This window comes from Eschrichtius robustus, chromosome 7 (genome assembly GCF_028021215.1).
Source record: "Eschrichtius robustus isolate mEscRob2 chromosome 7, mEscRob2.pri, whole genome shotgun sequence".
Lineage (NCBI taxonomy): Eukaryota > Metazoa > Chordata > Mammalia > Artiodactyla > Eschrichtiidae > Eschrichtius > Eschrichtius robustus.
This window is the reverse complement of record NC_090830.1, coordinates 87,722,146-87,794,234: the sequence shown is the minus strand read 5'-3', so window position 1 is coordinate 87,794,234 and position 72,089 is coordinate 87,722,146.

Below are 72,089 nucleotides of genomic sequence, written 5' to 3'. Positions count from 1 at the left end.
CCATACACTAATAGCTAAGAAGGATCGGACCCTGGAGGTTTTTGTTTTGTTTTGTTTTTTAATCAAAGTCCAGTGCATATTCCATGATATGAGACTGTGTCTGAAATTTGAAAGTACACAAATTCAACGTTAATATGCCTACAATCATCTTTTGACGGGAAGTCTCAATTTAGTCTCTAGGTTTCAAGAGCGAGAAGGTAGAATTTCAAGGGGTGCTGGGGGTATGACTTCAGGATAGTTATGTAATCCTAACAAACGTCAGAGTCCTAGAAGATCGTCTCTTTTCTGAAGTCACGAATAATCCAAGTGATTACAAAAGTGATTCCATATTCTCCTTTGCATCTCTCAAAAGAACACAAATAGGAAAGCAAGTAATGCTTCATTGCAGTGCCTCTGATGAACCCAGGGTCCTCTGTCCCATAAACCCCAGACCTCAGAGCTACTCCAGAGCAGCGGCCATGTCATGCTCCCAACATCCCTCCCTGAACTTGCCGCAGGGCTGCTTATCCCTCTTTACTTTCCTCCCTTAAACACCCATCTTCTAGCTTCTTCATTTGTTTATTGACACAGAGTTTCTGGCAAAGTACTTCTGACTTCTCTCCCAAATATCAATCCAAAAGTAACATAGAAGTGAAAGGAGTGAGAAAAATGGACAAGAGAATTATCTTCTTTCTGGTGGCCTGTGTACTTATCTTGCAGATAAAGTTACATCACAGGGCCACTAAAACAAGGTAAAAAAAAAAAAAATCGTTGCATACTAATTAAATCATTCTACTTCTCCCTCTTCTTAGCCCCAAATATTTCGTAGTTCTCTAGTACATGCTTTACGAAATTATCTAATTCAGACAACTCTACTTAGACCATGTTAGGAAAGAACTATTTATCAAAACATAAAGTCATTTCATGATTCATCATTTTATGTTTCATGGGCCCTTGACTCTTGTCTAGTCTAATAAAAACAGCAGCACTATTTAGTCCTTAGCACACCGGGGGCCTCAGTTCCTAATCCTTCTCACCCTTCCAATTCCTCTGCTAATGATTATATGAGAAACTTCAGCTTCTGGGGCAAAGACCCTACTGCTCTGTCAGAGAGAAAGAAAGGTGGGAAATTTCTGGATACTGATAGACTTTAGGCTCCTGTTCAAATGTAAATAGAGAGAGAGACTTGAGGGCAGAGAGGACAAAAAATTACTGTTCTTAGGAATTTGCAAAAAAGGAAACTGAAATGGCCAAGAAACATACAAAAGATGCCCAACCTTACCAGTAATTAGAGAAATTAAAATTTGAACCATAAACAATATGATTCTACACCAGCAATTCTGCAAAAATTTTAAAGTATGACAATGCCAAGTAATGATATGGTATAGAGACATGAAGACATGTATTACACTATTGATGGGAATATAAACTGGTCAACCACCTTAGAAACTATTTGGAAATATCTAATAAAGTTTAAAATTTAGATACTCTACCACCTAGCAACTCTATACCGGCATATATATTCTATAGACCACCTTAAAATTGTGTCATAAGGAGCTGTAGATAAAAACGTTCACAGCGTAATAAATTGTAAAATTTTCATACAATGAGATACCATACAGTACTCAAAGTAAGTGAATACACCTGGAAAAATCAACATGAATAAATAAATAAATGTTACAAACAAGGCTTTGAGCAAAAATCAAAAAACACAAAAACAAAACAAAACAAAGCAAATGGCACTAGAATATTTCCAGTATAATACAATTTACATAAAGTTGGAAAACATGCAACTAAATACCATATAGTCTTTAGGGATACTTAGGTGGGGAAGAACAGCATAAAGAAATGGGTAGGTGTGAGAACAGCAAATCAGTATACCGGGCACATTTTGGAGGAAGGACCTCCAAATAATGGGATCGATGAGGGGTATACAGGAAGTTCAACTAATTTTCTACTTCTTGGATATACTGTGCATTGGTGTTTATGATATTTTTCCTTACAGTTTTAAATGTATAAGATCTTTCATGCTTTATTATTTAAAAAGTTCCAGTGCCTTGACTGCATGTTGGACCTCACTACATTACAGCTTTACTCCTATCACTCAACTGGGTTCTGGAACTTTGCATGGTGGGAGGGGGACTGGGGTGGTCACTGCCAGTGGAAGCCAGGTGAGAAGGTCTAACAGTTAGGACGGATGTGTTCCACTGATCTGCCAAATAGAAGGTTTGGCAGCAATTCCTCTCAACAGCATGAGAAGGTCATGAGGGTAAAAGAAAAAGAAGGCAGGACTCAGAGTGTGGTTTATTGCCACTTCTGAAAGTGTAGTTGTACTCCCCATTAAAGGGGAATCCATCCTGGCACGGAAACAAGTTTTCTGTGCAGATGTTTGGGTTTAATGCATCACTTAGGCTCCAACAAGGGAGGCTTCACCTCGAAAGCACAGCTGGATCCTCCTGGCTGGCAGGTTCTACTCTCCACATTAAGGGGTCAGAGAGTAGGAGGGGTTGTGACACCTGTTCCCTAATTAACAATTTAGAAGTGCTTATTTCTCCAGCACTACCCTTGGTAAAGAGAACTGCTAATTGCACTTCTGGGGCTTTAGTGGCCTTGAAGCATGGTTACATGTGGGCCCAGGACAGGACTCTCTTGTCTTAAACAAACTGATCTTCTGCCAAGTGTGAGGTCCTCACCTGGAGATGAGTTACTACATATGCAATTCAAGGATGAAGAAAATGGACAGGCGATCATGTCAGGGGAACAGGGTGAAGGTAGACAGGTCGGGTAAGGTGGGGGAATCCACAGAGTAAAAGACACTCATCTGGCTGGTGAAACACTTGTAGAGAAAAGTGTGATCATCAACAGGTGCAAGTGCAAAGGATGGCAGCAGATCGCGGAAGGCAGTTCGTGGCCATGGAAGGCCAAGATAAGGAATGCAAGATTTTGACTTACAGGCAGTGGCAGGTATGGGGTATTATGCTGTGATTAAAAGGCAATATGATGTCCAGAACTTAGAAAGATCACCCTATGCTACATCTTTTGCTGTATTACCCTGTGCAATTCATTTCTCCTTACTTTGCTTTTACACATCTCATCAAAGCACGGAACAAGTGAGCAGGGCCTAGGAATGTGCAGAGACAATACTCACTTAAAACTCTGTGAGCAGGTTAAGGAACGAGCTGTCAGGATGGAAAGTAAACTCACTACCCCAAAGAGGGAGACATCCATCTCCTCAGCCAATGAGTTGGATAAGCTTTGGGCAAATGACTTCCAACCATAACGTGGTGTTGTTCTGAAATGAAATGAGTCACCAAATTATTGGGGGTTTTACAATCCTGGCTAACTGGCTAAACTCTCTAAAGGCTTCGGAAGATGACAAGTGAAGAAGCAGACTGGTCTTCTATTGGTCATGCTTTCAAAGAAGCAAGCACCTTCCAGCTGTTGAGAGTTGAGCCCTGCTGTGCCAAGCCACACCACCGTAACCTAGAAAGATGGTACCTTTCCTTCGCCACGATGAAGGAGGAACCCAAGAGGAAGTGAAGACCCAAAAACTGAGTCCTCTAAATATTTTGACCAAATTCTTAGTATGAATATTCTCAAGGAAACTTTGAATATTTTCCCATTTCATCTTTGTTCTAAAACAAGAATGGGACTCCTGTTTGAGGTCTGAGGGAAGATAGAGGGACCTTCAAATTATTAACTATAAGCTTGATATGAATTGTTTCCCATGGGAAGCCTCTGGTTTTAAGCTTCCCCAGTCATGAACTACTTTGACACAGTAGAGAGTGTGGCACAAACTGCAAGGGTTTGCAGCATGATTCTGCCACCCTCCAATTCTATAATCCTGGGCACATTACTTAACCTCCATATGACTCAGTGGAACGGGGAAAGTAATGATCACTATCCTTAGGGTGCAAGTGAAGATGAAATGAGGGCTGGGAGCTTAGTAAGTATCTCCAAACAAGCCCATTATCCAAATTGTTAGTGTCTGTGTATGTGTGTGCAAGTGTCTGTTCAAGATGAAGACAAGTGGGTTCCATTTCACACCACAAAGCAAGAAATTTAATAACATGTAACAGCAGATATATCTTCTCCCCCAAATACTTCTTTGGTTGCTAGTGTTTAGGACTCCGGCTATTGGAACACCCAGCCTAGCAACTATAATTCCCATGCAGCTTTGGACCTCAGGTTTTGATCTTTGCTGTTCTTCCAAACCCCTTTCTTACTGCAAGAAACTAAGCTCTGTCCTAGCTCCCCCAATCCCTAGAGTCCATGTCCATGGTTTCTATTAACCTTCAAAGAAATAGAGGGAAAATAAAATAACACATTCTTTGTCTTGTTATTTTCATACTAGGAAACTGTTAGAATTTGGACGTTGTCCAGCTGCCTCATTTAACGTTCTGCTTTCAACCACCTGTCGCCTGTTTATTTTTAAACACTTATTGTTTACCATTATTTGATTTCTAGTAATTTAGCTTATTTTTCATGTTACTGTCATTATCTTATTTCCTTTGTGATTGAATATTTTTACATTTCACAATACTTCACCATACGATTGACTTTTAAAATATTGTTTTATTTTTCTTATGCATGTTTCCTTTTTTTCTGCTCTGGTGAGAGTATTGATTATAATCTGAATCAGGACTTCCAGAATTAGTATAGAAATGATCATTGACTTTTGTTGTTGTTTCAGTTTTTGCTCTAAATTTTCTCCTTTATATACACTTTCTGTTTGTTTGTATTTTGGAATAACTGTGACACAGAAAGAAAGTGTCCAGATTGAATTTGTCTTCATTTATTCTCAGTATAAAAAGCAAACAGCTAGTATGTGTATTATCCAAACCTGCACATTCTGGGCATTTGGGGATCTTGTTCCCATTTAGTTAAATTTAACACTCAATAAAAATGTAATCTTGAACTATTTTTGTATATTTTCTTTTTTAGATTTTATCTAATAATTCGCTTTTATGCCATTTCATGATTTTAGTACTTTTATCATATTAGTACATTCCATATTGACCTAGTCTTTTCCTTACATTTAATAATTTTTCATTTCTTAACACTTTTCTATTTTACTTAAAGTAAATTTAATTTTCTCTTTGTATAAATATGTAATGTACTCTTTGTGTAACCATTTTTCCTTTTATTTGTTTTAGCTTATCTTAACTTTTTGTTCTTTTAAATCTTCTAATCCTTAGAGTTTTGGTCTTGTTTTGTTTTCTTTGCCCTTATTCTATTTGAATTTTAATATATTTTAATTATATTTCTGTCTTTCCATGATATTTTGACATTATATATTTATGCACTTCGGTCATTTTATTCATTGTATATCAGTAATTTAAAAGAGATTTTAAATTCCTACATTCCTAAAATACATTGAATGCTCAAAAATATTAGTCCTCCACTCATCCTCTCCAACCATATAAGATCTGTGTTACTGTGTCTACATTTTATTTTAAACCTTTGGATATTTATTGTATTATTTAATTTTTGGTTCATTACTTTCATTTTTAATTATATTCTATATTTATATCTCTCTTTTAAAGTATCCAAATTTAAATATGACCTATTGATACACACAAATATGACAAATCGTACAAAGATAAGAATAAAAGTTGACTATGAGCGCCTGCACAGATAACCCCTGTTGACAAGTATTCACACAGTATGACTATTAGAGCATTCAAACAGTATAGAAAACTAGAGAATGAAAAGGAAAAGCTGTCCTCTATCCATTTTCATCCCTCCTGTGAGAGCTAACCGCACTTACACTCCCTAAAACCATTATTAATATTAATTTCCTATCATTCCAGATGTCTATTTGCACAAATGTAGATATAAAGACAGAGAATTTTTTTACTTGAATTTAATAGGAAAAAATATGCTAATGTGAAATCAAAGGGCTTGCCAAACTTCAAACAAGTATTTCTTCACTAACAGAGTATAATTTTATAAAAGCTTCCTTTTTGGTTTAAGAAATAATATTATGGGAAAAAAATGAAGATGCTGAAGTCATTACTCACTTGTTAATATTACGGTTAAGCTTGTGACAGTAGTGTTTGTTTCCCTACTATCAAAGATAAGGAAATTAGGTCTCCTATACTTTTTCCCAAGGTCCTTCCAAGTTCCATGCATTATATGATTAGTATTATTTTGTAACTTTATAAGTACTTTTTCTTTGTAACTTTATAAGTACTTTTCTTTTTTTCTTTATATACACACACACACATATGATGGTACAAGGTGATGATCTGATCCACATATGCATTGTGAAATATCATCACAATCAAGCTAATTAGTATTTCCATCACCTCAAAGTTACCTTCATGTGTTTATGTGGTGGGAATATTTAAGATCTACTTTCTTTTCACCTCTCTCTAATGAGTCTCATTCTCATAGATAGCCAGCCCTGGACTCCTGTCTTTGAATTAATGCTCTCTATGCCTTTTCTGCCACAGTTTCTCTGTTCCTTCATTTTAATTCATCTAATAATTGGTTTTAATTCATCTAATAATCTAATTATACTTTTGTAGCCCTCTCAATACCTTATTATCAAGGCCAGTGTGACTGAATCACAGCAAAAAAATAAAGTGACTTAGAATGATGCTAGTGAGATACTCTGAGCCTAGGAACTTATGTTAAGAATTTTGAGTTGTATCTTGAGAGTACATTGAAAGGTCTTCAGCATGGGAGCGATCTAATCAGTCAAACCACCATCCTGGCTTAGATTTAAAGACTGGAGTGGAGAGGCAAGAGCAGACATGGATACGGTAGTAAGGAGATGGATGTAGGACAAGAGATCGTGGTAGTCTGGAGTTAGGTTGTAAAGGGTAGATAAAAAGCAGAGAGTGATTTGAGAACTATTTGAGCTGTGGAATCAAAAATATTTGGGGACTGATGTCTGTGGGGATTGAGATTTTAAGATTGCAAGTTTCTTATTCAAATAACTAGATAAAAAACAGAAATATACCCACAGACATAGAAAACAAACTTATGGTTACCGAAGTGGGGGGATAAATTAGGAATTTGGGATTAACATATACACATTACTGTATATAAAACAGATAACCAACAAAGGACCTACTGTATAGCACAGGGAGCTATACTCAAAATTTTATAATAATCTATAAGTGAAAAGAATCTGAAGAAAATATATATGTATTCTATACACCTGAAACTAACACTGTATTATAAATCAACTATATTTCAATAAAAAAGTAAAGAAAAAATAAACTCAAAAAAAAAGAGAATTTGAACTTAAAAAAAGATGAATGAGTTTTCCAAAGTGTGTCAGTGGCATCTCCTACCCCAGGTTCTTAACTAAATTATTAGAGAAAAGATATATTTAATTATTTGATTAAATAGAGAACTTAGTCATCCCTGGGATAAAATGAAGATTCCTTTACCTTTCAAGGAAAATAACTAGATAAAATAGATGCACAATTAGGTAGATAATTTATGGAGAACAGAAACTCAGAAGGAAAATCAGCACCAGAGAAAAAAATCATCAGTTCAGTTTAAAACCTTCATCCTAGGTAAACTCAGCTCAATGTTTATCTCATCTAAATGGCCCACTCCTCTCATCTGGCACCATCATATGAATCTCACCATCATAAGAACTCCTTAACTGAGTTCTTTTCATATCCAGGGCATCTCCTGGATATAATTAAAACTAAAAATGTAGACTTAGAAATAATTAGTATGGCTTAAGTTAAAGATACTTAGTAGTACTAGAGAGGTATATTTATCTCAGAGTTTTAGTCCCAGGACAAATAATACCCACAGCTTATAAACCAGTAACTTCTTCAACCATAAATCATCAGACAAAATACTTTAAATCAAATAAACCTTGGATCATATTCTTGCTTCATCATCATTTTTAAAAATTAATTTAAAATTTAAAATTTTTAAATTTAATTAATTTTTAATTAATTTTTAAATTTAATTAATTTTTATTTTAGCTTTATTGAGGTATAATTGACAAAAGTGTAAGATATTTAAAGTGTAAATGGTAGTGATTTGATATATGTATATATTGTGAAAGGATTCCCTTCATTTAGTTAATTAAAATTAGCACATCTACACCTCACACATTTATCTCTCTTGTGTGTGAGAACATTTAAGTTCTACTCTCTTAGCAAATTTCAATTATGCAATACAGTGTTATCAACTATAATCATGTTTTACATCAGATCTTCAGACCTTATTTCATTTTATAGTTAAAAGCTTATAACCTTTTCCCAACCTCTCCCTATTATCCTCAACTCCCAGCCCCTGGAAACCACTTTTTAAATTATCTGTTTCTATGAGTTTGACATTTAAAAACTTTTTTAGATTCCACATATAAATAATACTATGCAGTACTTGTCTTTCTCTGTCTGGCTTATCTCACTTAGCATAATGCCCTCAATTTCCTTCTTTCTCATGGTTAAATAATATTTAGATATATATCATATATATATAAGCACATAGCACATCTTCTTTATCCATTCATTCATTAATAGACACTTAGGTTGTTTCTGTATCTTGGCTATTACGAATAATACTGCAATAAACATGGGAGCACAGATACTTCTCTAATACCTTGTTTTCGTTTCTTTCAGATATATATCCAGAAGTGGGATTGCTGGATCATATGGTAGTTCTATTTTTAATTTTTTGAGGAACCTTCATACTGTTTTCCATAGAGGCTGAACCAATGTACACGTCCATCCACAGTGCACAAGGGATTCTTTTTCTCCATATCCTTGCCAACACTTATCTCACTTTTCTCTTTGATAAAAGCCATTCTAACAGCTGTGAGGTGATATCTCACTGTGGTTTTGATTTGCATTTCTCTGATTATTAGTGATGTTGATCGTCTTTTTCATGCACCTGTTGGCCATTTACATGTCTTCTTTGGAAAAACGTCAGTGCAGTTCCTTTGCCCATTTTTTGATAAGATTGTTTTTTTGCTATTGAGTTGTATGAGTTCAATGTCAATTCATTTATGACAGAGGAGCCAAGAATATACAGTGGGAAAAGGATAGTTTCTTCAATAAATGGTGTTGAGAAAACTAGACAGCCCCATGCAAAAGAATGAAATTGGACCTCTCTGTTACACTGTACACAGAAATCAACTCAAAATGGATTAAAGACTTGAACATAAGACCTGAAACCATAAAACTCCTACCAAAAAACATAGGGGTAAGTTCCTTGATATCAGTCTTGGTAATGATTATTTTTTTAATTTGACACCAAGAGCAATGGTAACAGAAACAAAAATAAACAAGTTGGACTCCATTGAACTTAAAAGGTTCTGCACAGCACAGGAAACCATCAACAAAATGAAAAAGCGAACTATAACACAGGAGAAAATATTTGCAAATCATATATTTGATAAAGGGTTAACCTCCACTGCCATTTAAAAGTCTTTCAGGATTTAGGTTGCTCTAATCCTTCAGAAAGAATTTACTTTTACTTACTTTTAATATATGCTACATTCTAAAAAGTTTCAAAGTGATACCATATTTTTCCAAAGGGATTCTTCTACCCCCTCAAACCACATATTGGTCAGGTTGTGGGATATGTTCTCACAACCTGATACAAACTATTTTCTAGAAAGTGAGGTTTCTCCATCCAATATTTTACATGAAAAGTTGCCAAGCATCAACCAAAGATGCTTTGCCATTGCTCATATTTACAGCATTTATCAATTACCTGACATTTGTAAATAGGATGTTAGACTGTCTGAAGCTTTTGTTTGTCTCTCAATGGTTATCCACGAACAGCAAATAGGGACAAAAAGTCATGAAGTTCAACACACTTGAGCTGTTATAAGGGCAATGAAGGATAAACACAATTCTGCCAGGGCTACTGTAAGGTTATAGGTGTGTACCGCTTCAAGAAGGGCATTTTACACCATGAAATTGGATTAACGATTGCTCAAATGATCAAAATACAAGTATGAATGTGTTTCCTCAGAAGGGATTTATGTTTTTTAAGGCAAGGTATGTTAGCCAGCTCAGACTGGCATCACAAAATACTACAGACTGGGTGGCATAAACAACAGAAATCTATTTCCTCACAATTCTGGAGGCTGGAAGTCCAAGATAAGGGTACCAGCATAGTTGGGTTCTGGTGAGGATTCTCTTCCTGGCTTGCAGATGGCCACCTTCTTGCTGTCTGCTCACATGGCCTTTTCTCAGTGTGTGCACATGGAGAAAAAGAGAAAGATTGATCTCCTGCTCTTCTTATAAAGCCACAAATCCGATCAGATTAAGATCCTAACTTATGACCTCACTTAACTGTAATTACATCCTAAAAGCCCTATCTCCAAATACAGTCACATTGGGGGTTAGAATTTTAACATATGAATTTTGAGGAAACACAATTAAGTCCATAGCACAAGGTAATATAATAAAAGGGATTCCCATCATAGTTTGAGCATCTGTGATTATTCAGTATCTCCAGGCCCCTTAATGAGAACAACACACATGGATACTACCCAACCAGTGGTGCTTATACTGGTGCAAAATATAGTTTCTCATGATCATACCATTCCATAATATAAATGCATTTCTCTGGATTCTTAGTAAATCTGGAATTGTTTCTTAATGGCAGTAAAAATACCAATGAGATATTCAAATAGTCAGAATGTCCTCAGCTTCTTGGCTCTCTTATCTGTTTCTAGCTATAAAGTGTTTCATGTTGAAGGCATGACATAAGAACAAAGTTTCTATAAGCATTTTAAAGCTATTTTCCTGTTTTACTTTCAAAAAGGGGAAGATAAAGATTTTCAATCTTCCAAAAATTTTAGATGGAAAATCCCATAGAATTGCATCATGTGGTTCACTCATTGTCCTGAAGAAAAACTCCTATGCAACTAGAGCTCCTTCAAAAGCAGTATTAGAGCTGTACATGCATATGGTAGAAATTATCATGTTCTCTTATCACTTATATTGGTTTCAGTAAGATCTGTAAGTGTTAGGCCTAAATCAAGAACTGATAAATTCTAGCATGGTGTATTGTGGCCCTCCAAAATAGACAACTATCCTTGATCAGTGAACTGAGTTATTCTAGGTAAAAATAAGAGAAAATAACTACTATAATTGAAAGTATACATTCATCAGAATCTAAAGACTTCAAACTCCGTGCTAGAAACTCTCTGCATCATAGGGTAAGGTTGGGGTGGCGGTGGTATAAAGATACATATCTGAACCTTTCTCAAAGAAATGTACTATGTCTTTTATTGCTAAACAACCCACTCTCAGGAAGTCATTGGCGGGGTCCGTGTCAAAAGTTGACATCTCTACAGAAACATTTTTCAGGAGGGGAAATCAATGCTTTGACGGGGACACCTTTATCCCTGTATTAATTCAATCCCATGTCTAACTCAGAAGTGACTTAAAGCCTATATTTGGAAACAATGTTTAAGACTCTGTTTCCTTCTTTCCATGCCTAGGCAGAAAAATCTTCCCTCTGAGGTCACAAAACATTCTACCTGCCTCCAAGTGCATATACTGCATTTTCCCCCCACCAAAGTGCATATATTTATTTGTTTAACTGTCTGATACCTTTTGTCAGATTAAAATGTCATTGACAGTAAGAATTACATCATATTGCTCTTTGCTATGGTGATAGGAGCTAGAACATAAAAATAGTTCCTGGATTAGTCCCAGCACATGTAATTTTCTGAAGTTATGTAGTGGAGTTCAAAATCGGCATGCATTTGTTGCCAGGAGCACAAGGTCAAAGGAGACAGGAAGTGAGGCCCTGAGGTACGGGACTCTGACTTTTTCAATTGAGACAAGCGTTTCACACTAGCTAAGTCAGTACCCTGGACAGTGCCATGGGGACTGGTTGTAATAAAATTTGATACGCTTTTATCTGTAAAAAGCTCAGAATGATGTTCTAAAGTTCCATGGTTGGCAAAAGGACCAACCACACTTACAATGAGCTTTGTTCTTATGGCTCTCGAGCTCTGTCCTCACTGTTCTTCCCAGCTTTTAGTAACATCTTCATCAGAAGTGACGTTCAGGTCTTGCTGACCATTCCATTAGGATATCTATACTTTTGAACAAATATAACCAATTGACAAGATGGGTTTTTTTTACTTTTCATGGAACTTTCTTTTTCCTTTACGTGCTTTATATGACGGTGAGTATGGAGTAATGACCATGGTCCTTAATAGATATGAAATGGATAGACAAAGACTATTCAGCCATACTTCCATAATACAGCTGGCTCACAAATAATTTCTCCTATGTGTTTCATGGTTAAGATAGTACTTGTTATGTCAATTCTATGTGCTGTCACACCCTTTGGGGTTTCTGATTTGATTAAAAGAACTAACCTCACTTTTTTCTTGCTTCAAAACTTCTATTGCCTTTATATGTGCGCCTCCTTTCTGCTTAATAATACAGCTTTATCTCTGGTAAATTCTAACTGAGACACAGCAAACACATCATTAGGTAAGCAACCTAAGCTGAAAATTGGCTATATTTTTAAAAAGCTGATGCATGGGATTTGGAGGTCTTACCTTACCTGACAGATGGCCAAAGAAAATTAAAGAAAATGGTTACAGCAGATCCCTTCCTCCACACTTCAATGCTTTGTTAAATAAGAATATGCCTATTTAATTAATATTGATTTAACACTGACTGTCCTTGAGACATATTACCCTTTGACACATTTTTACCTTCAAAACTGCCAAAATTGCAAAATGTATAATTATAAAGAAAAATTCAAATCCATTTCTAAGCCCAGGGTTACCGTGGTTTGTTATCACCAATTCCCAGCTACTCCAGGAAGGAGCTACATGTCTCAGCAAGCAGCAATGTCTTTATTTATGACCTCCAGAGATTCACTAGTTTTGCCAGACATTTCTCAGAGCATGTCCCAGGTCACCCAGGAGTGGAACTTTAGGGCAGGATAAAAGATTCTGAATATATTTGGCTTATGATCCTGGCATTTGTTAGAACATGACAACTTCACTTTGATAGAAATATTAGGTAGTTATTTCTTTGTAAGTAAATAACACAAAGAAGGAATTTATCACTTGGAAGAAGAGGGCAAGTTTATTATTCTTGACACGTTCTATCTGCATTTGAATAATGGATAAATAACCAGAAACCCTTGTTTACCTAAGGTAAGACTTCTTTTTTCTTTCATTTGAAAATTTGCTTATTCAGTTCTCACTCTTGGATTGCATCCAAGTTTCAGAGAAGGCCTTTAGGTAATAGTCCCTTCTAGTAAAACCCCATCCCTCTGTGAGGGGAAATGTACACATCATTAGATCCAGCAAGCATCTTTTGAGATCCACACTCCATTTTCAGTCTCAGAATACTAGGTCTGTCCTCCCACGTATAAATTTTACTCAAATATCGTAATTAATCAGCACCCTCATTTGTGTCATGGTGCAAATCACAACATTTTTTCTAACTCTGACCCCTCAATGAGTGAATGACATGCAAGAACGCCAAATATCTGTTGAACTTTCCAGGTAGACACTGACTGGAGGAGGAGATGGGAGGCACTCATTTCAGCCCTAACCAACCTGGAAGTCATTTACCCTTGGAAGTCCTCTGCCCAAATCTGGGCAAAAGCAGTGTTTTCAGAATAGCGTGATCAGAGGCTCTCTTCCTGGGGCAATGTAGAGCTAAACGTTAGAGGTCTAGAAGTGAAAAATCTTGGCTACTTTTATCTCTAGTAATAACGGGGTGGATTTGTAAGTAATAAGACAGAAAATAAAGAAAAGCCTGGGACTAGGGTGAGCCATTGCTTCACCTAATTTAAAGAAAGATGCATGGTCACTCAGACTGGTATGATATTCTTGATAGGGTTGAGGTTAAATGGTTGGGTATGAAAAAGGGTCAAGATAAAACCAGCTGATGTAACAGAATGATTCTGAGTTGAAGCGCAGAAGTCAGGGCTGGTAGAGGCCATCTCTGGAGCAGTCTTTGCTAGAAGCATCAGGGACAGTCCCCCTAGTTACTGTTGCTGTGAGAATGGGGTTTTGCCAAAACAGCTGCCTTATTTTCCTTTCTGGTATGACTTTGCTTTTCTTCTTTGCTTTGTTTCTATGGTAATCATGGCCCTTTTCTCTGGATCAAGACCCCGTTCACTCTCTAGTCAACATCCACGGCCACAACTCATTTCCACACTCCCATGAAGTGAATTATCACAGAGAACGAGTGTTTGGGGTGTGCTGAAGACAGAGAAATGATATCAAATGTCTCTGTCTGAAAACCAGTAGATTACTGTAGCAACTAGAAGAGTCATATAATTGTCCCAGAAAGTTCTCACTTCCCATTCCAATCTCTGGAATAGCTCGTCCACTTGGCACCTTCCTCTAAGAACACAGAGAGCCACACTGCACAAAGGACTTGTATCAATGCAGAGATCTCAAGGAAGGTTTAGTGGAGTCTCTCATGCACATCTCAGCACCATCTTCAGTCCTAAAAAGGCAGTTGTCATAATTTCACATGTGGGCATCTTCCAGGAGCCCCTTGGGCAAATAAATGTCCCATCAGTCCAAAGCTTTCTGATTCACACCATACAGTTCCAAAAAGAAAGGAAAAATTGTATTTTGGAAAAAAAAAATAAAACTAAAAAGTTGTAACTGTTAACTATTATTTTCAAGTAAAGCATTTCAAGATATGTATGCTTCTTTTTTCCAGAAGATGTTTTATATTATTTCTACAAACATAACATGTCATGCCTGCAAAGTTCACATTAGGAATGTCTGCTTACAAGCTCTGCCAACTCCTTGTTGAATATTTCTATGAAAGAACACAAAGAAGGGGCTGCTCCTGAATCTGCCTCAAGTGAGTCATGGAGTTTTGACTTTATGTCACTGCTGCCAATCATTTCTGCTCCAGAGGAAACTATTAAAAGGATTGGACAAATCCCACCTTTGAAGCTCTCTGTGGTTATAGTCAAGCTTTCTATTTTGATTCTTCCTAAAAGGTGAATATTTGAAACAAAAGGACCTTCCAAGTATTGGGAGGACTGAAACCAATGTTGTGATATCATTGACTGAAGAATGAAAAGGCAATCATATAAGCCTTTGATTAAACTCTAGTCTCTTGCTACCTTAAACCTTCTGCCTCATTGATCATTGCATATTAACAAAAAATAGACCAAGGCTGAAAACTGGAGCCATCCTTTATTTTGACATACACTTAAAATAGGGAATAAACCCTAGGCAATGAAAGAATCATGGACTTGGAGCTCTGGAATGTGAAGGTGGGCTTATATTTCCCCATTTATTTACTAATCTGCAAATATCTCAGCCTTCAGATACTTTCCATATACTATAAATTATTATACTTTTTCCTTATGTAAAAAAAAGTATGGTCCAGTAAGAGACAAACACCCATGAACAATGCTCAGATGAGCTCAAGCATCTCCTGAGCATTTCATTAGCCATCCCGGTGTTCAGATTGACTTATGTGCCTCAGGTCCATCTTTTCCTCACCATTAGCCATTGTTAGACCATTATGACTCCCCGCAGTCCCTCAGCTTACTGCTTCCAGAGAGGAGGTGCAATCGTGCCCAGCGGGGCTGAGCTAGTTTTCACTATAACTAATTTTCTGCCAGAATCTATGAGTAATGTCACATTTCATGCTGTTCCAATAAAAACATTTACTCCCTGGCAAGGCTAGTAAAGAGCCTGATGGAGAAACTACAGAAAGTCCCCAGGGGGGCAAAAGGTGACTGAGGGATTTTGTCATGAGAAAAATTGAGTACCCACCTAGGCTGACACAGCAGATCAAAACAAAGAAAAAAGAATGAGGTAATCAGGTCATGACCCAAAGACTGTGAGACATTTATTCATTTACTCAAAAATATATTTTTAGCACCTACAATGTGCCAGACACTGTGCAAATAGAATTGTCATGTCTGTCCAAGGGACACAATCCCTTGGAGCCAGAAGGTCTGGGATCTGCTCCATGTTTCCACCTTACTGAGCTGTGCAACTTAATAAAAACGGCTTAACTTTGTGAGGCCCCTGGCTCCTAATCTTCTAATCTACATATTAGTCATCTGTTTCACAATACAGCTATGTAATAATCTATATATTTTATATAATATAACCTATATAATAATCATTCAAATCTTAACTTATTGATAGAAATTCATGGAGAGTGGCAGTATACCTGTTGGAGGCATATATATATATATATATATATATATACATATACATACATACACACACACACACACAGACACACACACACAGAGGGAGAGAGGGAGAGAGGGAGAGAGAGAGAGAGAGAGAGAGACAAAGACAGAGACAGAGAGACAGAGATAGAAACAGAGAAAACCCTTAAGAGGAGGATATTCTCCTATATAAACACTCATCTACCCACTGTAGAAGAAAGGTAGGTCCTTCCAACATTCAGCTAACATATATGTGTCATCTCCATATTGCTGTCTACCCATGAAGCAAACACAAAGGTCAACTGGACACGAGAGAGAGTAATGGGAGTACCCAGTTCTCTAGGGCATAGTCTTAAACATTATGCAAAGTTGATACTGAGACATCAGGAAACATGCCTGAAGCATAGTGCCTCCAGAAGAAGGTACTGCCAACTGATGGAAGTCTCTAGGACCATCCCATCAGTTTCTCTCTATTTACAGTGTCTGAGGAAATTTGAACATATTTACATGGATATACTTTCTCCTATGACGGTGCTTTGCTGAAATAAATTCCCCCTTCTGTATTAGCCTCTAACTTGTTATCACTACTGCTTTGAGGCATCTGACTCAGTTTATATGAAGACTATAGGAACATATAGGTAATATAACTATAGGATTTATTTAGTATGCTCCATACAGGTTGCCCAACACCCTCATAGACCCACCCCATTAGTTGTGTCTCAAGGTGGAAATGGGATGCCTAGAACCCTAATCATTTAATCCTCAAGTGGCCACCATGAGGTAATATACCCTTACTACCCAGAATACACACTGGACATGGCCCCTCTATAGCCACTGACTGGTGTTCTGCTTCCAGGTGTCAGTCTGTTCTTCCACCATGGTTCTAGAACCATATCACTTTCATGGCCCTTCTAGTTCATCTCATGGTCAAGAAGCTGCCTAAACAGCTTGCTTAATGCTCCCTTCCCTGGAAACCCACCCTGCTTACTTCTTGATGTTGGGTTGTGGGTTCCTCTTGAGAAGGAGGCATCCAGAGGCCCCTAAATAGAAAGACACTTGCAGAATGAGTAGATCCAAAAATTAAAAGAGGGATAGTGGGGTCTCTCAGTCCAGTCCCCCAGCCATCTTCTACAAAAGCCCCTCTGTGGTCTCAGGAACTTTACTCTGTTCCTGAGAACAGGTCAGAACTCTCTTCTTAAGAATGAAGAATGAATAAAGGCTGAAATAAAATGAAGAATGAAGGGCGAAATGGGTGACGGTGGTCAAAAGGTACAAACTTCTAGCTATAAGATAAATAAGCCCAGGGGATATAATGTACAGCATGGTGACTATAGTTAGCAATACTCTGTTGTGTATTTGAAAGTTGCTAAGAGAGTAGATCGTAAAAGTTCTCATCACAAGAAAAAAAAATCTGTAACTGTGTGTGGTAATGGATGTTAGCTAAATTTATTGAGGTAATAATTTCACAATGTATTTATAGATCAAATCATTATGTTGTACACTTAAAACTATCACAATATTATATGTCAACTGTATCTCAATTTTAAAAATGAGGCTGAAGTGATGGGACATTGAGTTTCCCCTTAAAATCTGCTAATATTGCCTGTCCACCTCTACCTCACCCCATCCTCAGCCTCACACTCTTGCAAAGGAGAGGACTGATGATCATTTCTCCCCAGGGGGTATTTAGACTTTAAGACTGAGACAATCGATGGAACAGAATAGAAAGACCAGAAATAAACCCACACACCTATGGTCAATTAATCTTCGACAAAGGAGGCAAGAATATCCAAGGGGGAAAAGACAGTATCTTCAGCAAGTGGTATTGGGAAAGTTGGACAGCTGCATGCAAATCAATGAAGTTAGAACACACCCTCACACCATACATAAAAATGAACTCAAAATGGCTTAAAGACTTAAATATAAGACATCACACCAGAAGATAACATAGGCGAAACATTCTCTGACATAAATCATACCAATGTTTTCCTAGATCAGTCTCCCAAGGCAATAGAAATAAAAGCGAAAATAAACAAATGTGGACCTAATCAAACTTAAAAGCTATTGCACAGCAAAGGAAACCATAAACAAAAAGAAAAGAAACCTACAGAATGGGAGAAAGTATTTGCAAATGATGCAACTGACAAGGGCTTATTTGCCAAAATATATAAACAGCTCATACAACTCAAAAACAAAAAGACAAACAACCCAATTGAAAAATGGGCAGAAGACCTAAATAGACATTTCTCCAAAGAAGAAAAACAGATGACCAATAGGCTCATGAAAAGATGCTTAACATTGCTAGTTATTAGAGAAATGCAAATCAAAACTACAATGAGGTACCACACTTTACACCAGTCAGAATGGCCATCATTAAAAAGTCTACAAATAACAAATGCTGAAGAGGGTGTGGAGAAAAGGGAACCCTCCTACACTGTTAGGAATGTAAATTGGTGCAGCCACTATAGAGAACAGTATGGAGGTTCCTCAAAAAAGTAAAAATAGAGTTGCCATATGATCCAGCAATCCCACTCCTGGGCATATATCCAGAAAAAAACTATAATTTGAAAAGATACATGCACCCCTATGTTCATAACAGCACTATTTACAATAGCCAAGACATGGAAACAACCTAAATGTCCATTGACAGATGAATGAATAAAGAAGATGCGATATATATGTATATACACACACACACATATACACACACACACACACACACACTGCAATATCACTCAGCCATAAAAAAGAATGAAATAATGCCATTTGCAGCAACATGGGTGGACCTAGAGATTACCATACTAAGCGAAGTAAGTCAGAAAGAGAAAGACAAATACCATATGATATCACTTATATGTGGAATCTAAAATACAATACAAATGACCTTATCTATGAAACAGAAACAGACTCACAGACATAGAGAATAAACTTGTGGTTGCCAAGGGGGAGAGGGGGTAGGGGAGGGAAGGATTGGGAGTTTGGGATTAGCAGATGAAAACTATTAAATATAGGATGGATAAACAAGGTCCTGCTGTATAACACACTATATTCAATATCCTTTGATAAACCATAATGAAAAGAATATGAAAAATAATATATATATGTATAACTAAATCACTCAGCAGACATTAACACAACATTGTAAATCAACTATACTTCAGTGCAATTTTAAAATATAAAATAAAAATAAAACTGAGGCAATTCAGATTGCTTTGGAATACTCTATATTGAACGTAGTGGTCTATGAGCAGTGTTTCTGGTAACAGGCCCACCTCCTCCATCACAGCTGATTTGGCTAGCTGTGTCCATCTCAGCTGGTGAGGGCAAGTGGAGGCAAGGTAGAATTACTGTCTAGAATTATTTAGATATTACCTGGTTCTGCCTAATATTCCTGCCATCTCTGTATTTCCTACACACACACACACACACACACACACACACACATCTGTTTTCCTGATAAGGCTTCACTCATTTTTCAAAAATCTACTGATAAATGGCCTGAAATTGCAGGGTTCCTCCTTGATCACAGTTCACAATTATGAGCTTCTTCCCATGGTTAAGCACTGCACACCACTCCTCACCCTCTCCCCTCCTCCCACTAGCTCCTCCGTTCCCAGATTTGCCAGCTTGCTCCCACTACTCCAGGCGTACAGTGAACTCAACAGCACGTGTGGATGTGCCAGTCTTTCCTGGGAACCAGTAACGACACAGCTTCTCAGCCCATCTCAGCCTTCTTGACTTCTTGCCCTCATTCTGCCAGTCTGATGTTCTTAGTGCCCATGAAATTGAAGATGAGAGAATGTTTATGAAAGAAACGGCCACTTTTAAACTCCATTTTATGCTCACCTCCCAGATATTGATGGGGACCTAAGAATAAACTAATTATTATCTAGTCAAGAATAAAAGGCCCTGAACAAAGAACAAAGTTTTACTTAGATGGCCAATAGACTGCCATTCGGCAGTACTGATTTGTGGCAACACTTCGCCAACTTTCAGTTTGCATAAGAATTACTTGAGGGAGTTTCTTACAAATGAAGAATCCTAGTCTCTACCCTCAGAATCTCGGAAGCCTTGGGTGGTCCCCAAAATATAGGTATATCAGGAGCTTCTGATGGAAGTGGTCTATGGACAACACTTTGCAAAACACTGGATTATGGTTAAGAGAAGAGTTTGAGGCCATGCTTTCCTCTTTAAATGAGATGATTACTTTTCAATTAATGTCTTCTGTGATTATATGGCACAGAAGATTCATTAAACAAAATTAAAGAGAATAGAAAAACTTACATGTTTATCTGTGCCTTGAATGCTGTGAATATACTTCTGAAGGCAATCTGTATCCCTTTTTATAAGGATTCAGATTTTAATTAGCAATTGAATTTGATGACAGTCCCCCTGAGGTTAAACAAAATCCCAGTGGACACCCTGATTTTTCTGCTACTAGTTACATTTAAGGGCTATTATCTATAGGACATTAAGGAGGATATTATCTATAATCCTAAACCCTAATTTAAAAATACAGTAATATTACAACTTAAAAAGAAAGTTTTGTGTTTAATACTCCATCTAGGTGCGTTCGAAGAGAAAAACACTGAACATTGTGGAAGATGCTTCAAAAAGTCCTTGGATTTAAGGAATATACACAAATAAGCAGTCAAAGCAAGGTAAGGGAATGCTAACAAGTATTATTTCTTAAGTATGCTACTTAAGGTAAGTATTGTTCAACATAAAAAATGCATGTGAGTAGAAAACACTAAAAGGCAAAATATAAACTGGGAAATATATATAATATTGATTTAAAAGGTAAAATGGTATAATTACATAAAGGGCTCTTGACTTACTGCTCCTCCTTTGCCCTAGAGGATCTTCTCTTTTTCTCCCTTTCTGCCATTCCAGCAAGCTACAAACCCTCTTTAAAAAATGCCTCTGCACCTCTAGCTCCTGTAGAGGTTAGCATCTTCAATGGAGTCTCCTATTGCAGGTCCCTGTAGCTGACAGGGTCTTGGTGCTCTGGCCTGGTGTCAGGCCTGAGCCTCTGAGGTGGGAGAGCCGAGAACATGACATTGGACCACCAGAGACCTCCAGGCTCCACGTAATATCAATCGGCAAGACCTCTCCCCAGATATCTCTGTCTCAACGCTAAGACCCAGCTCCACCCAACGGCCAGCAAGCTCCAGTGCTTGACACCCCATGCCAAACAAATAGCAAGACAGGAAAACAACGCCACCCATTAGCAGAGAGGCTGCCTAAAACCATACTAAGTTCACAGACACCCCAAAACACACCACCAGACGTGGACCTGCTCACCAGAAAGACAAGATCCGGCCCCACCCACGAGAACACAGGCACCAGTCCCCTCCACCAAGAAGCCTACACAAGCTACTGAACCAACCTTACCCACTGGGGGCAGACACCAAAAACAATGGGAACTACGAACATGCAGCCTATGAAAAGAAGACCTCAAACACAGTAAGTTAAGCAAAATGAGAAGACAGAAAAAAATGCAGCAGATGAAGGAGAAAGGTAAAAATACACCACACCAAACAAATGAAGAGGAAATAGGCAATCTACCTGAAAAAGAATTCAGAGTAATGATAGTAAAGATGATCCAAAGTCCTGGAAATAGAATGGAGAAAATACAAGAAGAGTTTAACAAGGACCAAGAAGAACTAAAGAGCAAACAAACAATGATGAACAACACAATAAATGAAATTAAAAATTCTCTAGAAGGAATCAATAGCAGAATAACTGAGGCAGAAGAATGGATAAGTGGCCTGGAACATAAAATAGTAGAAATAACTACTGCAGAGCAGAATAAAGTAAAAAGAATGAAAAGAATTGAGGACAGTCTCAGAGACCTCTGGGACAACATTAAATGCACCAAAATTTGAATTCTAGGGGTCCCGGAAGAAGAAGAGAAAAAGAAAGTGTCTGAGAAAATATTTGAAGAGATTATAGTTGAAAACTTCCCTAACATGGGAAAGGAAATAGTCAATCAAGTCCAGGAAGCGCAGAGAGTCCCATACCGGATAAATCCAAGGAGAATCACGTCAAGACACATTTTAATCAAACTATCAAAAACTAAATACAAAGAAAGAATAATAAAAGCAGCAAGTGAAAAGCAACAAATAACACACAAGGGAATCCCCATAAGGTTAACAGCTGATCTTTCAGCAGAATCTCTGCAAGACAGAAGGGAGTGGCAGGAGATATTTAAAGTGATGAAAGGAGAAAACCTACAACCAAGATTACTCTACCCAGCAAGGATCTCATTCAGATTCGAAGGAGACATTAAAAACTTTACAGACAAGCAAAAGGTAAGAGAATTCAGCACCACCAAGCCAGCTTTACAACAAATGCTAAAGGAACTTCTCTAGGCAGGAAACACAAGAGAAGGAAAAGACCTACAATAACAAACCTAAAACAATTAAGAAAATGGTAACAGGAACATACATATCGATAACTACCTTAAATGTAAATGGATTAAATGTTCCAACCAAAAGACACAGACTGGCTGAATGCATACAAAAACAAGACCCATATATATGCTGTCTACAAGAGACCCACTTCAGACCCAGGGACACATACAGACTGAAAGTGAGGGGATGGAAAAAGATATTCCAAGCAAATGGAAATCAAAAGAAAGCTGGAGTAGCAATTCTCATATCAGACAAAATAGACTTTAAAATAAAGACTATTACAAGAGACAAAGAAGGACACTACATCATGATCAAGGGATCAATCCAAGAAGAAGATATAACAATTGTAAATATTTATGCACCCAACATACGAGCACCTCAATACATAAGGCAAATGCTAACAGACATCAAAGGGGAAATCGACAGAAACACAGTAATTGTAGGGGACTTTAACACCCCACTTTCACCAAGGCACAGATCATCCAAAATGAAAATAAATGAGGAAACATAAGCTTTAAATGACACATTAAAAGAGATGGATTAAATTGATATTTATAGGACATTCCATCCAAAAACAACAGAATACACTTTCTTCTCAAGTGCTCTTGGAACATTCTCCAGGATACATCATATCTTGGGACACAAATCAAGCTTTGGTAAATTTAAGAAAATTGAAATCATATCAAGTATCTTTTCTGACCACAACACTATGAGACTACATATCAATTACAGGAAAAAAAACTGTAAAAAACAAAAACACATGGAGGCTAAACAATATGCTACTAAATAACCAAGAGATCACTGAAGAAATCAACGAGGAAATCAAAAAACACCTAGAAACAAAATGAAAACACGATGACCCAATACCTATGGGATGCAGCAAAAGCAGTTCTAAGAGGGAAGTTTATAGCAATACAATCCTACCTCAAGAAACAAGAAAAATCTCAAATAAACAACATAACCTTACACCTAAAGGAATCAGAAAAAGAAGAACAAAAAAACCCCCAAAGTTAGCAGAAGGAAAGAAATCATAAAGATCAGATCAGAAATAAATAAAAAAGAAATGAAGGAAACAGTAGCCAATATCAATAAACCTAGAAGCTGGTTCCTTGAGAAGATAAACAAAATTGATAAACCATTAGCCAGACTCATCAAGAAAAAAGGGAAAAGACTCAAATCAATAGAATTAGAAATGGAAAAGAAGTAACAACTGACACTGCAGAAATACAAAGGATCATGAGAGATTACTACAAGCAACTATATGCCAATAATATGGAAAAACTGGAAGAAATGGACAAATTCTTAGAAAAGCACAACCTTCCAAGACTGAACCAGCAAGAAGCAGAAAATATAAACAGAACAATCACAAGCACTGAAATTGAAACTGTGATTAAAAATCTTCCAACAAACGAAAGCCCAGGACCAGATGGCTTCACAGGCAAATTCTATCAAACATTTAGAGAAGAGTTAACACCTATCCTTCTCAAACTCTTCCAAAATATAGCAGAGGGAGGAACACTTCCAAACTCATTCTACAAGGCCACCATCACCTTGATACCAAAACCAGAGAAAGATGTCACAAAAAAAGAAAACTACAAGTCAAAATCACTGATGAAGACAGATGCAAAAATCCTCAACAAAATACTAGCAAACATAATACAACAGCACATTAAAAGGATCATATAACATGATTAATTGGGATTTATCTCAGGAATGCAAGGATTCTTCAGTATATGCAAATCAATCAATGTGATACACCATATTAACAAACTGAAGGATTAAAAACTATATGATAATCTCAATAGATGCAGAAAAAGCTTTTGACAAAGTTCAACACCCATTTATTATAAAAACTCTCCAGAGAGTAGCCATAGAGGGAACTTACCTCAAGATAATAAAGGTAATATATGACAAACCCACAGCCAACATTGTTCTCAATGGTGAAAAACTGAAATCATTTCCACTAAGATCAGGAACAAGATAAGGTTGCTCACTCTCACCACTATTATTCAACATAATTTTGAAAGTTTTAGCCACAGCAATCAGAGAAGAAAAAGAAATAAAAGGAATCCACATCAGAAAAGAAGTAAAACTGTCACTGTTTGCAGATGACATGATACGATACATAGAGAATCCTGAAAATGCCACCAGAAAACTACTAATCAATGAATCTGGTAAAGTAGCAGGATACAAAATTAATGCACAGAAATCTCCTGCATTCCTATACACTAATGATGAAAAATCTGAAAGAGAAATTAAGGAAACACTCCCACTTACCACTGTAACAAAAAGAATAAAATACCTTGGAATAAACCTACCTAAGAAGACAAAAGACCTGTATTCAGAAAGCTATAAGACACTGATGAAAGAAATTAAAGATGATACAAACAGAGGGAGAGATATACCATGTTCTTGGATTAGAAGATTCAACATTGTGAAAATGACTATACTACCCAAAGCAATCTACAGATTCAACGCAATCCCTATCAAACTACCAATGGCATTTTCACAGAACTAGAGCAAAAAATTTCACGGTTTGTATGGAAACACAAAAGACCCTGAATAGCCAAAGCAATCTTAAGAAAAGAGAAACGGAGCTGGAGGAATCAGGCTCCCTGACTTCAGACTATACTACAAGCTACAGTAATCAAGACAGTGTGGTACTAGCACAAAAACAGAAATATAGAACAATGGAACAGGATAGAAAGCCCAGAGATAAACCCACGCACATACGGTCACCTTATCTCTGATAAAGGAGGAAAGAATATACAATGGAGAAAAGACAGCCTCTTCAATCAGTGGTGCTGGGAAAACCAGACAGCTACATGTAAAAGAATGAAATTAGAACAGTTCCTAACACCATACACAAAAATAAACTCAAAATGGATTAAAGACCTAAATGTAAGGCCAGACACTATAAAACTCTTAGAGCAAATCATAGGAAGAACACTCTTTTACATAAATCACAGCAAGATCCTTTTTGACCCACGTCCTAGAGAAACGGAAATTAAAACAAAAATAAACAAATGGGACCTAATGAAATTTAAAAGCTTTTGCACAGCAAAGGTAACCATAAACAAGATGAAAAGACAACCCTCAGAATGGGAGAAAATATTTTCAAATGAAGCAACTGACAAAGGATTAATCTCTAAAATATACAAGCAGCTCATGCAGCTCAATATCAAAAAAACAAACAACCCAATCCCAAAATGGGCACAAGACCTAAATAGACATTTCTCCAAAGAAGATATACAGATTGCCAACAAACACATGAAAGGATGCTCAACATCACTAGTCATTAGAGAAATGCAAGTCAAAACTACAATGAGGGGCTTCCCTGGTGGCACAGTGGTTGAGAGTCTGCCTGCTAATGCAGGGGACGCGGGTTCGAGCCCTGGTCTGGGAGGATCCCACATGCCACGGAGCGACTAAGCCCGTGAGCCACAATTACTGAGCCTGCGCGTCTGGAGCCTGTGCTCCGCAACAAGAGAGGCCGCGATGGTGAGAGGCCCGCGCACCGCGATGAAGAGTGGCCCCCGCTTGCCGCAACTGGGGAAGGCCCTCGCACAGAGATGAAGACCCAACACAGACATAAATAAATAAATAAATAAATAAATAAAAATTAAAAAACAAAAACAAAAACAAAACTACAATGAGATATCACCTCACACTGGTAAGAACGGCCATCATCAAAAAATCTACAAACAGGGCTTCCCTGGTGGCGCAGTGGTTGAGAATCTGCCTGCCAATGCAGGGGACACGGGTTCGAGCCCTGGTCTGGGAAGATCCCACATGCCGCGGAGCAGCTAGGCCCGTGAGCCACAACTACTGAGCCTGCGCGTCTGGAGTCTGTGCTCCGCAACAAGAGAGGCCGCGATGGTGAGAGGCCCGCGCACCGCGATGAAGAGTGGCCCCCGCTTGCCACAACTAGAGAAAGCCCTTGCACAGAAACGAAGACCCAACACAGCCAAAATTAAATTAATTAATTAATTAATTAATTAAAAATAAATAAATAAATAAATAAAAGGGTCAATTTAAAAAAAAAATCTACAAACAATAAATGGTGGAGAGGGTGTGGAGAAAAGGGAACCCTCTTACACTGCTGGTGGAAATGTAAATTGATACAGCCACTATGGAGAACAGTATGGAGGTTCCTTAAAAAACTAAAAATAGAACTATCACATGACCCAGCAATCCCACTACTGGGCATATACCCTGAGAAAACCATAACTCAAAAAGAGTCATGGACCACAATGTTCATTGCATCTCTATTTACAATAGCCAGGACATGGAAGCAACCTAAGTGTCCATCAAACAGATGAATGGATAAAGAAGATGTGGCACATATATACAATGGAATATTACTCAGCCATAAAAAGGAATGAAACTGAGTTATTTGTAGTGAGGTGGATGGACCTAGAGTCTGTCATACAGAGTGAAGTAAGTCAGAAAGAGAAAAACAAATACCGCATGCTAAGACATATATATGGAATCCAAAAAAAAAAAAAAAAGAAAGAAAATGGTCAGAAGAGTTTAGGGGCAAGACAGGAATAAAGATGCAGACCTAAGAGAGAATGGACTTGAGGATACGGGGAGGGGCAAGGTTAAGCTGGGACAAAGTGAGAGAGTGGCATGGATATATATACACTACCAAATGTAAAATAGCTAGTGGGAAGCAGCCGCATAGCACAGGGAGATCAGCTCGGGGCTTTGTGACTGCCTACAGGGATGGGATAGGGAGGGTGGGAGGGAGGGAGATTCAAGAGGGAAGAGATATGCGGACATATGTATATGTATAACTGATTCACTTTGTTATAAAGGAGAAACTGACACACGATTGTAAAGCAATTATACTCTAATAAAAATGTTAAAAAAAATAAAAATAAAAATAAAAATAAATAAAAATAATAAAAAATAAAAAGAGCTCTTGAATATAAGACACAAATTATCCAGTGGAAGCAGTAGCAAAATTCACAAGCCCTACACTCAAAATAGAAAACACAAATGGACACTCAACATTTGAAAAAGTATTCCATCTAATTAGTAAAAAAAAAATTATCGATTTTAATAATGAGATATTTTCCCTAAATAAGCTAGAATTTTTCAAATGATAATGCCCAAATTCAGGAAAATAAGAATTTTAAATTAATATGACCATTTTGGAGAACAATTTGGCAATATCTTACTCATTAATTCATTAAACATATAATTATTGAATACCAAGCCTGACCTGAGGCACTGGAGACACAAAAGTGAGCAAAATTTCTTAAACACCTTAGAAGTATTTATATACATTGACACAGCAAATATTGAGCAATCATTTATGAAAAAGGATGTTTACTATAAGATTCTATATAAAAATTAGAAATAACCCAAATGTCTAACAAAGGGGCGTTGTTAGATTATTGAGGGTATATCCATCTTATGAAATTATGCAATCATAAAAATAAACATTTATAGGCATGAAATATATGTTTACCACATATATTTAATTAGAAAAAGAAGTTTATAGAAAAGTATACATAGTATGATCCCATTTCACAGAAAATACATATATTCATATTTATGTTTGTATAGAAAAATGTCTGGAAAGTTATACATCAAAGTATAACAGTACAGAATTTTTATTTTAAATTTACTCTTACTTTTTATGCATTTTTAAAATATCTGCTAAGTGTAAATTGCTTTATATAAAAAGTTTAACCACCCATTGAAAGACACCTGGGTTATTTCCAGTTTTTAGCTATTACAAATAAAGTTTCTACTAACATCCCTGAATACATTTTTGTGTAAACACGAGTATTCATTTCTCTGGGAGAAATTCCCAGCAGTGTGATTGCTGGGCCATATGTAAGTGTATGCTTTTTTTTTTTTTTTTTAATCTTGAATTTTCTTTTATTTATTTTTTTATACAGCAGGTTTTTATTAGTCATCCATTTTATATACATCAGTGTATACATGTCAATCCCAATCTCCCAATTCATCACACCACCACCCCCACTCCCCGGGTAGGTTGACTTTATGTTGACTTAGTTTTTTACAAAACTTCCAAATTGTGTCCTAGGATATCTGTACCATTTTGCATTCCTGTAAGCAATGTATGTGTGATCCATTTTCTCAGTATTCACCAGCATTTTACATTATCACTATTTTAAAAATTATTATAGCCATTCTAATAGGTAGTGATATCTCATTGTGGTTTTAATTTTCATTTTCCTAAAGACTAACGATGCTGAACATCTTTCATGTGCTCATCTATACCTCCTCTTCAATGAAATGTCTCTTCATGTCTTTTCCTCATTTTCTAATTGGATAGTTTGTTTTTTTCCTGTTGAAATTTGATTGTTCTTTATATATTCCAAGTACTAGTCCTTTGATGGATATGAAGTCTATGATCTTTTTAAAATTAACTTTTGTATATGGTGTTTGATTTTTTTTAATGTTGAACCAGCTTGCATTCACAAATAAACCCCATTTGGCTGTAGTATATAATTATTTTTACATATCATTGAATTCTGTTTGTTAATATGTTGCAAAGGATGTCTGCATTTATATTCACAAGAGATACTGGTTTTTAGGCTTCTTCTTTTGTACTGTCTTTATCTGGTATTGGTATCAGGGCAATATTAACCTCATAAAATATATTGGGAAGTGTTCCCTCTTTTTATATTTTGTGGAAGAGCTTATGTAGAATTGATGTTAATTATCTTTTTTAAAAAAATAAATTTATTTATTTATTTGTTTTTATTTTTGGCTGTGTTGGGTCGTCGTTGCTGTGCACGGGCTTTGTCTAGTTGCGGTAAGCAGGGGCTACTCTTCGTTGTGGTGCATGGGCTTCTCATTGCTGTGGCTTCTCTTGTTGCGGAGCATGGGCTCTAGGTGTGCAGGCTTCAGTAGTTGTGGCACGTGGGCTCAGTAGCTGTGGCTTGCGGGCTCTTGAGCTCAGGCTCAGTAGTTGTGGCACACGGGCTTAGCTGCTCCGCGGCATGTGGGATCTTCCCAGGCCGGGGCTCGAACCCGTGTCCCTTGCATTGGCAGGTGGATTCTTAACCACTGCACCACCAGGGAAGCCCCATTAATTATCTTTTAAGTATTTGGTAGAATGCTCCAGTGAAACCATCTGGCCCTAGAGATTCCTGTTTGCGGAACTTTAGAATTAGGAACTCAATTTCCTAAATAGTTATAGGGTTATTCAAATTATTTACTTCATATTGGCTGAAGTGAGGAAGTTTGTGCTTTTCTACGAATTGGTTCATTTTATTTAAGTTGTCACATTTATGTGTGCGAGTTGTTCATAGTATGCCCATGTGTGTTAGTTTTCTATGGCTGCTGCGACAAATTAATATAAACTTGGTGGCTTAAAGCAACAGAAGTTTATTTTTTCACACTTCTGGAGAAAATTAGTCCAATATCAGTTTTATTTGACCAAAACAAGCTGTCAGCAGGACCACGCTCTCTCTGGCAGCCCTAGGGAACAATCCATTCTTTACCTTCTTCCAACGTCTGGTGATATTCCCTGACTTGGGGCCATACCACTCCACTCCCTGCCTCTGTAATTACATGTCTACTCCTCTTCTGTATGTATCCAATCTCCCTCTGCTTCCACCTTATAAAAATACATGTGATGGCATTTAGGGCCCATCTAGATGATTCAAGATAATCTCTCCATCTCAAGATCATTAATTTAATCACTTCCACAAAGACGTTTTTCCTAAATAAGGTAATATTTACAGGTCCTAGGGATGAGGACCTGTTATCTTTGAGGCCACCATTCAACCTGCCACACCTTATTATCCTTTTTATGTCTGTAGGGTCTGTAATAATATCTCGTTTCATCCCTTATGTTGGTAATTTGTGTCCCCTTGCTTTCTCTTTTTTTGGCCTACGTGGGGCTTGCACAGCTTCTTGAGTCACTCATTTTGTCTCAGCCCTTGTTTCTTCCAGTACTTTTTCTACCCTGCCTCTCCCTCCTCTCCTTCTGAGACCTCAATGGCACAAATATTAGAGATCTTTAGATCATTAAATATTAGGACCTGTTAGAGTCCCACCAGTCCATACATTTTATTCATTTTTTTTCAGTCTATTTTTATTTCATTGTTCAGATTGAGCACTTTCTATTGGTCTATCTTCAAATTCATCAATTCTTTACTCTCCCTTCTCCCTTCTGATGTTGAGTTCATCCACTGAGGTGTTTATTTATTTATTTATTTTAGCTACTGTAATTTCCAGTTCTAAAATTTCCATTTGGTTCTTCTGTTTCTTTGCAGAGATGTTCTTTTTATCCACTTTTTTCAAGCATGTTCATAATTGCTAGCTGAAGAATTTTTATTTTGGCTGCTTTTAAATCTTTTTCAGATAATTCTAATGTCTCTGTCATCTTAGTGTTGGCATCTAATGATTATCTTTTTGCATTCAGTTTGAGATCTTCCTGGTTTTTGGTATGACGAGTGATTTTTTTCATTGATACTTTGACATTTTCATTTGATCTCCTTCCTGGGTTGCTTCTTGATGTGTTGGCTCAATGGATCTTGTCACTGGAATTTATATTTAGGCTATGATAGTCCTCCCACCCACTCTTTCACACACACCTTTGAACAACCCTTCCTTATTCAGATAGCACACATCTCTCTCCCCAGTGTTCCACTACTTTAAAAGTAAAATTTGAAGCATTTTAATCTTAGCTCCTTCATAAATCTCTTTCCATGAAACTTGGCATTTTCACAGAATTTCACTGGTCCCAATCTCCTGTGAAATGAAAGTCTCCTTGTTATGAGGTTTCAGTAAACCTGCTGTCTCCCTTAGAGTCCCCTCACCTCTTTACTTCTGCATTTGCCTCTGACTTATCTAACTCGAAAGAACTACAGGTAAGCCACAGTTATTTACATATTAACTTGGATAACCCTGAAACAGAAATAGCACCAAATGTGTGACCAATGCTCATGAGTCAATAAATAGAAAGCCAGGTAGGAAGTAGAGTGGGTGAATGTGAGGGCAGGTGGTTTAGAGGGAAAAAAGGTTTCAGGTGACACAAGAATTGTAGAAAGGTGACAGTGAACAGAGGGATTGCTTTAATTCATGTTAGAGGTCATTTCATTTCTAAACCAATACGTTTTCACAGTTTGACTTTTCATCTTGACTTGAGCATAGACGATGGTTGTAAAGGTAAATTTCAGGGGAATGTGAGTTAATTGTTCATCAGATTAGGCCAGTCTCCAAAATGTCATTTGCTGCTCTATCCTGCCAACTAGACCTAGTTTCACACTCACAGGACTTTAATATCAGGGCCCAGGAAGATTGGCACCTCCCAAGATCTGAAGTAGCTCAAAAGAGATTTTTCTCCTTGACACATGAACTTGATCAGTTAACCTGCCTCACAGTAGTTCTCAAATACAGATCCTACATGGGGTATTTGCCTTTCTGCTTCTTCTAGCCTCAGCCTCAGTAAAAATCAAACAGATAAACAAATACAGGCTTGAACTGAATTTCAAAGCATTGCCAGATAAATCTTTCAGAGTTTATTTGATACTGGCTGTGTTTATAATATAGCCTGTTTTGTTTTGTTTTTCCTTCTCCTGTTTAGTTTCCAGGTAGTCTTAGGTTTAAGTGTTGGCCTAGGGACTTAATATCACCCCTGCTCTTCATATATAAATCACAATTACAAGATCCCTTGGCCTTCTGTTCTTCCTGCCTTGTAAAGAGCTAAGAATGGGAAGTAGATGTAATCTTCAGGCTCTTTCTTGCTGTGACACATCAGCTGAAAATGACATCCTGGAAAAGGTTGTGTTCTGATAATAATAAATGTGTTACAGAAGGAAGATGAAGCTACAGTCTCATGTATTGTCTGTGAAGTGTGCTACATAACTTTTCTCTACAGTCATTAGCCTTCATTTTAATGTTTCTCTTTCATTAGCTTTCCTGAGCAAAGAAAGCTATAACATTTTTTTAACATCTTTATTGAAGTAAAATTGCTTTACAATGGTGTGTTAGTTTCTGCTTTATAACAAAGTGAATCAGTTATACATATACATATGTCTCCGTATCTCTTCCCTCTTGCATCTCCCTCCCTCCCACCCTCCCTATCTCACCCCTCTAGGTGGTCACAAAGCACCGAGCTGATCTCCCTGTGCTATGCGGTTGCTTCCCACTAGCTATTTTACATTTGGTAGTGTATATATGTCCATGCCACTCTCTCACTTTGTCCCAGCTTACCCTTCCCCCCCCCCCCATATCCTCAAGTCCATTCTCTAGTAGGTCTATGTCTTTATTCCCGTCCTGCCCCTAGGTTCTTCATGACCACTTTTTTCCCCTTAGATTCCATATATATGTGTTAGCATAAGGTATTTGTTTTTCTCTTTCTGACTTACTTCACTCTGTATGACAGACTCTAGGTCCATCCACCTCACTACAAATAACTCAATTGCATTTCTTTTTATGGCTGAGTAATATTCCATTGTATATATGTGCCACATCTTCTTTATCCATTCATCTGTTTGATGGACACTTAGGTTGCTTCCATGTCCTGGCTATTGTAAATAGAGCTGCAATGAACATTGTGGTACATGACTCTTTTTGAATTATGGTTCTCTCAGGGTATATGCCCAGTAGTGGGATTGCTGGGTCATATGGTAGTTCTATTTTTAGTTTTTTAAGGAACCTCCATACTGTTCTCCATAGTGGCTGTATCAATTTACATTCCCACCAGCAGTGCAAGAGGGTTCCCTTTTCTCCACACCCTCTCCAGCATTTATTGTTTGTAGATTTTTTAATGATGGCCATTCTGACTGGTGTGAGATGATACCTCATTGTAGTTTTGATTTGCATTTCTCTAATGATTAATGATGTTGAGCATTCTTTCATGTGTTTGTTGGCAATCTGTATATCTTCTTTGGAGAAATGTCTATGTAGGTCTTCTGCCTATTTTTGGATTGGGTTGTTTGTTTTTTTGATATTGAGCTGTATGAGCTGCTTGTAAATTTTGGAGATTAATCCTTTGTCAGTTGCTTCATAAAGCTGGAACATTTAAAGCTAAGTTAATGCAAAATGTTTAAGTAATGTTGCTAGGAGCCAGTGTCCTGGAGATATTGTATATTGAACAAGTTATCACCATTAAGTATTCCCCAGGCACTGAGGCAGCAGATTTGATCTTGGGCATTTGCAAAAAGCATTTCGGATGTGGTCCCTTAATCAGATAGTTTAAAGTCCAAGATTTATAATACTGGCATTATAATAAAATAAAATAGAGTAAATGTAAACATATGGCAAATAAAGGAAAAGGTGGGAGAGGTAGGTAGATAGATAGATAGATAGATAAACTGAACTTAGGTAGAATACATTCAAGTAACAAATATATTGTCAGTAGACTGAATAAAATCTTGCAGAGTATGCAAAGTTAAGGGGCCATATGGATAAATAAGTAGAGAAGGCTTGAGCTGGACCAGTTCCGCAAGATTTTGTGGAAGAATGATTATTTCAGGATTTGCTTGCAAGCACTGTAATAACATGTAAGGCATGTTTGGGCTAAGTTTCCAAGTCAGAGGAGCATGATGTAAATTCATTTATGAGATGTCAAAGGTTTGGGCTGAATTGTGGCTTAAGAGACATGGGAGATTAGGTGAAATTCTGAGTATGGATCATAAATGTACAAGATCCAATGGATATCCAGACTATATGGTTAAAAATTTGGGCCAAAAAAGGGGCGGGGTTATTTATCTAACAAGAAGCTTTTGAGACATAGCTCACTTAGCTCATACCATCCAGAATCTCCAAGGTTGGCTATTTCCAGAGCCTGTCATTCCTGGAATAAACACATAGGAAGCTTAGTCTCTGATTTACTGAGTTATTCATGATCTGGCAGCCTGGTGGACTTGCTTAGAAGACCAGGATCAGGGTCTAGGACTCCTAAAATCCAGGGAGTAAGCATCTGGGTGTCACTCAAGTCATTCACGTTAGTTGAGAATCTTTTGGAAGCACAATGGAAGACAAAAGACTTGGAGTCTGGGAGTCCAGTCTCATTTCTGTGATTACCAGATATGTGCCCTTGGGCAAATCATGCGGTATACGTGAGTCTCAGTATCTGAATCTAGAAAATGTGGAGTTTGTTCTACATTAGCATTTCCTAAACAGTCTTCAAAAAGCTGTTCAGTGGCTCGTGGTAGATTATATTCAAAGACGGCCACAGAAGTTCCTTCTTCCATTCCATGTGCCGCTTTGCAATGTGACTATTCTTCCATCAATAGTGGACATTAATTTATATGCCCCTTGAATCTAGCCTGACCTTGTGACTTGCTTTGTTTAATATTATACAGCAGAAATGATGTTATTTGATTTTCAAGGCTTAAGAAGCCTTATAGTTTCTGTTGTTTCTCCTGAGCCCACCTTGGAAGGAAGATTTGGGGAAGATGAGAAACCTCATGGAGCAGAAGTGAGGTACCTCAGGTGGCACCAATTGCCAGACCATCTTGGAGTTTCCAACACAGGAAATCTACAGAATTGTGAAAAAATAATCCATCATTGTTTTTTTAAGCCACTAAATTTGGGGGTGATTTGTTATACAACAATAGAAAACTGAAATGGTGTTCAATATCAATATGATTTTACTATCAAATAAGTTAGGTGAAGATTAACTGGGCAGTATAAATAGGTTTCTCAGACTGGAATGTCAGAGCTTCTAATGTGCTGACATTGCTTTAAAACTCCAAACTGTGAGAGAGATTTGTATACCTTGTCTGCCAGACTTATTTAATCATTGTTTTCTCTAGAAAACTGTCTAATCACTTGTGGGTCACAGTTTGGGAAACGCTGATGTAGTTGAATCCCAAAGGCCCTGCCCGCTCTAGCATTCTAAAAATCTGCAAATGAAGCAGGGAGGGTTTTGGTCACTATTTCTTCTTGATTATCTTTATGACAAGAAAACTCCTTCCATAGTTGGTTGTTACCAAATTTCATTATGCACTTCCACTGAACCCATTTTTTAATCAATTAACAGAAGAAAGCAGTATTGGAGTTATTAATGAGCAATTAAATAGAGATTAAAGAGCTATTAACCTGCAGCTTGGTGGTGGAGTCTTGGCTGTCAGGTGGTGTGGGAGCCTGACAGATGTGGACCCATGAGAAGCTGTCACAATGATGAAACAAGCAAAGAGCAGGCTAATAGATTTATCTATTTCTTCTTGGCAGGTTGTAATAGTATATGGAATTGTCCTGCTGATCTAGGGATCTACAGAAAGCTCTTAATAAAAAGAATGTGATTAGAAGAAAAAAGAACTGCATTCTCTATACCCTGTACTCTCTCAGACTAGTCACATGATCAGAGGGTGTACATGCGATGCTTGTGTGCACATATGTGTGAGAGTAGATGTGGGTAAGGGTTTTGCAAGTCCTGTTTTTCATATTGATTAAATGTGGCTCTTTGTGCATATTTATGTTTATCAGAGTGTTTCTGACTTAGTCTGTAAGTTTGTGTGGACATCTGTACATGCATTTTCTTTGTATATTCATGTGGTTTTTGTGTGTGGAGGCAAACATGCATACAGATAAATATGGCTGGGACAGTACGTGACTGCTAATGATCCATGGTTCTCTGTGAACCTGCAGGGCATAATGGAAGGTGACAGGAATAAAACAGAGCCAGAGGAAAAGGAAAAGGGCCATTGGGACACAGTGGTTTCATGAGGTCAGTACACCATATAAGTGGCTCCACTGAGGGGAAGTTTTGCCTTTGTCTGGGGGTGAGTGAACTGGCTCCCCGTCTTAGTGAGTTCATCCTCCATTGTGGTAAAGGAGATCAGAGACAGCAAGTGGAAATGAATCAATAAGGAAATGCAAGCCTGGGAATCAGATCAGCAACTTCAATCTACTCCTGGTTATGACTGGCCCAATGTCTTATTTGAGATAGAAAGTTGAGAACTATAATAAATAAAGCTTTTTTAATAGCTTAGAGAGGAAGAGAAAATTCCTCTGTTCTCTCCCCACTTAATTAACATTTGCCCCAGGTAAACTATTACTCTTTTGTTTTTTGATGAATTAGTCCAATCCAAACTCATTTGGGTTCCTGTCATTTAGTAATTTCTAAATTCATTGAGGTCCTCACTCTTAAGTAGTTTGCAGCATGTATTTGAGTAGTGTCAAACCCTCCATTCACATTTTACATGCACTGTTTTATTTAATTTTCCTAACAGCTGAATTAGGTGGTATTGTTATGTCCATTGCACAGAGGGGCAAGTGAAGTATGGAGAAGTTCAGGACCTGGTCATAGTCACACATCTGTGAAGATTTCAGATTCACATCTATAGCGGATTGACCCCAAAACCCATGCTTCTGATAACTGCACTACACTGGTTCTCTTAAGAAGAGAATTGCCCAAGCTTACCTCCCATCATTTCTTTCTGCTTGGGGTCAGAACATGGGCATGGAAGGACTTTCACTTGGTTCCTTGGGGCTGATGAAAAAATCTGCTGGCTTTACCCCACTATACCTGTTTCTCAAGAGTATACTGAGAAAAACTGTGGTCACCTAATACACACACCTAGAAGTAAGGGAAGGTACTCTCCTTGGGTGGAATGATTTCCTCAACTCTGCTTCAAGTCCAACTACTAGAGAAGGAGGAGATACCCTGCTCCAGGAGCAATGGCTGGAAGGGGCCTGGGAAAAAACAACCGGGAGCAGGTCACTTGGTTCTATGACCCCAAGTAACAGTGTGTTGAGTCCCCTGGTAGCTAGGACAGGTCATGACAATTAATGACAATAAATCCATTTTAACCAAAAAAATCCCCAAAGCTCATTCCTTCTGGATCAACAATGTTCACAGCTTTCCATGGGGCAAAAATCAGCTGCTATGATCTGAGCAGCTTGGAGCATGTACTACCAGGTTTAATCTACAAGCCTTGAGCTTGTCAAATAGGCAGGTACTAAGTAGGCTAGGAAGTTTCCATGAGGTTATAAAAAATTCACTTCTGCAGAAAACTTAGAATTAGCCCTTGATAGTGTTCTTCCTTTTGATTACAGATAAAAAGATGAGATAATAAAATTAGCATGAGCCTCTGGTTCTGACTTCCTAGGCTTCCCTCATAAGAAACTGACAACTTGTGGCCAAAAGGGGAAATACTTTGTTGGGTTAACTTTCAAAGGAGAAAAGAAAGGTGCCAACGTTTAGCAAACACCTATTTCCTACCAATTACTGTGATGGGAGTTCCACACACGTTGTCTTATTTGATGCTCATACCTGCCCTAGGTGGTAGATAGGATTGTCTTTATTTTATATTTGAACCTTCAGGGTGTTACAGCTGATGAGAGGCAAAACCTGACACCAACATCAGTACATTCTCTGTTTTTGTTTTGTTTTGTTTTCCACTCTACATCTGCCTAATCCAGGTCATGATGTTATTGTTTAAACAATTTGTTTATCCCCCAAACACATAGATACCTACTACCTCACTACCAAGGGGGAGCTTTTAAACTGGCAAAAGACAAAATGGCACATAGTGAAACAGGCTAGTTTGGTGGGGCAGAAATTTTGCGGGAAAAGTGAAAAGATCCTAAACAGAACCTGACTGCAGAAAACCCTCCTTAGCTTTGGGGAGTGGGGGTCTTGTCTTCTGTATCCAGTAACTAAGATGGGACCCATGACTACCTTCTGCCCTTTCCTTGGTATATCCAAGGGTAGCCAGTAGGGAGCTTTAAAGAAAGGATGTCCATGCAGCGGGCCTCTGAAGCACGCCTTCAAGTGTCGGTCTTGGACTGAGACAACAGCTACCCTGCTTAGTCCACAAAAGGGCCAATCAGGTCATGAGGGTAGGAGCCGTGTGGGCATTTGGAGCTAGAGCTCCTGCTGGTAAACAAGACTGTGTCTCCAGCACTCCCCTATGCATACATCCTTCCCCCATGTGGAGGGAAGTGTCAGGACAGGGATCCAGTATTCAGAAATCTAGATTCTGGCATTATCTCTCATCACGTATTTATAATCCTGCTTTACACAGGAGGAAATTGAGGGCTCTGAGAGATAAGTAACATAAAACCAGTAAGTGATTGCACCAGGATTGCACGAAGTCTGTCTGAATCTAAAGTCTATTATCTTTCTTGCCACCCCCTCAGCTTCAGTCTAGGAAGTTGTCTGAGAAGGGCCTGGAAGTAGGTTATGGTTACAACCCCAAGACATGTACTGAATTATTATGTTCAGGGCCGACACTGTGATTTGCATAGCAGGATACAAAATTACGTATTGCCCCTGCCCTCCAGAAGCTCCTGATCTAGTGGAAAAGACTCAGGAGAGTCAAAAACAAACCATAAAAAGGGGGATAATAAAGGTTTATTGCAGAGATTTATAAGAATAAGACACATTAAGTTTATATTCTCCTGGGAGGCGTGAAAGACAGTTTTATTGTAAAACCTGGTCTCTGAAGGAATGGCAGTTTCAAGAAATGGCGATACATAGGACTTTTTAAGCAGTGAGAACAATATGAACAATGACAAGGGGCTCGAAGCCTGAAGGACATATTGAGGGATAAGCAAGTATTTGGGGGGTCACAGCATAAGATGAAACAGAAGGAGACTGGAGAAGAGCTGAGGCTAGAAAAATAGTTTTGAATTTGAAAACAGTATTAGCTGATAATAGAGAGGCTTTCATTCCAAGTAGTCTGGAGTGTATTCTTTGCTTAGGACCATATTCTTTGCATAACAGGGAATCCCAAAAGTTCCCTGGAAAAGGACTTAAGGAAACTTCTATGGTGTCTGTGTAGAGGATCAAAAGAGCAGGTGGAGAACCAGAGCCTGGGAGTTCAGGCAGGAGTGTTCATTTATTTAAGAGTCAGAATGATGGGTCTGTTGCTCATCGTCTCACTCTGATCTTTGTGTCTTTCTGCCACTATGTGAGGCACAGACCCAAAGCCCTAGTATGAGCCTTTTACAAGCAATGGTTCTCAGCTGGGAAGTGATGATTTTGCTAAGCATCCAGAGTAAAGATTTAGGGTGGGATTATTGGGAAACCTGTCAGAGTTTAAAATATCTAGTTGCACAAAGAAATCTCTGTCTTCAGGGTCACAGAGAGGAACCAACAGAGGGCCCCAAAGGCAGTGTCTCTGGCAAAGCAGAGGTGGCTGATTCTCTTTTCCCTCAGGGTATTAGAGAGAGAATATTGACCACGGGATAACACTTTGCAGAAAGGGAATCCAGTTGTCGGGGCAGTAGCCAACCAGGGGTATAACCTGTAAGGAGACACTGGGTTCCGTTTCACAAAGGTTTGGGTACTGCAACTTACAGTCTATCTACCACAACCTGTGCCAATGCTGGGATGAGAAGTTCAAGTTGAGGGTCAGATCTAACTGTTTCTAATAAAATTCTAGGCAGGCTTGGTTGTCTGTCTCCTTACCAGGCAGATGAGCCTGGGATGGGTCTTCAGTGGACCCCAACAGACAGAAGGACAGCCTTCCAACCAGATACCCCAGGTGTGTCCAAGCCTGGCTGTACTCAGGTATTGGTTGAGTCTGGACTCCTGCCATGAATATTTGTCCAAGCCCCCTCGTCCTATTGGCTTTCACTGTCCTCCCCACCCCTCTAACCCATATGAAGGGCAGGTCTTGTTCCATTTGCCCCTGATAGAAGTAGATTTAGTGGAGCCATGTCACTACACCTTCCTGCCTAATAGCGCCATACTCCAGGGATCCTGGTATTTTTCCCATACTTATTAGGACAAACCCTTTTCTCACTAACTCCAACCCATGCTAGCCCAATGGTTCCTAAGCTTTTTTAAACAATGTATTTTGGGCTATGTTTTTCTCAGTGGATCTTGGTCTACCTTAGGGTTTCGTTCTATTCTTGGCCCCACTAGACCTTGCATAATCCTACACTCCAACCACTTAAAGTCATTTTTAAGTAGTATAACCTTAGGTAAGTTAAGAAACTGCTCCCCATCTCAGTTTCTGTGTCTGTAAGTGAAGATAAATGGTAACTCCTTCAGAGCACTGTCAGGAGGATTAAATAACATCAAGTCTACAAAACTCCTGAACACAATGGCTGACATAATTCTGGCTATCCTCAGATCATGAGGGACAAAATGGAGAATGGCAGTTCTCGGGGAGGGGATCAGAATGTGCGGATGAGAGTGGAAAATGTGGAGCCTTTTTTTTTTCTCTTTTCAAGACTGATCTCCCTGCAAAATATTTAACTTCAAGACACTAGTCTGTGACCCATTTTAGACACTGTTGTCCGAGGTGGTCTGTGCCATCTCAGCAGTTCACCCAACTCTGGCTGGAGGGTGATGATCTCTTTTCCAACAATCTTTCACCCTTCCAGGTGCTCCCTATTTCTAAAGTGAAAAATTCCTAAAGATAAGGATAGGAGTTGTGCTCCCAAAACATATGCATCTTAATAACTCAGGCTGTGTCAGGTGCCCCTTCTATCTCCTACCACAACACTTCGCACTTGTCTCATCATAGGACTTGTTTTGCAACTGTAGGTTCTTATGATCCGCATCCCTGCAAGACTGTGACCTCTGAGGGCAGGAGGTATATAGTTTTCCCTGTTGTACCACCCGGGAGAAAGCCTGGCAAACAGTAGGGGCTCAAAGAACTTTTGTAGAAATAAATGCATGACTGAATTAATGCAAAAGGTACAAGGGAATCCATAATCCGGAGACTCAAAAACAAATGGAGAACTAACCTAAGTATTCATCAATGGAGGAATGGATCAAGAAGATGTGGTGTATATAAACAATGGAGTATCAAACAACCATAAAAAAGAAAGAAATCTTGCCTTTTGTGACAACATGCATGGACCTTCAGAGCATTAGGCTGAGTGAAATGAGTCAGAGAAGACAAATAGTGTGCAATCTTACTTATATGTGGAATCTAAAAAAACAAACTCATAGAAACAGACAAAAGATGGGTAGCTGCCAGAGACAAAGCGAGGGGGTTAGGAAAAGTGAGCAAAGCGGGTCAAAAGGAACAAACTTCCAGTTATAAATAAGCTCTGGGCATGTAATATACAGCATGGTGACTGTAGTTTGCAATACTATATTGTATATGTGAAAGTTGCTAAGACAGTACATCTTAAAACTTCTCAAGATGGCGGAGTAGAAGGATGTGCTCTCACTCCCTCTTGCGAGAACACTGGAAACACAACTAACTGCTGAACAATCATCGACAGGAAGACACTGGAACTCACCAAAAAAGATACCCCACATCCAAAGACAAAGGAGCAGACACAATGAGATGGCACAAGGGGCGCAATCACAATAAAATCAAATCCCATAACTGCTGGGTGGGTGACCCACAAACTGGAGAACACTTATACCACAGAAGTCCACCCACTGGGGTGAAGGTTATGAGCCCCACGTCAGGCTTCCAAACCTGGGGGTCCGGCAACGAGAGGAGGAATTCCTAGAGAATCAGACTTTGAAGGTTACCGGGATTTGATTGCAGGACTTCAACAGGACTGGGGGAAACAGAGACTCCACTCTTGGAGGGCACACACAAAGTAGTGTGAGCATCAGGACCCAGGGGAAAGAGCAGTGACCCCATAGAGACTGAACCAGACCTACCTGCTAGTGTTGGGGGGGTCTCCTGCAGAGGCAGGGGGTGGCTCTGTCTCACTGTGAGGACAAGGACACTGGCAGCAGAAGTTCTGGGAAGTACACCTCAGCGTGAGCCCTCCCAGAGTCCACCATTAGCCCCAGCAAAGAGCACGGGTAGGCTCAAGTGTTGGGTCGACTCAGGCCAAACAACCAACAGGAAGGGAACCCAGCCCCACCCATCAGCAGGCAAGCAGATTAAAGTATTACTGAGCTCTGCCCACAAGAGCAACAGCCAACTCTACCCACCACCAGTCCCTCCCATCAGGAAACTTCCACAAGCCTCTTAGATAGCCTCATCCACCAGAGGGCAGACAGCAGAAGCAAGAAGAACTACAATGCTGCAGCCTGTGGAAAAAAACCCACATTAATAGAAACATAAACAAGATGAAAAGGCAGAAGGCTATGTACCAGATGAAGGAACAAGATAAAAGCTCAGAAAAACAACTAAATGAAGTGGAGATAGGCAACATTCCAGAAAAAGAACTCAGAATAATAACAGTGAAGGTGATCCAGGACCTCGGAAAAAGAATGGAGGCAAAGATCGAGAAGATGCAAGAAATGTTTAACAAAGACCTAGAAGAATTAAAGAACAAACAGGGATGAACAATACAAAAACTGAAATGAAAAATACACTAGAAGGAATCCATAGCAGAATAACTGAGGCAGAAGAACGGATAAGTGACCTGGAAGACAGAATGGTGGAATTCACTGCTGCAGAAGGGAATAAAGAAAAAAGAATGAAAAGGAATGAAGACAGCCTAAGAGACCTCTGGGACAACATTAAACGCAACAACATTTCCATTATACAGGTCCCTGAAGGATACGAGAGAGAGAGAAAGGACCTGTGAAAATATTTGAAGAGATTATAATGGAAGACTTCCCTAACATGGGAAAGGAAATAGCCACCCAGTCCAGGAAGCGCAGAGAGTCCCATACAGGATAAACCCAAGGAGAAACACGCTGAGACACATAATAATCAAATTGGCAAAAATTAAAGACAAAGAAAAATTATTGAAAGCAGCAAGGGAAAAACGACAAATAACATACAAGGGAACTCCCATAAGGTTAACAGCTGATTTCTCCACAGAACGTCTACAAGCCAGAAGGGAGTGGCATAATGTACGTAAAGTGATGAAAGGGAAAAAACTACAACCAAGATTACTCTAGCCAGCAAGGATCTCATTCAGATTCCATGGAGAAATCAAAAGCTTTACAGACAAGCAAAAGCCAAGAGAATTCAGCACCACCAAACCAGCTCTACAACAAATGCTAAAGGAACTTCTCTAGGCAAGAAACACAAGAGAAGGAAAACACCTACAATAACAAACCCAAAACAATTAAGAAAATGGTAATAGGAACATACATATCAATAATTACCTTAAACGTGAATGGATTAAATGCCCCAACCAAAAGACACAGGCTTGCTGAATGGATACAAAAACAAGACCCATATATATGCTGAGACCCACTTCAGACCTAGGGACACATACAGACTGATAGTGAGGGGATGGAAAAAGATATTCCATGCAAATGGATATCAAAAGGAAGCTGGAGTAGCAATACTCATATCAGATAAAATAGGCTTTAAAATAAAGAATGTTACAAGAGACAAGGAAGGACCCTACATAATGATCAAGGGATCAATCCAAGAAGAAGATATAACAATTATAAATATATATGCACCCAACATAGGAGCACCTCAATACATAAGGCAACTGCAACAGCTCTAAAAGAGGAAATCAACAGTGACACAATAATAGTGGGGGGCTTTAACACCTCACTTACACCAATGGACAGATCATCCAAAATGAAAATAAATAAGGAAACACAAGCTTTAAATGACACAATAGACCAGATAGATTTAATTGATATTTATAGGACATTCCATCCGAAAACAGCAGATTACACTTTCTTCTCCAGTGCTCATGGAACATTCTCCAGGATAGATCACATCTTGGGTCACAAATCAAGCCTCAGTAAATGTAAGAAAATTGAAATCATATCAAGCATCTTTTCTGAACACAACGCTATGAGATTAGAAATCAATGACAGGGAAAAGAACGTATAAAACACAAACACATGGAGGCTAAACAATACGTTACTAAATAACCAAGCGATCACTGAAGAAATCAAAGACGAAATCAAAAAATACCTAGAGACAAATGACAATGAAAACATGATGATCCAAAACCTATGGGATGCAGTAAAAGCAGTTCTCAAATAAACAACCTAACCTTACACCTAAAGGAACTAGAGAAAGAAGAACAAACAAAACCCAAAGTTAGCAGAAGGAAAGAAACCATAAAGATCAGAGCAGAAATAAATGACAGAGAAACAACGAAAAGAATAGCAAAGATTTAAAAGCTGGTTCTTTGAAAAGATAAACAAAATTGATAAACCATTAGCCAGACTCATCAAGGAAAAGACGGAGAGGATGCAAATCAATAAAATTAGAAATGAAAAAGGAGAAGTTACAAGAGACCCCGCAGAAATACAAAGCATCCTAAGAGACTACTACAAGCAACTCTATGCCAATAAAGTGGACAACCTGGAAGAAATGGACAAATTCTTAGAAAGGTATAACCTCCCAAGACTGAAGCAGGAAGAAATAGAAAATATGAACAGACCAATCACAAGTAATGAAACTGAAACTGTGATTAAAAATCTTCCAACAAACAAAAGTCCAGGACCAGATGGCTTCACAGGTGAATTCTATCAAACATTTAGAGAAGAGCTAACACCCATCCTTCTCAAACTCTACCAAACAATTGCAGAGGAAGGAACACTCCCAAACTCATTCTATGAGGCCACCATCACCCTGACACCAAAACCAGACAAAGATACAAAAAACAAAAAGAAAATTACAAGCCAATATCACTGAAGAATATAGATGCTAAAATCCTCAACAAAATACTAGCAAACACAATCCAACAACACATTAAAAGGATCATACACCATGATCAAGTGGGATTTATCCCAGAGATGCAAGGATTCTTCAATATACGCAAATCAATCAATGTGATACATCATATTAACAAATTGAAGAATAAAAACCATATAATCATCTCAATAGACACAGAAAAAGCTTTTGACAAAATTTAACACCCATTTATGATAAAAACTCTCCAGAAAGTGGGCATAGAGGGAACCTACCTCAACATAATAAAGGCCATATATGACAAACCCACAGCAAACATCATTCTCAGTGGTGAAAATCATTTCCTCTAAGATCAGGAACAAGACAAGGATGTCCACTCTCACCACTATTATTCAACATAGTTTTGGAAGTCCTAGCCATGCCAATCAGAGAAGAAAAAGAAATAAAAGGAATACAAATTGGAAAAGAAGAAGTAAAATTGTCACTGTTTGAGGATGACATGACACTATACATAGAGAATCCTAAAGATGCCACCAGAAAACTACTAGAGCTAATCAATGAATTTGGTAAAGCTGCAGGATACTAAATTAATGCACAGAAATCTCTTGCATTCCTATACACTAATGATGAAAACTCTGAAAGAGAAATTATGGAAACACTCCCATTTACCACTGTAACAAAAAGAATAAAATACCTAGGAATAAACCTACCGAGGGAGACAAAGGACCTGTATGCAGAAAACCATAAGACACTGATGAAAGAAATTAAAGATGATACCAACAGATGGAGAGATATACCATGTTCTTGGATTGGAAGAATCAATATTGTGAAAATGACTATACTACCCAAAGCAATCTACAGATTCAATGCAATCCCTATCAAATTACCAATGGCATTTTTTATGGAACTAGAACAAAAAATCTTAAAATTTGTATGGAGACACAAAAGACCCCGTATAGCCAAAGCAGTCTTGAGGGAAAAAAACGGAGTGGGAGGAATCATACTCCCTGACTTCAGACTATACTACAAAGCTACAGTAATCAAGACAGTTTGGTACTGGCACAAACACAGAAATATAGATCAATGGAACAGGACACAAAGCCCAGAGATAAACCCACGCACCTATGGTCAACTTATCTATGACAAAGGAGGCAAGGATATACAATGGAGAAAAGACAGTCTCTTCAATAAGTGGTGCTGGGAAAACTGGACAGCTACATGTAAAAGAATGAAATTAGGACACTCCCTAACACCATACACAAAAATAAACTCAAAATGGATTCAAGACCTAAATGTAAGACCAGACACTATAAAACTCTTAGAGGAAAACATAGGAAGAACAATCTTTGACATAAATCACAGCAAGATCTTTTTTCATCCACCTCCTAGAGTAATGGAAATAAAAACAAAAATAAACAAATGGGACCTAATGAAACTTAAAAGCTTTTGCACGGCAAAGGAAACCATGAACAAGAGGAAAAGACAACCCTCAGAATGGGAGAAGATATTTGCAAATGAATCAACGGACAAAGGATTAATCTCCAAAATATATAAACAGCTCATGCAGCTCAATAGTAAAGAAACAAACAACCCAATCCAAAAATGGGCAGAAGACTTAAACAGACATTTCTTCAAAGAAGACATACAGATGGCCAAGAAGCACATGAAAAGCTGCTCAACATCACTAATTATTAGAGAAATGCAAATCAAAACTACAATGAGGTATCACCTCACACCAGTTAGAATGGGCATCATCAGAAAATCTACAAACTACAAATGCTGGAGAGGGTGTGGAGAAAAGGGAACCCTGTTGCACTGTTGGTGGGAATGTAAATTGATACAGCCACTATGGAGAACAGTATGGAGGTTCCTTAAAAAACTAAAAATAGAATTTCCATATGACCCAGCAATCCCACTACTGGGCATATACCCAGAGAACACCATAATTCAAAAAGACACATGCACCCCAATGTTCATTGCAGCACTATTTACAATAGCCAGGTCATGGAAGCAACCTAAATACCCATCGACAGATGAATGTATAAAGATGTGGTACATATATACAATGGAATATTACTCAGGCATAAAAAGGAACGACACTGGGTCATTTGTAGAGATGTGGATGGATCTAGAGATTGTCATAGAGAGTGAAGTAAGTCAGAAAACGAAAAACAAATATCGTATATTAACGCATATATGCAGAACCTAGAAAAATGGTATTGATGAACCGGTTTGCAGTAGAGAAATTGAGACACAGATGTAGAGAACAAACGTATGGACACTAAGGGGGGAAAGTGGCGGGGGGTGGTGCTGGTGGTGTGATGAATTGGGAGATTGGGATTGACATGTATACACTGATGTGTATAAAATGGATGACTAACAAGAACCTGCTGTATAAAAAAATAAATAAAATTAAATTCAAAAAAAAATATTCGCCTTCCAGTGCCGGGGATGCGGGTTCGATCCCTGGTCAGGGAACTAAGATCCCACGTGCTGCAGGACAACTTAGCCCATGCACCGCAACTATTGAGCATGGAAGCTACAGCTAGAGAGCCCGCATGCCACAACTAGAGAGAGAAGCCCGTGTGCTGCAGTGAAAGATCCCATGTGCCACGACTACGACCCAACGCAGCCAAAAATAAATAAATAAATACCTAAAATAAAAAATAAAGTCACTGTTGAAAAAAAAAATTCTCATCACACACACACACACTCACAATGTAACTATGTGAGGTGGTGATTATGCTAACTAAACTTATTGTGGTGATTATTTCACAATATGTACATATGTCAAATTATTGTGTTGACACTAAACTTATATAGTGTTTAAAAAAATGGAGGGCAGAGTAACTAGAAAGGCAAGATAGAGTTTCTTATCTCTTTCTCCAAGTTTCCAGGTAACTGATTAGGGTTTAGAGCAAACGGGTTTTCTCAGTTTATTGTCCACAAGGAAACTCTAAGGCATTATTCTTGCCCTTTCATGGTATCTGGGGAGCAGCACTGGTCTTGCCCAAATAACCTCCGTTATTTCATTCCTGTACTCTGTGCGAACATGAGCAAGACATTTTAACCTCAGCTGCATCCTCTGAGATTCAGAGTGGTTCTGTGCCTTGCCTCATGGCCCTCATGGGGTGAGACCCGGTGGGCAGATGAACATAGGGACAGGTAACTAGTGGGCCTAAGACAAGAACACACATTGCGCTCTTCTCCATCTGCCTGAGTTAATTTTTAATAAGGCAAACAATGAATGTTTGAGCTTCCTTCCTAAAATATTTTGACTAGCAATTTAGTGAGTGGGAAGGTTTTAGCCAGGCTGTCTCCAAAAGTGTGAGTAAAAAAACCAAAATGAAACATGCTAATTTTAAAGAAAATTAAACTACTGATAGCAAGCAATTTGGTAAAATACTCATCAAAGTGTGGGAAAGGGAGAGAAAGTAGTTGCCCAAATTTGTCCTATTGGGATCCTACTGTACCACCAAGGATTTGGCCCCATTTCAAAATCTGGGGTGCTAGACTGTATGCTGTAGAATAAACAGTGTTTCAGCAACATCTTCACAAAGTAAGACCAAGTAATGCCAATATACCAAAAAGCTCTGGATATCCTGGGGCTCAACCTTACTTCCTCCCTCACTGAGCCGACCTGCACTGAATTTCTTCATTCCAAAATGTCCTCAATGAGGACCTTCAAGATGGCAGAGGAATAAGCCATGGAGATCACCTTCCTCCCCACAAATACATCAAAAATACACCTACATGTGGAACAACTCCTACAGAACACCTAATGAATGCTGGCAGAAGACCTCAGACTTCCCCAAAAGCAAGAAAATACCCATGTACATGGGTAGAGCAAAAGAAAAAAGAAAAAACAAAGACAAAAGAATAGGGACGGGACCTGCACCTCTGGGAGGGAGCTGTGAAGGAGGAAAAGTTTCTACACGCTAGGAAGCCCCTTAACTGGTGGAGACGGGGGGTTGGCAGGGAGGAAGCTTCGGACCCACTGAGGAGAGCGCAGCAACAGGGGTGGAGAGGGCAAAGCAGAGAGATTCCCGCACAGAGGATCGGTGCCAATCAGCACTCACCAGCCCGAGAGGCTTCCCTGCTCACCCGCTGGGATGGGTGGGGGCTGGGAGCTGAGGCTCGGGCTTCGGAGGTCGGATCCCAGGGAGAGGACTGGGGTTGGCTGTGTGAACACAGCCTGAAGGGGGCTAGTGCACCACAGCTAGCCGGGAGAGAGTCCGGGAAAAACTCTGGACCTGCCTAAGAGTCAAGAGACCATTGTTTCAGGGTGCGCGAGGAGAGGGGATTCAGAGCACCACCTAAACGAGCTCCAGAGACGGGCACGAGCCGTGGGTATCGGCACGGACACCAGAGACGGGCATGAAACACTAAGGCTGCCACTGCAGTCACCAAGAATCCCGTGTGCGAGCACAGGTCACTATCCACACCTCCCATCCCGGAAGCCTGTGCAGCCCGCCACTGCCAGGGTCCCGTGACGCAGGGACAACTTCCCTGGGAGAACACAGAGCACGCCTCAGGCTGTTACAACATAACGCCCACCTCTGCCTCTGCAAGCTTGCACCGCATTCCACACCCCTCCCTCCCCCCAGCCTGAGTGAGCCAGAGCCCCCTAATCAGACACTCCTTTAACCCCCCCCTGTCTGGGTGAAGAACAGATGCCAGAGAGCAACCGACATGCAGAGGCGGGGCCAAATCCAAAGCTGAACCCCAGGATGTGCGCCAACAAGCAATAGAAAAGGACATTTCTCTGCACAGCCTCAGGAGCAGCAGATTAAATCTTCACAATCAACCTGAGGTACCCTGCATCTGTGGAATACCTGAATAGACAACGAATCATCCCAAAATTGAGGTGGTGGACGTTGGGAGAAACTGTAGACTTGGGGTTTGCTGTCTGCAACAGACTAGTTTCTGATTTATATGTTTATCTTAGCTTAGTTTACAGCACTTGCTATCATTGGTGGCTTTGTTTATTGGTTTGATTGCTCTATTCCTTTTTTTTTTACTTTTAATTTTAATAATATCTTTCTAACTTTATTTTAATAACTTTATTTTCTTTTTATTTTCTTTCTTTTTTTTTTCTCCCTTTTACTCTGAGCTGTGTGGCTGACACGGTCTTGGTGCTCCGGACAGGTATCAGGGCTGAGGCTTGGAGGAGGGAGAGCTAAGGTCAAGACATTAGACCACCAGAGACCTCCCGGCACCACGTAATATCAGTCGGTGAGAGCTCTCCCAGAGATCTTCATCTCAACACTAAGACCCAGCTCCACTCAACGACTGGCAAGCTCCAGTGCTGGACAACCCATGCCAAACAACTAGCAAGGCAGGAACATAACCCCACCCATTAGCAGAGAGGCTGTCTGAAATCATAGTAAGTTCACAGACACCCCAAAACACACCACCGGATGTGGTCGCGCCCACCAGAAAAACAGGATCCAGCCCCACCCACCAGAACACAGGCACCAGTCCCCTCTATGAGGAAGCCTGCACAACCCAATGAACCAACCATAGCCACTGGGGGCAGACACCAAAAACAACGGGAACTACGAACATGCAGCCTGCGAAAAGAGACCTCAAACACAGTTAGTAAGGTAAAATGAGAAGACAGAGAAACACACAGCAGATGAAGGAGCAAGGTAAAAACCCATCAGACCAAACAAATGAAGAGGAAATAGGCAGTCTACCTGAAAAAGAATTCACAGTAAGGACAGTAAAGATGATTCAAAATCTTTGAAATAGAATGGAGAAAATACAACAAACGTTTAAAAAGGACCTAGAAGAACTAAAGAGCAAACAAACAATGATGAACAACACAATAAATGAAATTTAAAATTCTCTAGAAGGAATCAATAGCAGAATAACTGAGGTAGAAGAATGCATAAGCGACCTGGAAGATAAACTAGTGGAAATAATTACTGCAGACCAGAATAAAGAAAAAAGAATGAAAAAGAATTGAGGACAGTCTCAGAGATGTCTGGGACAACATTAAACACACCAACATTCGAATTATAGGGGTCCCAGAAGAAGGAGAGAAAAAGAAAGGGACTGAGAAAATATTTGAAGTCGAAAACATCCCTAATATGGGAAAGGAAATAGTCCATCAAGTCAAGGAAGTGCAGAGAGTCCCATACAGGATAAATCCAAGGAGAAACATGCCCACACACATATTAATCAAACTATCAAAAATTAAATACAAAGAAAAAATATTAAAAGCAGCAAGCGAAAAGCAACAAGTAACACACAAGGGAATCCCCATAAGGTTAACAGCTGATCTTTCAGCAGAAATTCTGCAAGCCAGAAGGGAGTGGCAGGACATATTTAAAGTGATGAAAGGGAAAAGCCTACAACCAAGATTACTCTACCCAGAAAGGATCTCATTCAGATTCGACGGAGAAATTAAAAGCTTTACAGACAAGCAAAAGCTAAGAGAATTCAGACCACAAAAACAGCTTTACAACAAATGCTAAAGGAACTTCTCTAGGCAGGAAAAACAAGAGAAGGAAAAGACCTACAATAACAAACCCAAAACAATTACGAAAATGGTAATAGGAGCATACATATCGATAATTGCCTTAAATGTAAACGGATAAAACATTACAACCAAAAGACATAGACTGGCTTAATGGAAATAAAAACAAGACCCATATATATATGCTGTCTAAAAGAGACCCACTTCAGGCCCAGGGACACATACAGACTGAAAGTGAGGGGACGGAAAAAGATATTCCATGCAAATGGAAATCAAAAGAAAGCTGGAGAGGGAGGAGCTTCAAGATGGCAGAAGAGTAAGACGTGGAGATCACCTTCCTCCTCACAAATACATCAGAAATACATCTACATGTGGAACAACTCCTACAGAACACCTACTGAATGCTGGCAGAAGACCTCAGACCTCCCAAAAGGCAAGAAACTCCCCACGTACCTGGGTACGACAAAAGAAAAAAAAAAAAACAGAGACAAAAGAATAGGGATGGGACTTGCACCAGTGGGAGGGAGCTGTGAAGGAGGAAAGGTTTCCACACACTAGGAAGGCCTTTCGTGGGCGGAGACTGCAGGTGGCGGAGGGGGGAAGCTTCGGAGCCACGGAGGAGAGTGCAGCAACAGGGGTGCGGAGGACAAAGCAGAGGGATTCCCCCACAGAGGACCGGTGCTGACCAGCACTCACCAGCCCGAGAGGCTTCTCTGCTCACCCGCCGGGACGTATGGGGGGTGGGAGCTGAGGCTCGTGCTTTGGAGGTCAGATCCCAGGGAGAGGACTGGGGTTGGCTGTGTGAACACACCCTGAAGGGGTTAGTGCACCACAGCTAGCTGTGAGGGAGTCCGGGAAAAAGTCTGGAGCTGCTGAAGAGGCAAGAGACTTTTTCTTGCCTCTTTGTTTCCTGGTGCACAAGGAGAGGGGATTAAGAGCGCCGCTTAAAGGAGCTCCAGAGAAGGGGGCAAGCTGCGGATATCAGCGCGGACCTCAGAGACGGGCATGAGACACTAAGGCTGCTGCTGCAGCCACCAAGAAGCCTGTGTGCAAGCACAGGTCACTATCCACACCTCCCCTCCCGGGAGCCTGTGCAGCCTGCCACTGCCAGGGTCCCGTGATCCAGGGACAGTTTCCCCGAGAGAACACATGGCATACCTCAGGCTGGTGCAACATCACGCCAGCCTCTGCCGCCACAGGCTCGCCCCGCATTCCGTACTCCTCCCTCCCCCAGGCCTAAGCGAGCCAGAGCCCCCGAATCAGCTGCTCCTTTAAGCCTGTCCTGTCTGAGCAAAGAACAGACGCCCTCAGGAGACCTACATGCAGAGGCGGGGCCAAATCCAAAGCTGAACCCCAGGAGCTGTGCGAACAAAGAACAGAAAGGGAAATTTCTCCCAGCAGCCTCAGGAGCAGCTGATTAAATCTCCACAATCAACTTGATGTACCCTGCATCTGTGGAATACCTGAATAGACAACAAATCATCCCAAATTGAGGAGGTGGACTTCGGAAGCAATGATATATATATATATTTTTCCCGTTTTCTCTTTTTGGGAGTGTGTATGTGTATGCTTCTGTGTGTGATTTTGTCTGTATAGCTTTGCTTTTACCATTTGTTGTAGGGTTCTGTCTGTCTGTTTTTATTTGTTTTTTTTTAGTATACTTTTTTCACTTGTTATCATTGGTGGATTTGTTTTTTGGTTTGGTTGCTCTCTTCTTTCTTTCTTTCCTTTTTTTTTATTACTTAAAAAAATTTTTTTAATAATTATTTTTTATCTTAATAAATTATTTTATTTTATTTTATTTTCTTCTTTCTTTCTTTCTTTTTTTTTTCTCCATTTTATTCTGAGCCATGTGGATGACATGCTCTCGGTGCTCCAGCCAGGCAACAGGGCTATGCCTCTGAGGTGGGAGAGCCGAGTTCAGGGCACTGGTCCACAAGGGACCTCCTAGCTCCACGTAATATCAAACGGCAAAAATGTCCCAGAGAACTCCATCTCAATGCCAAGACACAGCTCCACTCAACGACCAGCAAGCTACAGTGCTGGACACCCTGGGCCAAACAACTAGCAAGACAGGAACACAACCCCATCCCTTAGCAGAGAGGCTGCCTAAAATCATAAGGCCACAGATACCCCAAAACACACCACCAGATGTGGACCTGCCCACCAGAAAGACAATATCCAGCCTCATCCACCAGAACACAGGCACTACTCCCCTCCACCAGGAAGCCTACACAACCCACTGAACCAACCGTAGCCACTGGGGACAGACACCAAAGACAACGGGAACTAAGAACCTGCAGCCTGCGAAAAGAAGACCCCAAACACAGTAAGTTAAGCAAAATGAGAAGACAGAGAAACACACAGCAGGTGAAGGAGTGAGGCAAAAACCCACCAGACCTAACAAATGAAGAGGAAATAGGCAGTCTACCTGAAAAAGAATTCAGAATAATGATAGTAAAGATGATCCAAAATCTTGGAAATAGAATGGAGAAAATACAAGAAACGTTTAACAAGGACCTAGAAATACTAAAGAGCAAAAAAATAGTGATGAAAAACACAATAAATGAAATTAAAAATTCTCTAGAAGGGATCAATAGCAGAATAACTGAGGCAGAAGAATGGATAAGTGACCTGGAAGATAAAATAGTGGAAATAACTACTGCAGAGCAGAATAAAGAAAAAAAAAAGAAAAGAATTGAGGACAGGCTCAGAGACCTCTGAGACAACATTAAACGCGCCAACATTCGAATTATAGGAGTCCCAGAAGAAGAAGAGAAAAAGAAAGGGGCTGAGAAAATATTTGAAGGGATTATAGTTGAAAACTTCCCTAGTATGGAAAGGGAAATAGTTAATCAAGTCCAGGAACCAGAGACAGTCCCATACAGGAAAAATCCAAGGAGAAACATGCCAAGACACATATTAATCAAACTGTCAAAAATTAAATACAAAGAAAAAATATTAAAAGCAGCAAGGGAAAAACAACAAGTAACACACAAGGGAATCCCCATAAGGTTAACAGCTGATCTTTCAGCAGAAACTCTGCAAGCCAGAAGGGAGTGGCAGGACATATTTAAAGTGATGAAGGAGAAAAGCTTAAAACCAAGATTACTCTACTGAGCAAGGATCTCATTCAGATTTGACGGAGAAATTAAAACCTTTACAGACAAGCAAAAGCTAAGAGAATTCAGCACCACCAAACCAGCTTTACAACAAATGCTAAAGGAACTTCTCTAGGCAGGCTACACAAGAGAAGGAAAAAACCTACAAAAACAAACCCAAAACAATTAAGAAAATGGTCATAGGAACATACATATCGAGAATTAGATTAAATGTAAATGGATTAAATGTTCCAACCCAAAGGCATAGACTGGGTGAATGGATACAAAAGCAAGACCCCTAATATATGCTGTCTACAAGAGACCCACTTCAGACCAAGGGACACATACAGAGTGAAAGTGAGGGGATGGAAAAAAATATTCCATGGAAATGGAAATCAAAAGAAAGCTGGAGCAGCAATTCTCATATCAGACAAAATAGACTTTAAAACAAAGACTATTATAAGAGACAAAGAAGGACACTACATAATGATCAAGGGATCAATCCAAGAAGAAGATATAAAAATTGTAAATACTTATGCACCCAACATACGAGCACCTCAATACATAAGGCAAATACTGACAGCCATAAAAGGGGAAATCGAAAGTAACACAATCATAGTAGGGGACTTTAACACCCCACTTTCACCAATGGACAGATCATCCAAAATGAAAATAAGTAAGGAAACACAAGCTTTAAATGATACATTAAACAAGATGGACTTAATTGATATTTATAGGACATTCCATCCAAAAACAACAGAATACACATTCTTCTCAAGTGCTCATGGAACTTTCTCCCAGATGGATCATATCTTGGGTCACAAATAAAGCCTTGATAAATTTAAGAAAATTGAAATCATATCAAGTATCTTTTCCAACCACAACGCTATGAGACTAGATATCGATTACAGGAAAAATCTGTAAAAAATACAAACACATGGAGGCTAAAAAATACACTACTTAATAACCAAGAGATCACTGAAGAAATCAAAGAGGAAATCAAAAAATACCTAGAAACAAATGACAATGAAAACATGACAACCCAAAACCTATGGGATGCAGCAAAAGCAGTTCTAAGAGGGAAGTTTATAGGAATACAATCCTACCTTAAGAAACAAGAAACATCTCAAATAAACAACCTAACCTTACACCTAAAGCAAACAGAGAAAGAAGAAGAAAAAAACCCCAAAGGTAGCTGAACGAAAGAAATCAAAAAGATCAGATCAGAAATAAAAGAAAAAGAAATGAAGGAAACGATAGCAAAGATCAATAAAACTAATAGCTGGTTCTTTGGGAAGATAAACAAAATTGATAAACCATTAGCCAGACTCATCAAGAGAAAAAGGGAGAAGACTCAAATCAATAGAATTAGAAATGAAAAGGAGAAGTAACAACTGACACTGCAGAAATACAAACGATCATGAGAGATTACTACAAGCAACTATATGCCAATAAAATGGACAACCTGGAAGAAATGGACAAATTCTTAGAAATGCACAACCTTATGAGACTGAACCAGGAAGAAATAGAAAGTATAAACAGACCAGTCACAAGCACTGAAATGGAAACTGTGATTAAAAATCTTCCAACAAACAAAAGCCTAGGACCAGATGGCTTCACAGGTGAATTCTATCAAACATTTAGAGAAGAGTTAACACCTATCCTTCTCAAACTCTTCCAAAATATAGCAGAGGGAGGAACATTCCCAAACTTATTCAACGAGGCCACCATCACCCAGATACCAAAACCAGACAAAGATGTCACAAAGAAAGAAAACTACAGGCCAATATCACTGATGAGCATAGATGCAAAAATCCTCAACAAAATACTAGCAAACAGAATCCAACAGCACTTTAAAAGGATACAGCATGATCAAGTGGTGTTTATCCCAGGAATGCAAGAATTTTTCAATATACGCAAATCAATCAATGTGATACACCATATTAACAAATTGAAGGAGAAAAACCATATGATCATCTCAATAGATGCAGTAAAAGCTTTCAACAAAATTCAACATCCATTTATGATAAAAACTCTCCAGACACTAGGCACAGAGGGAAGTTACCTCAACATAATAAAGGCCATATATGACAAACCCACAGCCAACATTGTTCTCAATGGTGAAAAACTGAAACCATTTCCACTAAGATCAGGAACAAGACAAGGCTGCCCACTCTCACTACTATTATTCAACATAGTTTTGGAAGTCCTAGCCATAGCAATCAGAGAAGATAAAGAAATAAAAGGAATCCAAATCGGAAAGAAGAAGTAAAGCCGTCACTGTTTGCAGATGACATGATACTATACATAGAGAATCATAAAGATGCTACCAGAAAACTACTGGAGCTAATCAATGAATCTGGTAAAGTAGCAGGATACAAAATTAATGCACAGAAATCGCTTGCATTCCTATACACTAAAGATGTAAAATCTGAAAGAGAAATTAAGGAAATACTCCCATTTACCACTGCAAGAAAAAGAATAAAATACCTCGGAATAAACCTACATAAGGAGACAAAAGACCTGTATGCAGAAAACTATACGACACTGATGAAAGAAATTAAAGATGATACCAACAGATGGAGAGATATACCATGTTCTTGGATTGGAGGAAACAACATTGTGAAAATGACTATACTACCAAAAGCAATCTACAGATTGAATGCAATCCCTATCAAACTACCAATGGCATTTTTCACAGAACTAGAACAAAAAATTTCACAATTTGTATGGAAACACAAAAGACCCCGAATAGCCAAAGCAAGCTTGAGAAAGAAAAATGGAGCTGGAGGAATCAGGCTCCCTGATTTCAGACGATACTACAAAGCTACAGTAATCAAGACAGTATAGTACTGGCACCAAAACAGAAATATAGATCAATGGAACGGATCGAAAGCCTAGAGATAAACCCACACACATACGGTCACCTTATCTTTGATAAAGGAGGCAAGAATATACAATGGAGAAAATACTCCCTCTTCAATAAGTGGTGCTGGGACTACAGGACAACTACATGTAAAAGAATGAAATGAGAACACTCCTAACACCATACACAAAAATAAACTCAACATGGATTAAACACCTAAATGTAAGGCCAGACACTATAAAACTCTTAGAGGAAAACATAGGCAGAACACTCTGTGACATAAGTCACAGCAAGATCCTTTTTGACCCACCTCCAAGAGAAAAGGAAGTTAAAACAAAAGTAAAGAAATGGGACGTAATGAAACTTAAAAGCTTTTGCACAGCAAAGGAAACAAGAAACAAGACGAAAACACAACTCTCAGAATGGGAGAAAATATTTGCAAACCAAGGAACTGACAAAGGTTTAATCTATAAAATATACAAGCAGCTCAATATTAAAAAAAACAAACAACCCAATCCAAAAATAGGCAGAAGACCTAAATAGACATTTCTCCAAAGAAGATATACAGATTGCCAACAAACACATGAAAGGATGCTCAACATCACTAATCATTAGAGAAATGCAAATCAAAACTACAATGAGGTATCATCTCACACTGGTCAGAACGGCCATCATCAAAAGGTCTACGAACAATAAATGCTGGAGAAGGTGTGGAAAAGGGAACCCTCTTGCACTGTTGGTGGGAATGTAAATTGATACAGCCACTATGGAGAACAGTATGGAGGTTCCTTAAAAAACTAAAAATGGAACTACCATACGACCTAGCAATCCCACTACTGGGCATATACCCTGAGAAAACCATAATTCAAAAGGAGTCATGTACCACAATGTTCATTGCAGGTCTATTTACAATAGCCAGGATATGGAAGCAACCTAAGTGTCCATCAACAGATGAATGGATAAAGAAGATGTGGCACATATATACAATGGAATATTACTCAGCCATAAAAAGAAACGAAATGGAATTATTTGTAGTGAGGTGGATGGAGTTAAGAGTCTGTCATACAGAGTAAAGTAAGTCAGAAAGAGAAAAACAAATACCATATGCTAACACATATATATGGAATCTAAAAAAAAAGAAATGGTTCTGAAGAACCCAGGGGCAGGACAGGAATAAAGATGCAGATGTAGAGAACAGACTTGAGGACATGGAGAGAGGGAAGGATAAGCTGGGGCGAAGTGAGAGAGTGGCACTGACATATATACACTACCAAATGTAAAACAGATAGCTAGTGGGAAGCAGCTGCATAGCACAGGGAGGTCAGCTGGGTGCTTTGTGACCACCTAGAGGGGTGGGATAGGGAGGGTGGGAGGGAGACGCAAGAGGGAGGGGATATGGGGATATATGTATACGTATAGCTCATTCACTTTGTTATACAACAGAAACTAACACAACAATGTAAAGCAATTATACTCCAATAAAGCTGTTAAAAAAAAAATGTCCTCAAGTCCATCAGAAGTCCTCTGTTCAAGTTCTCTTCTCCTATGTTCATTCCCGTGCCTTAGTTTTGTCTCATTTTACAAAGGACAAGACAGAACCTTATCTTCACCCCAAGCCTGGAGCTCAGAGAATATGGAGACCCTTCTGGTCTGTGACCGCTGAAGGAAGCTAGCTGACTGCTTTGCATGCTCATGGTTTCCTTCCTTGAGCTTGAAAGTGGCTAAACGCATTCCAAGCTTTTCCTATGCAAAGCAGGATATTTTTCTTTAAAGTTCTTTTGTTCTATAATTGAAGGTTGCAGCTAGCATACCTGTAAAAATGCAAAGGCTCATCTTACAATTAATCTTTTGTCTCCAACTTTTCTATGAGAATTGAAATATAAAAATGCAAACTCGTAGGGCAATACATGTGCTAACACTGCCCAACTGAAAGCTTCCCACCCCCAACAAACTGTAAGTGTTTCCAAGCAGTTTCTGGGAACCCTGGCACCCCCAAGTGGACAATCCATGCTGGAAAACAATAGATACGTGACCTAATCGTCCCCACTCCAGCCAACAGCCAGCCAATAGCCAGTAATGAGAGTGACTCCATCCTAGACCAGCCAACCCTCTGCCAGCACACCAGCTGATGAAGACACCTAAGCAAACCCAGCAGACATCAGGGGAACCCAGCCCAGACCAACAGAACCGCTCATTCATAGATCTATGATCAATAAAAAACACTTAGTGTTTTAAGCCACTAAGTGCTGTAGTGGTTTGTTATGCAGCCACAGATAACCAATATACTAAAAGCTATGGTTATTTCATCTCTTCTTTTCTCCTGCATCTTTGCCTTAATTATTCAGAGAATTCACGAGTGTGTTAACTCCAGCCTGGTAGAGTCTGCGAGAAAGGCTCAGCAAGCCCAGATAGAACAGCTTTGCAGCACAGATGGAACTATAACACAGATTTTTTTTTTTTTTTTTTTTTGGTCACTGTCTCTGCCTCCAAATACTTGTTGAAGTTGCCATGAAGACCACACAATTCCCTCCTCAATTTTCTGGATAAACACAATCATTTCCAATGTGTTTTTTATTTTTTCATCTATAATTTTAGCTTCAGGAAATATAGTAGTCAGGCTGAACAAGAATAATCAGAAAGGCTTCTTGGAGGATGTAGGAAAGTACACAATTCTGAAAATGAGTTAGACTTAGTTAGATTTTAAGAGGAAATTTCCTGTTCAGGGAAAGGAGAATTGGGCAAGGATAGGCATTGATTGATTCACCCAACAAATATGATTGAGCAACTACTCGGAGTCAGGCTCCATTCTAGAAAATGTGGGTAAGTCCGTGAATGAAACAGACAAAATTCCTTCAGGGGAACAGGTAATGAGTGAAAAAGTAAAATACTGTCAGAGGGTAGTAAGAGCTGGAGAAAAATAAAAATTGGGATTTCTGGGTGTTGGAGAGTGGGTTGCAATGTTTAAAAAGGTGGTCAGAGAAGGCCTCATTCAGAAGATGACATTTGATCTGTGCCCTGAAGAAGACTAGATTGTAAGTTTGGCAGATATACAGGGAAAGAGCATGCCAGGCAGAGGAAACAGCAAGTGTGCGAAGCCCAAGGAATTAGCAGTCTAGGGTCTGCAGAGAAAAGCAAGGAAGCAAGTGCAGCTGGAGCAGGTTGATCAGGGGTAGGAGAGTAGAGGGCAGTAGCAGATGAGATCAGAGAGGAAATGGGAGAGGGGCTTTGAGCAAAGGGTGGCGTGATCTGAGCTAGGTTTCAGAAGAATCACACTGGCTGCTGTGTTGAGCACAGACTATTGGCAGCAATGGTGGAAGCAGCGACCCCCATCAGGAAACCATTAGCATAATCTAAAAGAGAAGTGACAGTGGCTTGTGCTCTAATGGTGGCTTTGGAGTTTGATATGGAATATGGCACTTGGAACGCAGGTAGATTTTGAAGGTAATGCTGAAAAAATTTGCGGATGGACTGCATGTGCTCTGTGACATAAAGAGAGGAGTGAGAGTGAATCTATTGTTTCATAATTTGCCACTTACAAGAAGGGACAATCAGGTTTGGGTGAGAAAATACGAAGTTTGCTTCGGAATAGGAAAGTGTAACTCCTATGATGCAGTCTGCATATCCCAGTTTGGTCAGTTTGCCTGAAAAACGTGTTATGGGCATGAAACTGGTGGGATGTGAATCAAGAGAGTTTGGGTCAAGATAATGGAAGGTTCTTGAATGTCTTAAATAACAGAGTCAAGAGTTTGAACACTTTTCTGACTGTGGGGATGGGGTCATAGAGGGCCAGCAAAATGCTTTGAAACTCGTTGTCCATTAGTGGCCCTCAGAGTGTGGTGGGGAAGGGAGTAGGTTATACAAATCAGGGGCTACCCACTCAAACATTTAGAGCAGCCACGTAGTGAGTACAAATGAATGAAGCAGGATATAAGAAAGCAAAAGCCCAAGCTGTCTGTTAAATGCAACTGACTGTTGGTCTCAATGGCCAGGGGACAGTTTGATTGAGACTGTGACCTTCCATCCCTGGAGGGAAGTTGCCATTTATCTCCCAGGTATTATGGCCATATATAAAAGCATTCCCAGCATTGACAGATCTTCCAGTTTTTTTTTTGTTTTTGTTTTTTAACGAAAGCTAGAAATCTGGATTTTTATGTGAACTCTCTAGATTTGTGTAATTTGGCAAGCAATTTATTTAAACACACAAATATACATACTGGAGGCAAAACAACTTGCAACTTGAGAAAGATGAGGCCCACTGGCTGCTAGTTCCAACCTCTGAAAGAGATGTCCTCTATACCCTGCTTTTTGGGAGATCTGATTCAGAAGCCAGATTCTTAGGCCCCCTCAGGACATCCTGATTTTCCCATCAGTCACCATCAGAGGGTAGCTATTGGCTCATTCCTGGACCGTGGTCCTTGTAACTCTGACAAGATGATTTGGCTCAGGGTGTGATGAGATCGCCAGATCATTGCTCTCCTGCTCCCATCAGAATTAGAGCTTGTAGCAATAAGGCTGGTAGTCTTCCTATATATACCCTCTGCACACACCGCAAGCACTGCAATTCTCTGTTGTAAAGCTTTCCCTGCATGTAAAAGACTACTCCCTTAGAAGACTGCAGAATCTGAAACCCTGGGGACAGCCCTCTGTCAGTGACAAAGGGAGTTGGTGCGTATGTACTGAAGCTTCATCACTTCTTGGGTAAGACGACTCTGAGGCAGCGTCCACACCATCTCCCAGAGGCCCCCAGCCAGACTGAGCCCTAACTGCCAACAGTAGTAACTTGCTCATTAGTACACCATATACTGACTTCAGTCCCTTACTGGTGTATCCTGGCACAAATATGTGCATTCAAGTCCTTGTCCCAGGGTCCCTTGGGATAAAGCATCATACGCTCCGCCTTGTTGAGTGGCCAGAGCCGCAGTGTGATTAGGATGAATACCGACATTTGCAAGCTCCTCTGCTGGGGCTGGATTCTGAAGCATGTGGGGACTCTGTGACAAACAGGCTGATTTTTGGCCCTTCCAAGCCTGGTTTGATTGACAAAGGCATACAACTCTGCTTGAAACAAAATGTTTTTTAGCTCTGTCGTAAACAAGCTAATCCACAGACAAAGTACTCCCTCTGCTTCCTCTCCCCTCAGCCCCAGCACAATTTGTTTGGGATCCTTGGTTGACCTTTTAAGTGTACTTCAGTGGAGGATGGAGAGAAAAAATAAAAAGCCTCCCATCTGCATTCATACAAGCAAATGACTACAGCTTAGGGCAAAGTCTCTGATCATAAAAGGGACAGGACACTCTACCAGCTGCCTAGACAAGCCAGGGGCCTTTGGAGCCCAGCAGACACCCAAGCTCTGTCCCCCCGCAACTTTTAAGGAATCCCTTCAGCAGAGCTAATTGGGGGCTACCTGCGTCTGTTCATCTGGCTTAAGAAGAGAGAGAAGGAAATAGAGGACAAAAACAGCTTAGGCAAGCACTGAACTCAGCACAGCCCCTGATCTGATTTCCGGGGCATCAGGAATGGCTCCCCACAGGCCTACATTTCCCCTTCCTCCTTGTCTTTCTCTTGTTATTCCCCTGGTGCTTAAATGCTGAATTTTGTCCTAGTACGACAGTAGGTACAGTCAAAATAAAGCTAGACTGGAAAGACCGTGAGGGCAAGGAATGCGTGTGTCTCGTTTTCTGATGTGTCCTCAATGCCTAGCACAAGTCTGCCCATAGTAGGCATTTATTTAATCACTATATGCTGAATAAGTAAGTAAGCAAATACATAAATAAGTCCTAGGGAAACAGTTTCAATATAAAAAGAAAACAAACTTGTTCTTACAATGTCATTAATAGATTTAAACAAACAAACACGCAATCCCCCCTCCCACCCCGGCCCGCCCACACCCACACACCAGTTCTAGGTGCAGGAAACACAGCAATGTTCTAGCTATGGAAGAAAGGTTTAGGAAACATGTTTTAGTCTGACAGGGATACTGATGCTCCGCCTCCTTCTTTTTCAGTTTATTCTCAACAGTTGTTAACAAGGTCCCAGAATTTTAAAACCGGGTTAAAACCATTATCTTATTTGCTAAATTTTTAAGTCACATTTGCCTCTGATTTGCTGGTTCAACGATTGCTCAAACCTTTCCTCACTCAGTTTTCTCACCTATAAAAGTAGTTATAATAATAACATCCTCCTTAAGAGGTTCTTATGAGGATTAAGCGAATTATTTCAGGAAAAGTACATGGAACAGTCTCTGGCACATGGTAAATTCTGTTAGCTATTGTGATTATCTGACTTCTGAACAATGGTAGAGTGAACAAGATGACATGAACCTTTCTCCACTCTAAATCCCATCAAATTATTCTTTACACCTTCCAAAAAGTGTCATTTCTCAGCAGTAGGTGTGACTAAACCTGGCGACAATAGCTTTACACATTTCAGAGGAACCAAACTAATAAGCATCTCTCCATCACTCATGAACCTACCTCCACTGCACCCAGCATGACCTCACCAGCTCCTGTTTCAGAAATAAATTCTCTACGAGTAAGACTGGAAGAAAGGCAGCCCTTACCACAGCCTCCTTCGCAGTCCCACTGTGGGTCTGACAGGCAGATGGAGGAAGTGGGCCTGGGACCCCACTCTCATTCCCCACAGCACTGGGAGAAAGCTGCCCTGAGGGCCTCCTCTCAGTCCTTAGCCGGTGGCCTCCAACCTCCAAGCCTTAGGCAGAAAGGGCAACCCTCTTATAAGAAAGAGGGCTGTGAACAAATAGATGCAAATAAAGATGCACAACCTGCAGAACTCCCTAATTTCAATCCTTGAGGACGCAGATCCCTCAGCCCCTGTACAACCAGCTGTATTCAAGCTCCCTTAACAGAACTAACACCCAGTCAGCCAGCAGATTCAACCCAAACCAAAAAAGCCTGCTCAGCCACTTAGAGAGGATATAAATACTTCAGTACAAACATATAGATGGATGGGAAATGAAGAGTTGGAATGAAGAGCTTTCTAACTCTGTAACTAACTTGTGATCTGATTAGCTGATGGGCTCTGCTCTAATCGGGTCTTATGAGAAGCTTCACTGATAACCCAGACCAATCAATTTTTGTTAAAAGCAATCCTGTCTGTGTCATATTCCACAAAATCTGGACTTTACTATTACAGCTCTCTTAGAGTGGGAGAGAGAGAGAGAGGTAATGACAGGGAGAAAGACAGAGACGGAAGCAGGCAGACAGACAGAAAGAGACAGAGATAGAGAAAGAAATTTGGTTAGACGTGTTAGCAAGGCAGCTTGCCAAATTAAACATAGAATTAGCTACTTAGGAATTCATGCATTTAAAATTTAAATATAAACAAAAATCAAAACAAAACAAAACTTGATTAAAACTAATTCCAGAGGGAAGTCTTGGTATTTAGCTTTTAGGACTGAAAATTAAGAGGACCTGAGAGTATAACTGTCCATGAAAACGGTTTGGTTAAAAAAAAAAAAAAAAAAAAAAAAAGCTGTGATGAATAAATTCTCATTGATATCTGTGGATCCATTTTTTAGGGCTGTTGAAACAAAGCCACTAACTGGGTGGCTTAAACAACATAAATGTATTGTCTCAAAGTTCTGAAGGCTAGAAGTCCAAGATCAAAGTGTCAGCAGAGCTGGTTCTTTCTGAGGGCCGTGAGGGACAATCTGTTGCATTCCTGTCTCCCATCTTCTGGTGGCTTGCTAGCAATCTTTGGTGTTCCTTGGTTTCTGTGGCATCACCCCACTCTCTGCCTCCATCTTCACATGTATTCTCCCCATGTGCATGTCTGTCTCTGTGTCCAAATGTCCCTTTCTTACAAGGACACCAATCATATTGGATTAGAACCCACCTCAATGACCTCATCTTAACTTGATCATCGGCAATGACCCTACTTCCAAGGAAGTTCACATTCATAGGTACTGGGGGTTAGGGCTTTGGCATCTTCTTGGTGGACACAATTCCACCCATCATAAGCTGAAGGCCTCCATTTTCAGTTTTCAACACAAACAACTTCTTCAAGTGAGTAGAACTTTAGTTTAGCTTAGTTTCATTTAGATACACTTAGTTCCTACAGAAACTCATTTAATTTTGCACCTTAAACAAAATTTTGTGATGAATTTTTTTTTTTTCAGAGCAGAACGTCCAATCTGTAGGTCAATTTAGAAACTTGACAAACTTTCTCAGGTACCATCTGTATTAGTTTCTTACAGCTGCTGTAACAAATTACCACAGACTTGGTGGCTTGAAACAACATAAGTGTACTCTCTTACAGTTCTGAAGATCAGAAGTCTGAAATGGGTTTCACTGGGCTGAAACGAAGGTACTGACAGGGTTGTGTTCCCTCTAGAGGCTCTACAGGAGGATCCATTTCCTTTCCTTTTAAAGTTCTAGTGGCCGCCTGTATTCCATGCCTTATGATCCCTTCCTCCATCTTCAAAGTGCACCACTCCAATCTCTGCTTTCATCATCAAATTGCCTTCTTCTCTTCTGTAGTAAGTAATTATATGTCCACTTCTGCCTTCCTTTTATAAGGATACTTGGGATTACATTTAGGGCACACCCAGATAATCCAGGACAGTCTTCCCACCTCAAAATCCTTAATCACATTTGTAAAGTCCCTTTTACAATATACAATAACATTCACAGGTTCCAGAGATTAGGACCTGGATATCTATGAGGGATGTTGTTCAGCCTACCATACCACCCATCCTAGATCAACGCAAGTGACAGTCCACCCCATTTTCACAAAGGAAAACCTTAAAAGAGCATTAGATGTGGAGAAACGGGAACCCTTCTACACTGTTGGTGGGAATGTAAATGGTACAGCCACTATGGAGAACAGTATGGAGGTTCCTTAAAAAACTAAAAATAGAGCTACCATATGATCTAGCAATCCCACTCCAGGGCATATACCCAGAGAAAACCATAATTCAAAAAGACACATGCACCAATGTTCATTGCAGCAATATTTACAATAGCCAGGACATAGAAGCAACCTAAACATCCATCGACAGAGGAATGGATAAAGAAGATGTGGTACATATAGACAATGGAATATTACTCAGCTGTGAAAAAGAACGAAATAATGCAATTTGCAGCAACATGGATAGACCTCGAGATTGTCATACTGAATGAAGAAAGTCAGACAGAGAAGGACAAATATCGTATGATATCGCTTACATGTGGAATCTGAAACAATGGTACAAATGAACTTATCTACAAAACAGAAATAGAGTCACAGATGTAGAAAACAATCTTATGGTTACTAGCAGGGAAAGTGAGGGAGGCATAATTGGGAGATTGGGATTGACATATACACCCTACTATATATAAAATAGATAACTAGTAAGGACCTACTGTATAGCACAGGGAACTCTACTCAATACTCTGTAATGACCTACATGGGAGAAGAATCTAAAAAAGAGTTGATACATGTGTATGTATAACTGATTCACTTTGCCGTACAACAGAAAGTAACACAACAATGTAAATCAACTATCCTCCAATAAAAATTTTTTAAAAAGAGCACTCACTTTGCTGTACAACAGAAAGTAACACAACAATGTAAATCAATTATCCTCCAATAAAAATTTTTTAAAAAGAGCATTCATTTGATAGACATTTCCTCAAACTTCCAGTTTTCTTTTCAGGTATAGGTTCCTCTTTCAACATCTTATCAAAGAAAAGTCTGATTTCAAATACAATAATGCCCCATTGATCAGTGCATGGATAGATCTGAACTGTAAGAATATTTGCAACTATTATTAACCTTCAATTCTGCAAACGCACAATAATTTCTTATGCATTACCATTTTTACAAAATCTGTGCTGTATGTTTTCTGCAGGATACTGGGAATGAATGCAGCAAAATCCTCTTGGCAAATCAAATCATTTCAAGTTTTATAAATTAGAGATGTTTAGCACCTCTTCTTTTAAATCTACTCCTTAATAATTTTAAACCACTTTTACATGAACTCAGAGCATGTTCCTGTCAAACTGAATAAAAGAATAAATTTGCCACTGTAGAAGTAAGATTACTGTTCAGAAAACATTCTCTCTTACTCTCCTCATCCCAACCTCTATGGAGAAATTCTACTTTGCACCCATTGATGTTGAACTTAACATGTGGCCTTTTTTCAATGTGGATGTAGGTGGAAGTGACAGTGTATCACTTCTGAGCTTAAGCTTTTAAATGCTTGTTGTTGCAAGCTACTGAGTACATGGTTACACAGCATTTTATAGCAATAGTTGATAAACACAGTCACTAATTATTTTTAATCATTATAAGCCAAGAGTAGCTCCAAAAAGCAATTGACCTTGATATCTGATTTTTAATTAATGTATGGATAAGACATATAACAGCAAAAACATTCACTTTAATGTCAATCAGCATAGTATTTATTATTTTGTAAATTAATGTTTATAATTTTCATTAATATGAGTTATTCTTAAATTAAGCTATCAGGAAAACAGCAGGATATGAAGTTATACATATAATACAATCTCAACTGTGTAAAAAATTCATAGAAAAAATAATAGTGAATTACTTATGGTGAAGTTTATTACCTGAGTACTTTGTTGTTTACTAAATATGATCCACCCGATAGAATTTAGCTATTTACTACATATTATCCTATGTTATGCTTATGATGTATCTAAAATACATAATAACAATATTTGTTCTTGAGGAAAAGAACCCAGACGTTCATTTAGGAAATTGAACCATGGATCAAATTTTAAGTTATGATAAGGGGAGAAGAGAGGTATGTGCCCATGATGAATATTAATTATGAATGGACAGATAAGGTTAAGTTTTTAATTTCTTTCTCTCCAATATGCTAGCTAGCTGGGAATATTGTGTTTTCATTTTTAAAAATCAAGTGTTTTAATTTTTCCTTCTCAGCTGAAAGCTGATGATGTACAATAAATGTTCAAATAATAGAAATAAGAGCTCCAGAGATATTATCTTCAAAAATTGTGCTATGATTTGGCTTTTATTTTTAAATAACTGATTTTTTAACATTTATTATAATACACCTACAAAAGGTAAAAGAGCTGATTTTTCAATCATGATTAATTATATGAGTTTTCCCTTTTCTTACCTAGAAGCACATACTTAGAAAAATTCCCACTTACTTTTACGGAGAAGATCAAGGCTGTGAAGTTGTCATACCATGTATTTCTCAAATTCAGAAAAGGAGGGGTCTATGTTTTCTGAATATCCTGGAGTAGGCGGCCTCTAACGGTAAAAGAAAATGAATTACATCAAGCCACAGCTTTCCAAAAATATACTGCAAAATAATAACTTTCATATATTAGGGCATATACACATTCATTTAGCAAGTATTGAGTTGTACCACACATTGTTTTAAACAGGGAAGACCAGACATAAACAAGAAATTAGGGTCCCTGCCCTTATAAAGCTTAAATTTTTTAGTGAATTAAAAGCTAGTTGCCTTCTTGAAGGATGAGAAGGAGAGAGAAATTCTGATTCCAGTGTCGCTGAGGTCTTTTGTCCCATTTCAAAGACAAACAAACAAACAAAAAACCCATGAGCTAAAAGCATTGGAAACCACCTAAAAGAAAAACTTCTCTAAGTATGAGCAATCATTTACTTTAAATAAAAATTTTCTGAAATTTTATTAAAACTGTCGATGTCTAAGCTCCACCCAGGTCAATTAAATTAGAATCTCAGGGGAATAGAGACCAGGAATTTTCATTCTTAGCATAAATTCACCTAAATTCATAGAGGCAGAGAAAGTTAAGCAAATTGAAAAGGCAGAGGAACCACTCTCAATGGAAAGACCAAGGGAACACCACTGAAGAAACAAATAATGAAACAGAAATAAAATTTACCATATAAAGAATTCAAAACGTTATTAATAAAAATGTTAACTGATCCCAAACCCCCTGACTACCCTTTCCCTTCATCCTTCCCCCCAGTAACCATAAGTTTGTTCTCTAAGTCTGTGAGTCTGTTTCTTTTTTGTAAATAAGTTCACTTGTATCATTTCTTTTTCGATTCCACATATAAGGGATATCATACGATATTTCTCTTTCTCTGTCTGACTTACTTCACTCAGTATGACAATCTGATACAGAAAAATGCATATGTGATCTGGAAGATAGAATAATGGAAATCACCCAATCAGAACAGCAAAAAGAAAAACAAATGTTAAAAAACTGAAAACCGTTTAAGAGATCGCTGCAGTAACTTTAAGTGTACCAATATTCGCATTATAGAGGCCCCAGAAGGAAAAGAGAGAGGAAGGGATCAAAAATATATTTGAGGAAATTAGGGACGAAAACTTCCAAAACCTGAAGAAGGAAACAGGTATACAGGTACAGGAAATACAAAGGGTCCAAAACCAGATGAACCCAAACAGACCCACACCAAGACATGTCATAATTGAAATGGGAAGTTAAAGAGAATTCTAAAGGCAGCAAGGGAAAAAGAGCCATATACAAGAAAATCCCCATAAGGCTATCAGCTGATTTCTCTGCAGAAACTTTGCAGGCCAGAAGGGAGAGGCAGGATATATTACAAGTGTTGAAAGGGAAAAACCTGTAACCTAGGATACTCTTTGATATAAATTAGCAATATTTTTTAGATCTATTTTCTAAGGGGAAAAAAATAAAAGCAAAAATAAGCAAATGGGACTTAATTAAACTTAAAAGCTTTTGCACAGGACTTCCCTGGTGGCGCAGTGCTTAAGAATCCGCCTGCCAGTGCAGGGGACAGGGGTTCGATCCCTGGTCCGGGAAGATCCTACATGCTGCGGAGCAACAAATCCCATGCTCCACAACTACTGAGCCTGCACTCTAGAGCCCACGAGCCACAACTACTGAAGCCCACGCGCCTAGAGCCCGTGCTCTGCAACAAGAGAAGCCACTGCAATGAGAAGCCGCAATGAAGGGTAGCCCCCACTCGCTGCAACTAGAGAAAGCCTGTGCAAAGCAACGAAGATCCAATGCAGCCAAAAATAAATAAGTTAATTAATTTAAAAAAAAAAGCTTTTGCACAGCAAAGGAAACCAATGACAAACTGAAAAGACAACCTACTGAATGGGAGAAACTATTTGCAAATGATATGACTGACAAGGGGTTAATAACCCAAAATATATAAACAGCTCATATCAAAAAAACAAACAACCTAAGCAAAAAATGGGCAGAAGACCTGACTAGACATTTTTCCAAAGAATACATACAGATGACCAACTGGCACATGAAAAGATGCTCAACATTGTTAATTATTAGAGAAATACAAATCAAAACAAGATGTCACCTCACACCTGTCAGAATGGCTGTCATCAAAATGACCACAAATAACAAATGCCAGCAAGGATGTGGAGAAAAGGGAACCCTTGCACACTGTTGGTGGGAATGTAAGATGGTGCAGTCACTATGGAAAACAGTATGAAGGTTGCTCAAAAAACTGAAAATAGAATTATCATATGATCCAGCAATTTCACTATTTCATTCCTGGATACATATCCAGAAAAAACAAAACACTAATTCGAAAAGATACATGCACCCCAATGTTCATAACAGCACTATTTACAATAGCCAAGATATGGAAGCAACTTAAGTGTCCATCAACAGATGAATGAATAAAGAAGTTGTTTTTTTTTTTTTTAACTTTTGGGTTTATTTATTTGTTTATTTATTTATGGCTGTGTTGGGTCTTCGTTTCTGTGCGAGGGCTTTCTCTAGCTGCGGCAAGTGGGGGCCACTCTTCATCGCGGTGCGCGGGCCTCTCACTATCGCGGCCTCTCTCGTTGCAGAGCACAGGCTCCAGATGCGCACGCTCAGTAGTTGTGGCTCACGGGCCTAGTTGCTCCGCGGCATGTGGGATCCTCCCAGACCAGGGCTTGAACCCATGTTCCCTGTTTTGGCAGGCAGATTCTCAACCACTGTGCCACCAGGGAAGCCCAAGAAGTTTTATATATATATATAGCTATATATATACATAATAAGTTATATATATATAATTATATATAATGGAAAATTACTCAGCCAAAAAAATAATGAAGTTCTGCCATTTGCAGCAATGTGGATGGACCTAGAGAATATTACACTTAGTGAAAAAATCAGACTGAGAAAGACAAATACTATATGATATCACTTATATGTGGCATATAAAAAATAAACAAATGAATGTATATAGCAAAACAGAAGCAGACTCACAGATATTGAAAACAAACAAGTGGTTACCAGTGGGGAGAGGGAAAGGGTGAGGAGAAAGATAGGGGTATGAGATTAAGAGATACAAACTACTAGTTTAAAATAGATAAGCAGCAAGGATATATTGTACAGCACAGGGAATTATAGCCATTATTTTTAATAACTTTTAATGGAGTATAATATTTAAATATACTGATTCACTGTATTGTACACCTGACACGAATATAATATTGTAAATCAACTATGCGTCAATAGAAATTGTTTTAAATAACAAAAAGAAAAGGACCAGGGGTGAAAGAGCAGCCCTCCCCTAGGACACGTCCATCTTGAAGCTGAGGGAAAGAGAGGATGATGGGCCATTCTAGGCTCTTAAAGTTCTGGTTCAGATGTGACACATATCAATTGCACTCACATTTCACCACCCAAAGCAAATCAAATGTACAAACCTATTGACAGAGGGGTGAAG